The sequence below is a fragment of the Strongylocentrotus purpuratus genome, unplaced genomic scaffold (genome assembly GCF_000002235.5).
Source record: "Strongylocentrotus purpuratus isolate Spur 01 unplaced genomic scaffold, Spur_5.0 spur5_scaffold_9, whole genome shotgun sequence".
In the NCBI taxonomy this organism is placed as follows: Eukaryota; Metazoa; Echinodermata; class Echinoidea; order Camarodonta; family Strongylocentrotidae; genus Strongylocentrotus; species Strongylocentrotus purpuratus.
Window position 1 is genome coordinate 34,244,847 of NW_022145615.1, and position 60,948 is coordinate 34,305,794.

Consider the following 60,948-nt stretch of genomic DNA (forward strand, 5'->3'; position numbering starts at 1 on the left):
CGGACGGACGGACAACCCGAAAACATAATGCCTCCGGCTACTTCGTAACGGAGGCATAAAAAGTAAAGCAATTTTATTATCAAAGTAATCTTGCCATTTTAATGGGGCAGAATTGATGCTACTTATATTAAGATGAAGATAAGCTAGAAACAAAGTTAATAATTGACCATTCAGCCTTGGTCGGTCAGCGGACAGAACGGTTCATTCAGGTACTAGGGTGCATGCTGGCTATGCACGAATAATCAAACTTACTTACATGGAGAAACTACATGTGCATGTATACATGTAGGTTGGTAATCCTTGAGTCGTGCTATGCACCTGCCATTTTGACAGTTGTAGAACACAAAAATAATTTTATTCATAGCACAATATAAAGGAATTCTGACCTCTACATGTATGTATTTTCTATCTTGGGTCTTAATGTGTACAGTATGTCAACCAAGACAGAGGATGTACAGGGTGGCGCAAAAAAAGAAGAATGCAACAACTCAGATCTGTAATTTCAACAACATTATACCGGTAGACAAAATGTCTCCCCCCCCCCCTTTTTTTTATTGGGAAGGAAATTATTCTTTTCTTAGTAAGATGACACTAACTCACAAAGGACATAATATATTTTAATCAAGACATTTTGATTCTAGTGCTATTTCTGAGAGGCAAAGTCACTTTTAATATTTGCTACTTTTGCAAATGCAACCTTGCTAGATAAGGCGAGAAATTTTTGCCAAGTTTAAATGTTAACAAATTACTAAAAATGAAAAATCTTTATTTTTTTAAACTTTCATTTTATTTCTCATTCGGGCACGTTTTGACGCATGCTCAACTCACTTTATGCAGAATTTTGAATCAGCATTAAATATTTCAGATTTTCATTACGCTAACTTGTAATATAGACACTACTAAACTAGTTTGCAGGTAAAAACCCTTGTAGGTCGTTGTGCGTAACAGTGTCTGCATTGTCAGACTACACTAGGCTCTGTACTTGAGTCAATCCTGCCATGCAGATAGTGATAAATCTAGGCTCTGCTCAAGGCTTTCGGAATTGTGGTAAAGTGTCAAATGAGAGTCTGTGCTAGACTGAGCAGACTACTACTAGCCTAAAACTACCATAAAACCCACAATGACATCACCTCCACGTTTTGAACAAATATTCTGGTTATCCCAAACTTCAATAACGGCATGCAAGCATGTGGGGGCGGGGGTGGGGCAATGAGGAGTAGAGTACAATGTGAAGTCACATATTGTGTGGTACTGGCGAGACAGTGCACTGATTGACCGATTCCTAGGGGGGTGAATCACAAGATTATAATCAATGCACAAATACCTAAATTGCCCTGTGTTACTGATCAGCCATGCATACGTGTACAGTGATACGTGTATGCATGGAACATGTACTCGTATGAAGGTTACCTTGCCAATGCATACACATGCAATACTTTGGTCGAGCAGAGCAACCTATTGGAAAAGGGGCATTTACAATTGAATAAATGTTTGATATGAATAATGTACATGTACAGTCCTACTACTACTACTAGTACCATTTTTAGTTTGGTTCCATCTGTATTCTGTACCTTCATGGCTAAATGAAGAGTCATTTCATTGTAAAAACATGTGTAAACCTACACTAGATGCAATCCTAAATGGGCTTCCATTATTTGTGCCAGATTTAATAACTTTGATATACGGTAATACAACCTATATGTACATGTACATTTATATACACACAGTAAACCAATCTGCCCACATACTGCACTAGATAGTAGACAAGAAACGTCCTTTTCTCAAAGTCACTATGGCTCATGAATAGATAGCATGCTTGTGCACAGTACCGGTTTAGTTGCCTATAGTCAGCTGTCTATTACAATACAACCACAGGTCTTTTGTAATCACAATGTGTGTGTAGGCGTGATTGAGGGGGAGAGAGAATCCTGCTGCTCTGTACCTCATGAACTCTATATACCTAGCCAAATCTGAGTTCCATGTCAGAATGTTAGTCATAATCAAAATCATTAAAGGCTGCATTTTCAAGACATACAAATGAAAATAAGTTTGATATACCGGTACTTAAATATCTACATGTATGTGCCCGCATATGTAATGTACATATTTTAACTTTCATGTATAAAATTATAGAATCAAACACTGAAAAAAGTGAATGAGGAAAAAAATTATATATTCAGACCTCACCTCAGCAAGAACAAAAAAGACACAGAAAAGAAAACAAAAAGACACAAAAGGAACAAAAAAGAAACAGAAAAGACACAGCAAAGGAACAAAAAAGACACAGAAAAGGCAAAAGAGAGAGAGAAAGACAGAGAGTGAAAGAGAGAGAGAGAGAGAAAATTTGAAATATTTGCAGTAAAAAAAATGAGGAAGGAAATGGGTCAAATGATTTCCTAGCAATACTACAGCAGTCATGTGACTCGATCTTCAGGGTAGATTATCCGGTCTTGCGCACAGCACGTGGTTGATGTGATGTTACATATTCTACATCTATATGTATTCTAAGCTGATCCTCAAGTATGGGGGGAGTAAAATTCATTGGAATTTGTTTTTCTTATTGAATTTCTTTAGTACATGAATAAGTGGTGATATGGAGGCAACAGGCCTGCCTTGACAAACTACATGTAAATCCACTCGACTGTTTCCACTTTATTGGCATGTCCAATTAGGGGCCCTTTTTTTGGGGGGGGGGGGGGGAGTGGGAAGCAAAGCAGAGTGTGCATGAATTTTTGAATTTGTACATGTACATCACTCATTAGTCATGAAAACTTGCCCCCCCCCCCCCCCCCCTCCCATTGAAAATGTGGCATTTATGTTTTGTTTTCATAATGACAAGGTACTGCATGAAAATATCAAAAGTGCTATTAAAAAAAATCATAATTACAGTGGACTATCCTACTTTGTAACAAGTTTGGAGAAATATGTGCTTGTCTTTCTTTTTTTAATTGGAAAGTCCAAATTTGTGTGCAGATGCATTACCAACCTCATCTACAATGTCAGTGTATCTGATAACTGTATTGAGCTGAAACCCTGAAAGCCATACAAGAAGCAAAATCAGACAAAACATCAAATACAATATTTTAATGTTTATGTTGACAATTCCATTAATGGGCTATAGGCCTGACAAGGACTCGCCCAAATTCTAAATGGGGTCATGGAAGTTGTACACCATTGAAATGATGGAATGCTGTTGCAGTAGCATATGAGTGCAAGTCCACCTGGGACAATAGGGAGGGTGCACCAAATTTACTTGGAAAGTGAAACGCAAGTAAACAAGGGCGAGGCTAATGATTACAAATAAGGAGGGTGCAAGAGGTGTTTTTTCCCCTTGTCAAGCATGCAAAACTCCAGGAAGCTCTGCTTTTTTGTGATTGATTTTTTTGTAGTAACTCAATGGAATGGGGGGGGGGGGGGGGGGGTATGAGCCTCATCGCCACGCTACAGGCTCTTTGTATCAATTAAATCAATTAAGATATGAAGGCAAAGTCCCTCATAATGAACTTTGAAGTTATGATCTTTTTGGAGAAATGGTCGTAAGTCTTTTTTCTTAGCAGATGGAAATCTTCAATTGCATGTTATGTTGCACCGTTGGGTTCCTTGACATCCGTAACGCAACGCAGGCACCGTCGCAGCATACTTTTTGCTTATTATTTGTGCTGCATGTAGACTCAACCTTGCCATTTACTTTGTACACAATGAAACTCATCAATCAGCAGCTGATCAAGCTTGTACTGAAGGACTTCTAGACTAGAGCACATAATAATATGCACATACCAAGTACTACTAAGTACTACCATGACTACTACATGTAGTTTAATACAATTCATGTTACGTCTCTACAGACTCTAGCATAGAGTCTACAAAATAAATATCTGCATGCCCTCGTATAGAATTTACTGTAAAATGTAATGCACATACATGTATATAGTCTAGACCTATATCATTAGCAAAATAATCAAAGTAAAAAAAACATTTTGAGTCAAAATTGTAACAAGACCCATTCTAGTCTACTAACACTTTGAAAAAATTGTGACCCAACCACTGTTTAAATCGTTTACCTATGCATTTTTTTTCCAATGAATTTTGCATGCTTGACTATTTATAACCCTCGAAACTATTAAATCTGCGATCTGCAGGTAAATATCTGCTTGAGAGTCCTCAAACACGCTCTCTTCCACGTCAGTACGTGATCGATTATTTGCTGCTTGTGCATCGAGATTGTGGAATGGTCTTCCCCAAATCCTTCGCTCTTGTCACCAGTTATCCACTTTCAGAACTCGACTCAAGACATAGCCATAGGCTCTACCTATATTTCAGATTAGGATTGTCTTAAATTGAAGTGGTGTTTATTTTACCCGACTGCTAAGAAAGCATAAATGTTTGTTAGTAAGCAACCAGACGGCAGACGGCTTTACTAGGTCCTCTCTGAGGGACCTGTCACCTGGTAGTGAGGATTAATGCCTTACCAAAGGCAAAAGGCACTAGCGTATCAACTTGGTTTCGAACATGGGTCACCGGATTATGGGACCACTGCTCTACCATTACCAACTGAGCTATCGATCGCGCCTCCCTTAACTTAGACTACAACAAATACAATTAGAAAATCATGAACAGACATTTTTGGTAGTTTTTTCAGTCTCATCAACGCTTTTGATTAGGCAACTAAATATTGTTGTTTATAAATTCCTGGATTGGATTGGATAAGTTGAGCATTCGATTTGGTATTTCTATGACCACGATGACTCTTTGAGTCTTGAGTATGAGGATCCTAGTATTTAGTAATATATCCTGTGCCCTGGCGATGGCCTGGACTGAGCTGAGCACTGCTCATTCATTCGCGCATAGGTAGCCTACACGATTCGTTATTACCTGCAACGTAATATGTCCTCTTCACCCCAGTTTTGTCTTCAAGCATCGCCAAGACATCTGTGACAGCATTCTTCTCGTAAAGAGCCTTCTCGACCTTTTCTCTCCAGTTCTCCATCTTTTGCTTTGGTGATTCTGAAGACATAATTTAGTTAAACTGCGGGATAATTGTCAAGAAGTCTCGAGAATTCGTCTTACTCGCAGATGGGATAGGGCGGCAGAGATCGTTAGCGTTGAAGAGTCGAGTCGAGTGCGCAAAAAAGGACAATTACATACAAGCGAAAACACCGCTGGCGAAAAAGAGATCGAGATGGCGCAGTTCAAAATTTCCAATTCGATTCGTGTTCGTTCATGGTCAGCTGAGCTAGCGCAGTATGCACAAAGAAAAACGCAATAATAGAAAAACGCGCGCCAACGCCGTCTTTTGTCAGTAGCATAAAAGCAGAAGATGGGCGTGGCACCAAATTGGGATTGGAGAGGGGACTGGCGGTCAGTTTCAATAGCGTTAATTTAATTTCGATTGCAAATTATTTGTTGTGAATGTAAACCAATTAATTAGCATTAACCTTGCAACAACAGCAACAACAAAAATAATAAAAAAACAGCACAGAGCAAACAAGCTATATAAGGGTGATATATCGGCTTTTGCCGACAGTGCTGTAATAGAAAAAATAAAACCACTCCTTAAACAAAAATGGTACTTCCATAAATGAATAACATAGACTAATTTTATTTGTCTATCCTGGTATGCATAGGCGCCGGAAGTGGGGGGGGGGGGGCAGGGGGGGCAGTTGCCCCCCAGTCAAAAAAGTGGGGGGGCAAAACGCATTTTTGCCCCCAAAAAACGCCCCCCCCCCCTCCAAAAAAAAAAAAAAACAGTAAAGGAGTAAACATGGTTTGTATTTTTAATCCAAAAGAACGTAACAATAGTAAAAACCTGAATTAAATCACATATACAATTCCAATCAAAGAAAAAGGAAAGTTCACAGGAATTAAATTTCATAAACATTGCGCATGCCACCTATACGGTATTTTAAATGGAGGTCTCTATTATAGCGATACGCGCATATCGTGGACATATTGTGCGAGAATGGGAAAGCGTGTCCGTTTTTTTGTTATAGGGGTGAGAAGACATGAGCCCCTGAACGCTGGCGTACTGATAGGGGGGGGGGGGGTGGGTTATGTATTTCTTATTCGAAACAAGTGATTTACAAATGTTGATGTTGTGACATGATTTTCCGGCATTTTTTCTCCATTTTTTTTGTAAGTCATACCTTTTTATGCGTTTGTTGGAAAATAAGAAATTCCCACATTACAGTCAGGCGAAATACGCTTATTTAGAAGCCTTTATGTCATGGTCTGCAAAGTGGCTGGGCTCGAGCCCCCCCCCCCCCCACCCCTCCTTTTTTTTTAAAGTATGTTAAAGAGAAAAAGAAAGAAAGACGGAGAGAAAAATAAGTGACCTGCCAATGTCACAAATAAGGTATAAAAAATGCTCATCTGACCGTAATTAAATGCTTAAAACCCAGAGCTTACGGGGGCTCCACCCCCGGACCCCACCAAGGGACCTAAGGCGGGCCCCTGGATGCTCATTTGACCGTAATTAAATACCTATAACCCGCGAGCTTCCAGGGGCTCTGCCCCCTGGACCCCACCAAGGGCCCTAAGGCGGGCTCCTGGATGCTCATCTGACCGTAATTAAATACCTAAAACCCCTGAGCTTCCGGAAGCTCTGCCCCCTGGAACCCCACCAAGGGCCCTAAGGCGGGCCCCTGGATGCTCATCTGACCGTTATTAAGTACCTCAAACCCCTGAACTTCCGGGGCTTTGCCCCCTGGACCCCACCAAGGGCCCTAAGGCGGCCCCCTGGATGCTTATCTGACCTTAATTAAATACCTAAAACCCCTGAGCTTCCGGGGCTCTGCCCCCTGGACCTCACCAAGGGCCCTAAGGCGGGCCCCTGGATGCTCTTCTGACCGTTATTAAATACCTAAAACCCCTGAACTTCCGGGGGCTCTGCCCCTGGACCCCACCAAGGGCCCTAAGGCGGGCCCCTGGATGCTCATCTGACCGTAATTAAATACCTAAAACCCCTGAGCTTCCGGGCGCTCTGCCCCCTGGACCACACCAAGGGCCCTAAGACGGCCCTGGATGCTCATCTAACCGTAATTAAATACCTAAAACCCCTGAGCTTCCGGGGGCTCAGCCCCTTGACCCCCTGCCGAGGCTCATGCCCTGGACCCCACGCCAATTTACGCTCTACCTGATCGATAATACTCCACTTTGAAAAACGTTCCGCGGGACCTGCATATAACGTGTAAGACTGGTGGTGATGCAGATTTTTCGTCTGCCCCCCCCCCCTTCCGAATTTTTTTCTCATTACGTCACTGCCCCTGGAAAGTGAGCCCCCTGGAATGTTTGCCCCCCCAATCCCAAACTGCTTCCGGCGCGCCTGCTGGTATGTACCATAAAATACTAAGTTCTATGCTTCGAACTATAACCATGCATTGTAAATAAATTGCTTGAATGGAGTGTTTAAGATTTCATTGCATAGAATTCAATATTGGTTCAATGCAGGGGCGTACGCAGGATTTTTTCAAGGGGGGGGTTTTAAAATATTTTGCTCCCGAAAATTTGAAAATCGCGCCGGCCGAAAAGTCGCTCAGTGGGGGGGGGGGGGGGGGGGGGGGGGGAGGGTAAGCGGACACTTTTTTTTTTTTTTTTTTGGAGGCCCAAAAAAAATCGCAACGACTCAGCCGGCAGAAAAGTCGCTGGGGGGGGGGGGGGGGGGGGGGGGGGGGGGGGGGGGGGGGGGGGGGGGGGGGGGGGGGTAAGCGGACACTTTTTTTTTTTTTTTGGTCTCAAAATTTCAAAATTGGTCATTTTTTTTCGTATGGGGGGGGGTAAGGTCACCTTATTTAGGTTAGCCGTGGGTATAATTTTTTTTTTTTTTTTTTTTTTTTTTTTTTAATAAAAAAAAAAAAAAAAAAAAAAGCCAAAGGGGGGGGGGGGGGGGGGGGTTTTAGGTTTTTTAGGGGGGTTTACATACATTAAAATACCAAAGGGGGGGGGTTCGAACCCCAAAAACACCCCCCTGCGTACGCCCCTGGTTCAATGTATCACTAGCAATCATTGGCAGTATACCGTGAGCACTAATTATTACTCTTGCTTCATAGCCTTAGTTCATTTTTGTGTTATTGTCTAATATAGACCTATAGTTAGCGGTGTATCATTTGTTCTTCTTGATCGATTGATTGATTGATTGATTTTCATTCGACAAGCTTTTAACATACAACAATATACAATAATAACAAATCAAAATTAAGTCAGCTTGAACAGGATAACCCACGAAAGCTCAAGAGTCTATTTCCAGTGGGGTCTTCTACAGACATGCATGTACAAAATTAATAAGTTAAAATAGTAATATTTATAGACAGATAATTTGATGTCAGTGCACCTTTTGTCTAGATGATGGCACAAGTTCTGTTCTTGAGCAAGAATTTAGTGCCGTTGCTATTGTTGCTTTTTCCCATCTAATTCCAAACTTCACAATTAGCGTTTTGAACGGTTTCAAGTTTAAGTTCAGGTTAAAGTAACATTTATTTTCTTTCAATTTTATTTTTCTCCATCAACAAAATACTCATGTAAAAAATGTGTACATAGATAATGGAATAAATTAAAGCTCCTCAACCGGTGGACCGCGGCCCCGATGCTCTGCAAGGTGGGCCGCGCCTAAGATCAATTTTCCTTTTTTTAATGCAAACAAATAAACTGATTATTTTTATTTTACATGACACAGCTGGAATTCAGCTAAATACGGTAATGCGTTAACTTTTTATAAAGAACGTCCAACAAAAAACACGAAACAGTCTAAAATAAATAAATAAATAAATAAATATGAGGCTATGAATGCCACTTTGCATGTGAGCCTGTTCCCCGTCAGGCTTATTGTTTAATTTAAAGGTACAGTGTAATACAAAGTTTTGGGAAATTTTGAAAATTTGCTGGACAAAGATTCTTTACAATTTTGAAATATTTGGATGCGCCTGAACCTGTGGATGTATTATAAGCGGGGTAAGCGGACATTTTTTTTTGGTCTCGAAATTTGAAAATAGACACTTTTCTTCGGTGGGGGGGGGGGGGGGTAAGGTCACCTTTTTAGGTTAGCCGTGGGCATATATATATATATATATATATATTTTTTTTTTTTTTTTTTTTTTTTTTTTTAAATAATAAAAAACAAAAACAACAACAACAAAAAAAAAACCAAAAAGGGGGGGGGGGGGGGGGTTTTAGGTTTTTTTTTTGGGGGGGGGGGGGGTTTACACACATAAAAATTGCGTACGCCCCTGCCCACGCCTATCAGCAGGCTTATATAACCGCATGGTGAAGACCGTTAGAAATAGACTATTTGAGGATTTGAATGCAAATATTTTATTAATCTCGATCGCATTGCTCCCTTGAATTATGCTATTCATGATCTTGTAATCTTGCGCCCAATAGCATAGGCCTGTAGTTTATACATACTGGGTTCAAAATGTCTAATTATTATTGATTTTCTCCTCATTATGTTTCATCAGCTTTTTATTAAATATGCCCCCCCCCCCCCAATACACGGTTTATAATTGCACTGGTTCAACGTTTACAAGTAAACTCTATATGTTAATTTTTTATGAATGTTATATTGTCATGTATTCCTTGTATTTTTGTATATCACATAATTGTGTCGGCCTAAAGGGCGTGCTTGGAAAGCATTTTTTAAACTGAATGTACCTACCCTCTATTTTGAATAAAACTTGAATAAAGAAATAAATAAATATACTTTCGGTAGCCCTGCTAAATGGGCCTACATATTCTCCTGAGGTGTCGTTATCTTTGCATCCCGTTTGAAGAAGAGATAGACCGCATACCGTCAGTAATACCGTGAGATTAGGCCATTACATGTTTAGCGTCCCCGCCCGCCTCCTTTTTTTTGTTTTGAAATTAAAAATGAAAAAAATAAATAGATTTTTTTTTTTTTTTTTTTTAAACATGAAAAACACTGCTAAAATGCATTTATTTCTGATTTAATTTTATTTTTATTTTCGCAGGCCATCTGCCCGACTGCGTTATTTTTTTCTGCGGCACAGATTGGGGTTAGGTGCGTGTTGAGCCTATGGGAAAGTTTAGGTTTAGGGTTAGGGTTAGGGCTAAATCAAGACCTTTTTTTTTTTTAAAAGCCCCAATCTGTGCCGCAGAAAAAAATGACGCTGCCTGACTGTCAGGGAAATTGTACCGAGCGGCCATTTAAGCGACCAAAGTTGAAGGGAAAAAAAGGGCCTCCTCATTCCTATTTTGAAAAAAGTAGGACGCTAAACATTTTTTTTTTTATTTGGCCTTATAGGGGATTCAAAATTTATTCCAATTTATTCGAGCAACCATCACTGTACATTTCGGAATCGCGTGCCTGCTTGAATATGAAGTTTGTATCTTATGTAATTTTACCATAATGACTTTTCGTTTAAATGCTCGTTCACTCGCGAAATTTATACACAGAGTGGTTGATATGCGACCAAAGGCCTCGCCCCTCCCCCTCCCGATGACAACGTCCGTAATACGCTTATCATTGCAGTGCATGCTCTCTTGCAAATTGGGTAAAATGCACAAGGAATTGCTTGTTTGACGGGTTAAAAATGCCAAAAGCCTATACTGCGCGTTCGCTGTGCTCATTGTAGAGTTAATCATTAAGTTTGGACGCGGGGCGTACAATAATACCTTGTTATGTGTTTTCTATTTTCTTGTGACATGTTTTATTATCATTGTTTCCTTATTGTATTTTTATAAGGTGGGCCTAGAGCAGTGACCCCGCCCCCCACCCCCACTCAGTGTTAAGGGATAGAGCAACGTCGATCTGGCGCTGCTCAGTGGCTGCCGGGCTCACGATCAATTGGGCAAAAAGAATTTCCGTTTCGGTTTAATAAAATTTGGAGTGGACTATTAGGCTATTATTATATTATTATTATTATTTAGGGAACGCATATGCTCTCTCCTTTTGAAAACACTCCCTAAGTCCGGTGTGTAAAATCAATTTTGTGTATGTACGAGCCGGACTTTGGTGCGTGAAAAGTACCCCTTTACCGGACATTTTGGTAACACGTTACACGCGTGCGGTCATTCCGACCCCGGAGTGGGGGGGGGGGGGGGGGGGGGGGGCGGCGTTAGTGACATAAGCAATCTTAATTTAGAGCATTTATTTTTTAACAGATTTACAAAAAGGAAGAAGGCGTTAATCTGGAATTGCCATACTGAGCAAGTTCCTAGCATAATAATTCACCAGGATCCGTTGATGGCGTGCCATCCATACATACTATACCAGGCGTCATTCCAAAGCTTCAAATTGCGAAATGGATCATAATCGTTTATCGAATGCTTTTCTTCATACGGGTTTTTCATTAATTTTGCGTGACAAAATGTAGGAAGAAATGTTCTCTCCCCCCCCCCCCCCGGCCCCTCCCTCCCAATATTCAAAATATGCATAATGCATAAAACATTGTTTTATAGTGGTTAGTGGTGAAAATACATAATTTATACGGCTCGGTCCCTTTGCTTCTTGCCAAAGTTGTACAGTTACTAGACTGAATAAAAAAAATTCTAGGATATGTTCAGCTGAGACTCTGCTTGCTTCACCAAATCCGACAATTTTTTTTTTGAAAATCCTACAAGCGCGTGGATTTGTCTGTCTATAAATACAGTTACTTACCAAACCATGCTTAAATGGAACAGATATTATTTTCAAGGACAGTTCCATTACTTCATTAAAAAGCTGGATTTAATCAGATTTGTCTATTCAGCTGATAATGTTTAATCTGCCATTAGCAGTGGTAAAAGGGAGGAAAAAAAAGAACAATCATGAGATGACTTGTTCAAATAAAATGTCATCTCACCACATCTCACCACTGACCCTCATACTACTTTACTTAAGACCTCACGAATTGGCGTCATAATGAGCCTTCTGTTAAAACGTTTACTGGTACTCATGTGTTCATTAAAGATCAACCAGGCCATTTCGTATTATTTCCCCTTACAAATCCACGAATGTATCTTTATTTCACCACATTAATTAGTAACAACGGGGCGAACACACCAGAACAATTAAGAAGAAATTTACCTACCACTCTAAAACAGCGTGCAAGGTAAGTTAATTTAATTTTAATTTTTAAGTTAATTAAAGTTTTTTTTTTAAGTTAATTTTTTTTTTTAATGAGATACTTTCAGCGTGTGAGTATACACTTTCATTTTGAATGACATGATCGTGCTATAAAAAGCGGGTCCAGTATTACAACGTCAATCATTTTTTGGTTTGAGAGTTTGGTATGCTGGTATACTTTACCCGAAAGCTACGAAAACATGTGTTTATACAATACTTGTAAGTCAGCAACCTGAGGACCTACAGCTTAAAGTCCTATCCGAGGGACAGAGAGGATGAATGCCTGATAATCATACCCGAGACCTGCAATATAATCACTAAGCAATTATTTATGAAAGATCGCACGGGACGGAACAGTGTCATTCTTTTATAGATTAATTAATTAATTGACTGAACAAAACTCTCGATCTCGAAATCAAAACATATTCAAGTGCACGCCGATACTTACAAGCAGCATCTATTTAAGTGTAGTTTTTATTCGAAGTGTCGAGTGGAATGGAAGGGTCCGTTGCTACGATATCGACGGGTAACATGGCGGCAGGTGAGAATAATAGAAAAGAGTTGAATTCGGCGTCTGCTTGGGAGAGAGCCATCGGTCCTCTTGTAATCGCTATGAAAATATTCGGCGTCTATCATCAAAGAAAATGCTTTCGAGTTAGGGACAGTGCCGCAGATGAACCGCAAAGAAATCATGAAAACAGAAGATCATCATCACTGTTTCCAACCCTGTTTCATATCCTGGTCGTCTGTCTCGTTTGGTTCGACTTTTCCTGCAAGGTGGCCGCTTTCTGGATTGGCGAAGGTTTTAGTTATCTTCAAGCTTTAAACGTCATCTATGGCCTGCATACGACAATGGCAAGCACAATTATACTTTTCGCTTGTCACCAAAGGGATAAAATACCCATGCTCATCAACTTCTTTAACACAACTTGGAAGCAAAATGTCAAGGTTTTGGGTACTGTTAAAGAATCAAGGAACTCGCCATTGATAAAAACTCGAACGAAGGCCTATATTACTGTGACCATAATCTGCACATATATTTTAGGGGTTTCGGGACAAAATTTATACTTCACTTTTCGTGACCGACCCCCAATTTGCTCACCCTGGAAATCATCAGCGATGTGCGCTACGATGTCCGTCGTACGTGTATTCTCGTCTGCCTCTCGTGCATTCATCGCCGCTTTCGTGGCATACCTGAGCTTTCTCTTGGCAACTTTCCTTAGACAAGTGTCCAGAGACTTCATAGACCACACCCAAGAGTTTGGCGCAAACAGTGCGTACTTAAACGAAACACGGTTTCGCCTCTACAACGTGTTTCGACTCATCGAAATAGCAGACGACATTTTCTCACCGATAGTTGCAGTCGAATATACTTTTTCGATATCGAATTGCGTCCTACTCCTCTACCTTGGGATAGTGCCAAACCAAACAATATACTACTACTGTACTATATTCTTCTGGTTTTCCACTTATGCAGCCGGTATTATACTTATATCATACTTCACAGTTAGAGTAAACACAGAGGTAAGTACGATAATTTTATCATTCTATTCCTCTAAACTTCGTTGTTGATAACAAATCATTAAACTATTGTTTAATAACAGGTGAAAATTAGAATGCAAAACAATGCGTGTTTCAAGAAAGAGAACACCGGGTACTAAATCCTACAAAATCCTTGATGTTACCCTAGAGGAAACGAACCAGACCCTATACCTTGGCATCAATATCCAGACAGACCTACGCTGGAATAGCCAGACTCATTACGCAACCGGCAAAGCCTCAAGGGTCCTTAACTTCCATCACTGCTCATCTAATGTTAAAGAAAAGTTGTATCTTATACTCTTGTACGTCCACACCTTGACTACGCCACTGCAGCATGGGACCCTTATACAGCCAAAAACACCTATGCTGTCGAGAAAGGTCAACGTCAGGCTGCACGTTTTGTCACCAATTACGGATGGGACACCAGTGTTACCAAGCTACTCAACCAACTCAACTGGGGATCTCTTAAAGACAGAAGGGAAGCACACCGTCTTACCTGCCTCTTCAAAATGATCAAGGGACAACTCGACATCGACTACCAATCTCACACCAACCCTAAGCCAGGCAGACGTAGACGAGGACACTCCAACAATTTGAAATTCGCCACACCAACTCGGACGTCTATGCCAACTTATATTTCCCAAGGACTGTAAAGACATGGAACAACCTACAACAAGCAACCATCGACCAAACCTCCCCGATCTCATTTAAAAATGCAGTTACTAAAGAACTTTTTTTCCAAAATGTAATCGTCCACCCTCCACCACCTCCAGTCAAAACTCTTCTTCGGAGTATTGAGGAGAAAAAGAATCCAAGATCCAAGAGAAGGGAAAGGGTGAATTATCTAATAAACAATAGAAGCTTCAGACATTTTTATTCAAATCCAGTGTTATGGGATCAAGGGCTTGAAGGGACAAGTTTGCCTGGAGGGTGACGTCTTGAGCTTTAATATCTACTTTTCATGACTACATTACTTTTAAATGCGGAAAAAAGATACCTTGTGAAAGTGACAATTTAATTTCGTTATCAAAATAAGATTTTTTATATATTTTTTTAAACGACATTAATGCCCGAATATTACATGTCGGGTGCCCAAATAGTTGGAGGTAACTTCAAAGTTCTAGGAGGGGAGTACAGCCCCTCTCAAGCCTCCATCTCAAGGACAGTGCCATTACTTTTTCATTAAAAAGCTGCATTTAATCAGATTGTATATTCAGCTAATAATGTTTATACTGCCATTAGCAGTGGTAGATCCAGGGGCAGTGCGCGCATTCCCCCTCCCTCGGCCATGAAAAAAGAATGGAAAAAGGGGGGAAGGGAGGGGAAAAGGGAGGGGGAAAAGAAGTCTAGAAGAATCATTAGATGACTTGTTCAAATAAAAAGTCATCTCACCACTGACCATCATACTACTTTACGTAAGACCTCACGAATTGACGTCATCATAATTATCGATCAAGCCTTCTGTTAAAACGTTTACTGGTACTTTAAAAAAAACGTAATTATACACTGCATTAATAATCATGTGTTCATTAAAGATCAATCAGGCCATTCCGTATTATTTTCCCTTACAAATCAACAAATGAATGTATCTATACAGTGCGTCCCAGAAAAAACGAAACCGAGAAGTATCGATGTTCTATCATAACTTAATCACAACTATAATTAATGAATGATAAATATTTGGAAAGCTTAGAGTCTCCTCTTTCATGTGATGCTACTCAGATGATGCATATGCCACGCACGAGTGATTAAAATCAATTTGATGGAAGGAAACCAAAAAGACATTTGGCGGGCGGTATCTGAATTTCGTAGAAAAATTCCCATTTCTAGAAAGTTAAGTTTCTGCCCTTTCATATGACACCTCAATCAGGAAAAAAATGAGCTAGGAATGACAAAGTTCTGTTTGTTTAAAGTAATGCTTGCATTTCCATAATTTTATTAAACGAATTCGTTTTCACTGGCTGCCTGCCGTATCAATAAACGAAATTAACAAAAGACTTAACTCCGTTTCGTTGACATTCAGCCGTAGACGAGAGTCTTCATGCATGGCTAATTGTCAACGAAACGGAGTTAAGTCTTTTGTCAAATCTGCTTTTTGCTACGGCAGGCACCCAGTGAAAACGATTTCGTTTGTTAAAATTATGAAAATGTAAGGGCTACTTTAAACAAACAGAACTTTGTTATTCCTGGCTCATTTATCTTGATTGAGGTGTCATATGAAAGGGCAGAAAATGAACTTTCTAGAAATATGAATTTTTCTTTGAAATTCAGATACCGCCCGCCAAATTACTTTTTGGTTTCCTTCCTTCAAATTGCTTTTAATCACTCATGCGTGAAATATGCATCACGTGAGTAGCATCAACTGAAAGAGGAGACTCTCAGCTTTCCAAATATTCATTAATTATGGTTGTGATTAAGTTATGATAATAACATCGATACTTCTCGGTTTCGTTTTTTCTGGGACGCACTGTATTTCACCACATTAATTAGTAACAACGGGGCAAACACACCAGAACAATTAAGGGGAAATTTACCTAGCACTCTAAAACAGCGTGCGCAGGGATAAACAAGGATAAAAGCCTCTGTAAAGTTGTCTCTTTACCGTTAATGAGATACTTCCAGCGCTTGAATATTATACACTTTCATTTGAATGAAAATGATTGTGCTTTAAAGAGTGGGTCCAGTATTACAACGTCAATCATTTTTTAGTTTGAGAGTTTGATATGATGGTTTACTTTACCTGAAAGCTACGAGAACATATGTATATACAATAACTGTAAGTCAGCAACCTGAGGACCTACAGCTTAAAGTCATATCCGAGGGACAGAGAGGATGAATGCCTTATAAGCATACCCGAGACCTGCAATATATCACTAAGCAATTTATGAAAGATCGCACGGGACGAAACAGTGTCATTCTTTTAGATGCTAATTAATTGACTGAACAAAACTCTCGATCTCGAAATCAAAACATATTCAAGTGCACGCCGATACTTACAAGCAGCATCTATTCAAGTGTTGTTTTTATTCGAAGTGTCGAGTGGAATGGAAGGGTCCGTTGCTACGATATCGATGGGTAACATGGGAGCAGGTAAGAAGAATAGAAAAGAGTTGAATTCGGCGTCTGCTTGGGAGAGAGCCATCGGTCCTCTTGTAATTGCTATGAAAATATTCGGCGTCTATCATGACAGAAAATGTTTTCATGTTAGGGACAGTGCCGCAGATGAACCGCAAAGAAATCATGAAAACAGAAGATCATCATCGCTGCTGCCGACCCTGTTTCATATCCTGGTCGTCTGTCTCCTTTGGTTTGACTTTACCTGCAAGGTGGCCGCTTCCTGGATTGGCGAAGGTTTTAGTTATCTTCAAGTTTCAACCTTGGTCTATGGCCTGCATACGACAATGGCAAGCACAATTATACTTTTCGCTTGTTACCAAAGGAATAAAATACCCATGCTCATCAATGTCTTTAACAAAACTTGGGACAAAAATGTCAAGGTTTTGGGTACTGTTAAAAAATCAAGGAACTCGCCATTGATAAAAGCTCGAACGAAGGCCTATATTACTGTGACCATAATCTGCACATATATTTTAGGGGTTTCGGGACAAGAATTATACTTCATTTTTCGTGACCGACCCCCAAGTTGCTCACCCTGGAACTCATCAGCGATGTGCGCTATGATGTTCGTCGTGGGTGTATTCTCGTCTGCCTCTCGTGCATTCATCGCCGCTTTCGTGGCATACCTGAGCTTTCTCTTTGCAACTTTCCTTAGACAAGTGTCCAGAGACTTCATAGACCACACCCAAGAGTTTGGCGCAAACAGTGCGTGCTTAAACGAAACACGGTTTCGCCTCTACAACGTGTTTCGACTCATCGAAATAGCAGACGACATTTTCTCACCGATAGTTGCAGTCGAATATACTTTTTCGATATCGATTTGCGTCCTACTCCTCTACCTTGGGATAGTGCCAAACCAAACAATATACTACTACTGTACTATATTCTTCTGGTTTTCCACTTATGCAGCCGGTATTATACTTATATCATACTTCACAGTTTGAGTAAACACAGAGGTAAGTACAATAATTTTATCATTCTATTCCTCTAAACTCCGTTAATGATAACAAATTGTTTACATTATTGTTTAATAACAGGTGAAAATTAGAAGGAAAATGGTGAATTATCTAATAAACAATAGAAGCTTCAGACATTTTTATTAAAATCCAGTGTTATGGGATCAAGGGCTTGAAGAGACAAGTTTGCCTGGAGGGTGACGTCTCGAGCTTTAATATCTACTTTTCATGACTACATTACTTTTATGTGCGGAAATAAAGATACCTTGTGAAAGAGACAATTTAATTTCGTCATCAAGATTGAGATTTAACACGACATAAATGCCCGAATATGAGGTGTCGGATGCCCAAATAGTTGGTGGTAACTTCAAAGTTCTAGGAGGGGAGTACAGCCCCTCTCAGCCTCCATCTCAAGGACAGTGCCATTACTTCTTCATTAAAAAGCTGGATTTAATCAGATTTGTATATTCAGCTGATAATGTTTATACTGCCATCCAGTGGCGTAATGAGCAAAAACGTTTGGGGGGGGGGGGGGGGGGCTGACAAAAAAAATCCGCAGCAGCCCACTCTAACATGCAGGCCCCGCTAAACGTTTCTCAAAGTGGGATCTAGGGGCAAAGCCCCGGCGGGGGTCAAGGGGCGGAGCGTCGGAAGCTCAAGGGGTATGGGCATCAGCGGCGAATCCAGGAATTTCTTATCGGGGGGGGGGGGGGGTGCACAAAATGGCATGGCGTTAAATATATGTAAAACGATGAAGCGACAGAACGAGGCTTTAGCGGCAAGGGAGTGGAGCGACCAAGTCGGGGTGGGTCTGGTTCTGGCCCCCTCAAAGAGTAAGAAGCATTTGCAATTTTAGAACCATATTAGAACCATTTTCAGGCACTTCCTGGAGTAATATGACGTAAAATTGCTTTCTCCTACCGCTTCCAAGAGTAGGGATCTATTCCAATTTGAGAACCACATTTGGCGCATTAATGTCCACCGGCACTTCCTGGAAAAAAACAAGGCCTTCTGATTGGTTAGAAGTTAGAGAAAAATGATCTGCCACGTTTTGAGACGTTGTATATGCTTTGATGCCGCACAATGCACAAAGACGGTGGTCCGGTACTTCATCAGTAGTACTTGCAAACATTTTCTCGAGGTATAAACTGTGTCGTTATCAGGGGCGTCGCTAAATCATGGGGAGTGGGGAGGGTGTAGAGGCCACCGATTACCGACAAACCGTGCGCCTGTAATCCAGCTAACAGTGGAAGTTACAAACTGATTCAGCCGAGGACGCAGGTTCGAAACTGAGTAACGTCTTTCGGATGGTGACGTTAAAGGTCGGTCCCCAGACGTAAATAATCATATCTGATTGATACACGTCTGTAAAAATCCAATCACACACAGGATGCCGCCACATTCAAATTTGGCGCCGTTGCGTCTTTCGGATGGTGACGTTAAAGGTCGGTCCCAGACGTAAATAATCATATCTGATTGATACACGTCGGTAAAAACCCAATTACACACACGCACACACCAATTACCGAAAAATATATTAGTGCCAATGTCCAAATGTCTACAAATTTAACCCTATAAACCCGGGGCCAGGAATTAAGCTATTTTTCAGTTTCCCCCACCCGCGCGAAGCGCGGAAACTTTGACACTTCATTAAAATTATTATAGAAAGAAGACGATCCGTTGTCCCGTTCTCGACTCTTAATTCTTTTTTGGATCCAATTCCCTCCCCCCTCCCGCGCGAAGCACGGCAGTCTTGACGTTTCAATAAATCATTACTCTTAATCCTTGTCTGAATTCATTTTCGCCCACCCCGCGCAACTAGCGCGGAAGCTTTCGCGTTTCATTAAATTTAAAGAGAAAAAAGACGATTTGTTGTACCGTGTTCTTGTCTGAATTCAGTTCTCCCCCCCCCTCCCGCGCGAAAGCTTTGACACTTCATTAAATTATTAGAGAAAGCCGACGATTCATTGTACCGGTTCCGTCTCTTAATCCTGGTCTGAATTCATTTTCGCCCATCTCGCGCGAAGCCCGGAACCTTTTACGTTTCAATAAATTATTACTCTTAATCCTTGTCTGAATTCATTTTCGCCCATCGCGAAGCGCGAAAGCTTTCACGTTTCATTAAATTATTAGAGAAAGAAGACGATTCGTTGTATCGTGTACTTGTCTGAATTCAGTACCCCCTCCCTTCCCGCGCGAAGCCCGGAACCTTTTACGTTTCAATAAATTATTACTCTTAATCCTTGTCTGAATTCATTTTCGCCCATCGCGAAGCGCGGAAGCTTTGACACTTCATTAAATTATTAGAGAAAGAAGACGATTCGTTGTACCGGTTCCGTCTCTTAATCCTGGTCTGAATTCAATTTCGCCCATCTCGCGCGAAGCGGGGAACCTTTTACGTTTCAATAAATTATTACTCTTAATACTTGTCTGAATTCATTTTCGCCCATCCCGCGCAAAGCGTCGAAGCTTTCACGTTTCATTAAATTATTAGAGAAAGAAGACGATTCGTTGTATCGTGTTCTTGTCTGAATTCACTCCTCCCCCCCTTCCTGCGCGAAGCGCGGAAGCTTTGACACTTCATTAAATTATAAAGAAGGAAGACGATTCGTTGTACCGTTCTCTACTTTTGATCCTAGTCTGAATTCAGTTGCCCCCCCCCCGCCGAAGCGCGGAAGCTTTGCCGTTTCATTAAATTATTAGAAAAAGAAGACGATTCGTTGTACCGTTCACTACTCTTAATCTTGTCTGAATTCAATTTCCCCACTGGGCCCCTCAACGGTACATGTGCAGAATTACATGATGTAAGTATGGAACGCCCGGCAGTGCTTGTCACAGTTGCTTCTGTAAAGGAGTTTTTTTTTATTTTTTTACTAGTCTTACTGTTAGTGGCCACGGCCCCTTAGTGACTATAAAAAACATATGCTCTTCCTGGCCATTTGGGAATATGTCAGTTTGCAACAGAAATGGAGAAACGCGCATTTTTTTGAAAAGCATGTGATATCACGAACATTTATACATCATTTGTATATGGAATTTAAAAAAAATCATGGTTAAATTTTATTTGGGGGGGGCTGGCGCCCCCCCCCCCAAGCCCCCCCCACCAGTACGCCAGTGCTGCCATCAGTAGTGGCGGATCCAGGGGCAGTGCGCGCATTCCCCCTCCCTCGGCCATGAAAAAAGAATGAGATAAAGGAGAGGAGGGGAGTGGAAAAGGGAGGGAAAAAAAAGAAGAATCATGAGATGACTTGTTCAAATAAAAAGTCATCTCACCACATCTCACCACTGACCATCATATTACTTTATGTAAGACCTCACGCATTGACGTCATTAATAATTATCAAGCCTTCTGTTAAACGTTTACTGGTACTATAAACAAAACGTTATTATATACTGCATTAATAATCATGTGTTCATTAAATATCAACCAGGTCGTTCCGTATTATTTTCCCTTACAAATCCACGTAGGTATATTGTATATTATATAATAATTAGTAACAACGGGGGCAAACACACCACAGCAATTAAGGGGAAATTGACCTAGCACTCTAAACCAACACACGAAGATAAACAAGGATAACAGCCTCTGTAATGTTGTCTTTCTTCCGTTAATGAGATACTTTCAGCGCTTGAATATTATACACTTTCATTTGAATGAATTATTGTGCTATAAAGAGTGGGTCCAGTATCACAACGACAATCATTTTATGGTTTGAGAGTTTGGTATGATGATTTATTTTACCTGAAAGCTACGAAAACATGTATGTATACAATAATTGTAAGTCAGCAAACTGAGGAAAAAAAGCTTTAGGTCCTATCCGAGGAACATGGAGGATTAATGCCTAATACTCATACACGAGACCTGCAATATCACTAAGCCATTTATGAAAGATCGTACGCGACGGAGCAGTGTCATTCTCTTGGATGCTAGTTAATTGACTGAACAAAACTCTCGAAATCAAAACATATTCAAGTGTAGTTTTTATTCGAAGTGTCGAGTGGAATGGAAGGGTCCGTTGCTACGATATCGATGGGTAACATGGCGGCAGGTGAGAAGAATAGAAAAGATTTGAATTCGGCGTCTGCTTGGGAAAGAGCCATCGGTCCTCTTGTATTCGCTATGAAAATATTCGGCGTCTATCATGACAGAAAATGCTTTCCAGTTAAGGACAGTGCCGCAGGTGAACCGCAAATAAATCATGAAAACAGAAGATTATCATCACTGCTGCCGACCCTGTTTCATATCCTGGTCGTCTGTCTCCTTTGGTTTGACTTTACCTGCATGGTGGCCGCTTCCTGGATTGGCGAAGGTTTTAGTTATCTTCAAGTTTCAACCTTGGTCTATGGCTTGCATACGACAATGGCAAGCACAATTATACTTTTCGCTTGTTACCAAAGGAATAAAATACCCATGCTCATCAATGTCTTTAACAAAACTTGGGAGAAAAATGTCAAGGTTTTGGGGTCTGTTAAGGAATCAAGGAACTCGCCATTGATGAAAACTCGAACGAAGGCCTATATTACTGTGACCATAATCTGCACATATATTTTAGGGGTTTCGGGACAAGATTTATACTTCATTTTTCGTGACCGACCCCCAAGTTGCTCACCCTGGAACTCATCAGCGATATGCGCTATGATGTTCGTCGTGGGTGTATTCTCGTCTGCGTCTCGTGCATTCATCGCAACTTTCGTGGCATACCTGAGCTTTCTCTTGGCAACTTTTCTTAGACAAGCGTCCAGAGACTTCACAGACCACACCCAAGAGTTTGGTGCAAGCAGTGCGTACTTAAACGAAACACGGTTTTGCCTCTACAACGTGTTTCGACTCATCGAAATAGCAGACGACATTTTCTCACCGATAGTTGCAGTCGAATATACTTTTTCGATATCGAATTGCGTCCTACTCCTCTACCTTGGGATAGTGCCGAACCAACCAATATACTACTACTGTATTATATTCCTCTGGTTTTCAAATTATGCAGCCGGTATTTTACTTATATCATACTTCACAGTTAGAGTAAACACAGAGGTAAGTACAATAATTTTATCATTCTATTTCTCTATACTTCGTTGATGATAACAAAAAAATTTAGATATTGTTTAATAACAGGTGAAAATTTAGCCTTTAGCCAAGGCCTCATGTCTGATAGACGCCGAGCGACTAAAAATAGACTAATCGCAAAAAACCCGAGTGAACGTCAGAGCGAGTGGCTCAGCCAAGTGGCCTTTAGTAATCTGGTTTGGATTTCTTATGTTAAACCTTGTTTCCGACTGGAATTCTCTACCGAAATGGTAACGTCCAATCACCGAACGTATCATCGCGTGACGTCGGCATATATTGTCCATCACGTTCACATGCAGTAAACTCTACGTAGTACGAATACCTATAACGTTGTGTATTGTGTTTTTACAGACGTGTGTCAATCAGATATGAATATTAACGTCTGGGGACCGACCTTTAAACGCCACCATCCGAAAGACATGAAAGACGTGACTCGGTTTCGAACCTGCGTCCTCGGCTGAATCAGTTTTTAACTCCCACTTCCGCTGGATTACAGTCGCACGCCACAACGCCACAACGTTGAAAGAAACGAGTTGGACTGGTTCATTTTTATAATATACAGGGAAAATCCAATTATCTCACTTACAATTGTTAGCTCAAGTCATCAAATGCTTCCTACTTTATTGTAAGTTTGCATGTAAAATAGATTTGGATGTGATATTTTGTTTAAATCATTTATATGTTCATCTAATAAGCAAAACTAGTTAACGTCTTTTACCTTTTCTTATATGTTCTGATACTGAACGAATCACGAACGAAATCAACTGGGAGATGGCCATTCTGATTGGTCAATGAATCCAAAGTCATGAATAATTCATACAGAGCAGTAAAAGTCAGAATTCAAAAGGTCTCGCGGCTAAAGCCACTCGATCGCATGTTTACCCCGGGTCTCTAGACTCATCTCAGCCGCTGATTGGGGTGGAAAATAGCCAGAGTCAAGAAGCCTTGTCAAAAGGCTAGTGAAAATTAGAAGGAAAAATGGTGAATTATGTAATAAGCTTCAGACATTTTTATTAAAATACAGTGGTATGGGATCAAAGGCAGTAATTATTTGTTATACATTAATTATTTTTCCTTAGAATTGTGATAAGTTGCTAATTTTCAAACATAAATCGTCTCGTGTGGAATGGGCTTTGTGGAAACTGGACTTTAAAATTCTTAATGCATGAGCACGTGTCTGTAATTTCTTTCTTTCTTTCGAGAAATGTATTAACTGTATCCTCCTTTAAGTGGATAATGTAATGGAACTAAAAAGATCAACATGAACTATAGTGTTTTATTTGTCTTCATCTATCAACGTTAGATAATAAATGGCACGGTAACTAATTGAAAATAGCCTTATGTTTGGACTGCTAAGTGTCCATTATATTATACAAATAGATTCCACTTAAAGACATTACGATCATGTTTCATTAGTAATTTAACATGTAAAATTCATTCTTTTTTGATAGACGTCATATTAATCTGTTGAGACCCGGGTCCTCATTGTTATCCCATAATTTTAAAGATACATGTATGGTATCTTGTTCATCTTTTCAACTGCCTTCTTCCTCCCAACACTTATATTAGATGTGCATTCGGCATGTGAAAGGAACGATCCTGGGAAAGATTTTTGATTTTTAAGATAACTTTGTTACTCTTCGGAAAATACAATACCATCACTATTATATAGTTTTAAACGTTTTAATAAACTTTTGCAGCTCACGATTTTAGTGATTCGCAAAATCACAGACACTCCACAAAACTTAGATTATTCTGACTGAAGATGGAGGTGGTATCTTCTCCTCATGTCGAAATAGGTATGGGAGAGGAGAATCCAGCGAGGAAAGCTAGTACCATCACTGCTGAATTGCTGTGGTCCGCAGTGGCTAAACCTCTGACAATAACAATGACCATGTTTGGCTCTTATCATGAAACAGTTGAACCGGTTCAGAATATTCCTGCCAAGTTTTGGAGCAACTTGGCTAGATGCTATCATCTTCTGATCATGATCCTGTTGTGGGTTAACTTTATCCGCGTGGTTGTTGCCTTCTGGTTCGTTAACCCAGAGGCTCGCTTCGACATTGTTTCCCTTGCTATCTGGGCGCTTAGCGCCGCCGCGAACAACTCGATATTTTTCAAGATTTGTCGCAATCGTGAAATGATACCTGTTGTCGCTGTTTTATTAAAGTACTCATTTTTCCCAAAGCAACCACCCGATACCGAAGATAAACAAGACAGTAATCCTACATGGTTGAAGCATCGTTCTGTATCATACTTTGGAGCTATTGGTGGAGTATTTGGTATTGTTATGTTCCTGGTGACCACCTTACTCATAACATACCAATCCTCAGCCCTTTCTGACATATACTTTCGCCCTTGGTCTGCCAGCTCCCACGTCGCCGCTGGATTACTCTCAGTCACCCTTTTGTATGCAAGTGCATTGTCGGTCTTTCCCCATGGATTCTTTGGTTTTGTCTGCTACATCCTGACCGACCAGTTCGCACGATTGACTCGAGAATTCGTACAGACCTATGAAGATTCTTCAAGAGTGAAGAATGCCAATCTCCTGAATTCTTTCCGATGCCGTTTCAATGAACTATGTCGGTCGGTCGAGCTAGCCGATGAGATGCTTTCACCGTTTGTTGCTTTGACATACAGTATTAGTGTCATTAATACTATATTTTTGTTGTACCAATTTTGGCTTCATGATGAGCAGGACTTGTCCTATTACCTACCATTGGCTTGTTGGGTTACGGGATCTGTAGCACAAATATGTCTCTTGTCTCTCGTTGCTACCAGGCTTCACGACAAGGTAAATGTTAAGCTTTCTATTTTGCAGTACGTTACATTTCTTTATCACCTTGTATATTTATGACTACAAGAAATCTAAGGAGGCACGGCAAAGGAAAGGGAGTGGGGGTTAGGAGATGAACTGCACATTTCCTTGTATTGAAGATTCATGTTACTTTGTAAGGAAAAAAGAAACTACTCTCATGGGAATGTGCATGTTAAATTGCTTTCTTCTTGTTGTTGTTGTAACAATCAGCCAAGAACTGACTATAATCACCAGCGCCTTTCTGTTTAATATTAATTTCTTTCTTTCTCTACCTTTTTTCTCTCTTTTTAAAATATATAATGTGGATAACAGTATAAAACATTTGCGATCAGTTTCTAACCAGCGCCTCTCGACCCCCCCCCCGATCTATGCGTAAAAACCTTGATAATTTAGCGGCAGAATGTTCTATACTCAGGAATCATTTATGATACTTTTTAAATGAAAAATAAAGGTATTTGTCTAATGTAAGCAATTTATGGGTATTGAATAGCATTTTTAAAAAAATATAAACCCCAGAAATAATGTATTTAATTTAATCATTTAGGAATTATTGTACGCATAATTCATATTTCTAACGCATATTTTGAATGGTTACTTATTATCAATGTTCAATCATGCACTTTATGTCAATAGAATGTAAGAAAATGGATGCAAATTTGTAGGCATAGGCCTACTGGCTAATATACACATACAGAAATGAGAAGTACGGACTGCGTCAGGTTCATTTGAACAACATTTATTTTGTTCACACCATGTCCAGTGAAATAAACACTGAAGTAATGGGTATGTCCATCATCCGCAGCAATAATCGCCCTACACCTTCTTCGCATATTGTAGAGTAATGGTCGTTTGCGATCCTTATCCGTGTTGGCCCAAACCTGTCGTAAGATGCGCTGGAAATCGTCCAAGGTAGTTTTGGCATCTATTCTGGACTGTTCACTTGATGTCGTCCCAAAGATGATCCATGGGATTACAGTCAGGGGATCTGGCTGGCCACTCCATGCGCTCGACCCAGTAATCTTCCAAGTAGGCCTACTGGTTGGTGAGTTGGGCACGATGTGGTCTAGCAATACCGTCCATGAAGACGAAATCCTCGCCAATGGCAGCTGCGTATGGAATCACGTGGGCATCTCCGTGACATGTGATTATTTCGGAACGTGATTATTCTTTGAGTTACTACATTTCATCAAGTATCTCCCTATTTATACTGAAAATTGTCAAGGTACATAATCATAACGGTATTTTGGTGAGGGTATGGGATGAAAATGTGAATACCATTTAGGTCTGAATAGTGTTCACATGTACATTTCATGCAGTTGGCGCTCCAGGGAGGGGGGGGGCACAGTGCCCGCCCCACTTTTTCAACTACATCTAAATTGCCCATTTTTACATACGAAAAGTACCCCCTTTTACTTCAGATAAATTGTTATGACCGTGTTTCTTTCAAAATAGGTGCCCGTTCCACATTCTTAAAAATTTGCCTTATACTTAAAGGCGCGGATAGTTGAGTTCTGTTTTCAGACCGCAAATGCCTTCAAAGTGCATGGTTTTTGCTCTTATTCTTATATATGACATTTCTAGTGCCCTTTTAGAACCTAAAATTGTTATGAAGGTAATTTTAGACCCCAAAACGTGTGAAATTTAGCCAATACGATCATACCAATTCAGCTCCACTTTAAAAAAAATACGGTGACCGTAAATTAATTATTTAATTAAAAATAACAATACATGGGCCGGCTGGTTGTGCGTAATATAACCAACACAAAAGTACCAACAAAAATGCCAACATCGGCATTGCCTGAAATACGACGAAAATGTTTTCAACGGCTTTTTCAAATGTCATATGAAAGAGCAGAAAATGAACTTTCTAGAAATTTGAATTTTTCTTCGTAGTTCAAATACCGCCCGCCATATGACTTTTTGGTTTCCTTCCTTCAAATTGCTTTTAATCACCCATGCGTGAAATATGCATCATATGAGTTACATCCAATACAATGAAAGAGGAGGATCTAAGCTTTACAAAGATGTGTCATTTATTAATTATAATTGTGATTAAGTTATGATAAAACATCCATAATTCTTGGATTCGTTTTTTCTGGGTCGCACTGTATAATGAATGTGTCGTGAAATTCATTTGAAATCATATGCGATTGAAAATACAAATATTTAAAACTAATTCATTTATTTAATATTGAATGTGAAAGAAAAACCACGTAAGCCATTTGTAATGACAGAGTGCCATTTATTCGTGTCTTTTGTGAATTTTGCTGACAGTTTAGAATACTGACTGCGCAACTTGGAGTTCATGGAAAATATACCGATTCCTCCACGAAATACAAAACTAAGTATACAACCATAACAAAAAACACTTCTTTTAAATTTTACCATAAGCTTCGAAAAATTGCACAATCATGATAGACAAGTTATTATTGTTAGAGGATTACGTCCAAAAAATGACGGTTTAATTGTGACTCTTCTTTTGTAGCAGCCGTTGAGTGATCGTTCAATTAAGTTTCACTCAATACATGACAGGTTTACAGGCTCGGCTTTCATTGGCCATGGTCACTTGTTGACATTTAATAAAAAAATCTAAATGTCAATATGGATCGAGATAGCTAAATTAGCAAACCAATCGAGGCAGAGGCATCATCGAGGCGTTTGAAATAAGGGGAGGGGAGTCACACACAATTTGCTGATAAGTAAGCCGTGCAATTTCGGGCTTCATAATATCCAAAATGTCTTTTGAAAAATCCAAAATTTGAGGTTTTTTGGAGAGGGTGAATGATTTACCCCATGCCCTCCCTGGGGCGCCTCGCACTGAGTCGCATTCATTGAAGTCTTTTCCGGGTACACGGGAGAAAATTGTATTTCCACTCATATAGTATACGAAACATTTTTTAAAGAACTAAGATACGTGAGAAAACCTCTCTTGTCAGGAAAAGATGGAAGCAATGGGAACATCTACAGAACAGGGACATCACAATGTTCGTGAATCTAACCATAATCCTATCAATGATTCCGAAATGCTCTGGGATGAGGTGGCTCGGCCTCTTAAAATGGTGATGACCATCTTCGGCCTTTACCATGAGAAGGGAACAGGGAAGATCCATCCTGAATCCGCGATCAAGGACAAGATCTTCTTTATTATTCCGAGGATTTACCAGATTCTGGTCGTCTTGTTTCTCTGGTACAACTTTCTGCGCTCGGTCGCTTCATTTTGGCTGATAAAAACTCCGGACATGTACTACGACAACGTTTCCGTCTGCACTTGGGGGTTTCTCGTCGCTGCGAACAACACCATTTTCCTGAAAATATGCCACAAAAGGGACATTGTACGTCTCATTGCAAATCAGTCAAAACTGTGTTTCCTTCCTCTAGGAACATCCCAAAATGAGCGATTAAACACGAATCATGTCAAACCTTCTTGGATGAAATACCGTTCATTTGCATTAGCTGGATCTATTGTCGGACTGTGTGGACTATGCCTCAATTTAGCGGCAGTACTCTTCATGATATACGGTACCAATGAGTCGTCGGTGTCGTACAAGCTGTTCTGTTTACCATGGTATTCGGGTCCGGCGTGTGGCATTTCTTCAGTCTTTGCAGTGTACGGCTCAGCAGCATGGGCCTTTGCTATGGTGTTCATAGCTTTCACCTGCCACATCCTATCTGGCCAGCTCACGCAATTGACCGACGATTTCACGGAGACTTTTGGACGCGTACAACACTTTGAAGCAAACCTTCTGAACTCATATCGGCGAAAGTTCAGTCTTCTATGCCGATCTGTGGAACTGGCAGATGAAATGTTGTCGCCTCTCATTGCTGTAGCATACTGCACAAACACCCCTGTTATCATCTTCTTATTGTACCAGATCTGGGACAGGTTTTCGGAGGAAGGGTTATCCTATGTTTTGATTTATTCCTTCTGGGTGATGGGAAATGCCATAAACATCGGTGTCGTATCCTACTTCGCTGTTACTGTGCACGAAAAGGTAGGTTCGTAATCGGTACACATCTGCCCAATTTGACAGAAATTTCCTGAAGTGACAAAATACGTCACCTTTTCATTATCCCTCATTTTATATTAAATTCTGGAATCCTCCAATGCATGTATGTCAACCAATATTAACATGATTAATGTATGTTGTACATGGGTGTCGATCCCGGGGGGGGGGGGGGATGGGGGGGGGGGGGGATACATCCCCCCCCAATATTTCAGGTGGGGGGATGGCCTGTACAATCATCCCCCCAATAATTCACCATAAAAAAAAATGAAGAGAAAAATTAATGATGAGAGCCCGATAGGAGTAGTTAATGGTTATTACTCGCAAGATGACCATCAATATACACATTTTGCTTTCTCATTTTCATAATACATATGTAAATGAGACAACCGTATATGAGACAAGAATAAATTGGATTCTCGCTCATACGGCTTCATCGGGTATTGATGAATTTATTCAATTTATTCAATCAACAGCATCATAGAAATGCAGTGCGGTTTTGCATTTGGCGTTAAAAAGCAACGAGCTAATTGTTAAGCGGGAAGCGCAAAAGTGCAAAAAAGAAGTAGAGAGTGGGAGAGAGGCGCGTAGCCAGGGGGGGGGGGGCGGTTGGGGCGGTCGCCCCCCCCCCCAAAAAAAAAGAGAAAGAAGAAAGGAATACAACGAATCGTCTTCTTTCTCTAATAATTTAATGAAACATCAAAGCTTCCGCGCTTCGCGCGGAAGGGGGGGGGGGGGGGAAACTGAATTCAGACAAGGATTAAGAGTCGAGAATGGTACAACGAATCGTCTTCTTCCTTTAATAATTTAATGAAATGTCAAAAGAAACTGAATTTAGACAAGGATTAAGAATCGAGAACGGTACAACGAATCGTCTTCTTTCTCTGATAATTTAATGAAACATCAAAGCTTCCGCGCTTCGCGCAGGACGGGGGAAAACACCACCCTAGAGAGCGTGCTTCGCGCGCTCTGTAAGTGATTCGCAAGCTTCGCGTACTCACTACCGCCCCCTAAAAATAAAATCCTTGCTACGCGCAAGCACATGTGGGACCCACGAGGTCCTATATTCTCTGAAATGTTATCTTTGATGAGGGTTACTTGAAAAAGTTGAAAGGGAGGGGGTGCAACCTGCCACACGCTTCTACCGCTTGGTTGCTATGATCCATTGCCGAAAATATTTTGGCACCTATCATCCCCCCCAACCACGGATACAAATCGACACCGCTGATGTTGTAGGTTGCTATCTGTGTGTTTATATTATGGGAAGGGGTCGCACACGCGCACAAACACACACACAATCTAACACACACACGCACACCTACAACTTCACACCCACAACACCCACACTCGCAACTACGCCCATCCAAACGCAACTGGCAAGCACTGTAGAGAACTGTATTATCCAGCATCTATTCCTGCGACAAGGATATATTTCGTCAAATGATGATAGGGATAGGGTAGCTGTTACAATAGTCATGAGGTTAGGTTTGTGTTATGTATAGTTTTGGTTCCTTGGTTGAAATTACGAATTCGGTTAATACATGAAATTGACGCGGAGCAAGGGTCGCAGTGTCTTACAACCTATTGCCATGAGTGCATGGTGCAGCATTGGACAATAGCAGTTTCCTGTAGATCGTCAAGCCCAAACTGAAAGTGAAAAATGTAATCATTATTGACGGTAGTCATTTAATTTACACGAAATTGATATCATAAGTTATCACATTCGTATAGTAGACACGTTGATTCAGTTAAATTTACCGAAATAGTAAGACAATTGATTTACATCAGGGTTCCGTAAAAAGAAAAAGAAAGCAACCCCAGCATAAAACCAAATTAGCGCATTATTAAATCACATCAAATAAAATCAAATTAGTTTGATTGATTTTGATTTAAATCTACATCATGTCAATTTATTTATTAAGTATATATCCTTAAGGGTGGTTTCGGTTTATATATCGCCCTATTTCGTTTTACTGTATACACTAAGACTTAGCTTTGATTTATTTTGCATTTACGTTTTCTCACTCCTCCCCAACTGATTTCGATGCTGAATACGTCATCACGTTCATACAGTACTAACCATACCCTAGGCAGATAGACTGTCTCGCGTTCACATACATTTTAAACAGTAGAGGGCAAGGAGGGTTAGGGGTTGGTGCGTACAGAATTGATTTCATATTGCTTTCAATTTAACCGTTCACTTTCGAGCATTAGCAATGAGATGGGACTGCACGGATTTTATGGTAATCGTTCAATATTTAAACCTAATACCCTAATGGATTTGTATTGATATTGGCTGATAGAGGATAGATATACAGAGGATCCATTAACCATTTTCGTTCAATCTAGTCGCATCCACTGGACGTGTTTCCAATAAAGTGGTGTGTATAAGTAAGCCCGTATTTCACTTATTCAACCATTCTATCGCTATACGAAAGCAAGTCTTTTTCATATTTGCATCAAGGAAACCATCATCTCGCTTTAGGAAAGGAAGATGTTTTGTTGCAAGAACAAAGTACGAAAGGCAATGGAAGCGATGGATATATCTGGAGAACAAGCAAGCCAGAATCCTTGTGAAGCCAACGACATTCAAAGCGCCACTGCCCGATTTCTCTGGGACAAGGTGGCTCGTCCATTGAAGACACCAATGATTATCTTCGGCCTTTATCACGAGAAAGGGACAAAAAACGTTCATCCACGGTCTGAAGACAAGGACGACAGCTTAACATTCGCTGTTACGAGGATTTACCATGTTTTTGTCGTGGTATTTCTCTGGTTTAATTTCGCGCGCTTGTTGGTTTCCTTTTGGGTAATCGATACTCAAGATTTGATTTACAATAACATTTCCGTCTGCGTATGGGCGTTTCAAGTTGCTGCAAACAACTCGATTTTATTGAAAATTTGCTACAAAGGAGATGTATGTCAACTCATTTCGAACCAGACGAAGCTTTGTTTCTGTCCTTCACAATCGGGGGGTGATGATTCCAGCAAGAATCATGTGAAGCCATCTTGGATGAAATACCGATCATTTGCATTGGCTGGAACTGTTGTCGGACTGTGTGGAGTATGCCTCAACATAGCGGCAATGCTCTTTATAATCTACGGTTCCAATGAGTCGTCGGTGTCGTACAGGATGATATGTTTACCATGGTCATCGGATCTTGCGTGTGGCTTTTCTTCGGTCTTTGTTGTGTACAGCTCAGCAGCATGGATCTTAACCATCGTTTTCATAGCTTTCATCTGCAACATCCTGTCTGGTCAGCTTGCCCAGTTGACCTACGACTTTACAGAGACGTTTGGAGGTGTTACAAACTTTGAGGCAAAGCTTCTAGACACATTTCGGCGAAATTTCAATATTCTTCGCAGATCAGTAGAGCTTGCAGATGACATGTTGTCACCGCTCATCGCTTTCGCATATTGCACGCATATCCCTGGTATGATATTTCTTTTGTATCAGGTTGTATCAGGTGGAACTGGGATATCTTATACCTTAATTGCGTCTTTCTGGATTATGGGGTCCTCCGTGAACCTAGCTATCATATCCTACTTCGCTGTTACTGTGCACGAAAAGGTAGGCAAATAGATTAATGTTGTCTGTTCCGTATTGACTATTATTAACCGTAATTTATCAAAACAAAACGTTAGTGGGGGAATGTATATACTTGTTTCCGTTTTCAGGCAGTAATAATCATGATAATATGTTTGATTCGATGACTACATAATTTGCTCCACGTCTTCAGACTTGCCAACCAGTTCAGTGGGATACGCTTCCGATCCTCTTGAATCATTGCCAGGTTTTGGATAGTTCTCGTCAGATCCATGAGATTAAACTTTCGGTCTCATGAACTTTCGGAGGCGAGTGCTATCGGTCTCAGGTTTCTTTGTCAAAAGGTTTTTGTGATAAAACATTCGGTCTCGTGAACCTTCGGAGGCGTGTGCTATCGGTCTCAGGTTTCTTTGTCAAAAGGTTTTTGTGATAAAACATTCGGTCTCGTGAACCTTCAGGGGCGTGTGCTATCGGTCTCAGGTTTCTTTGTCAAAAGGTTTTTGTGATAAAACATTCGGTCTCGTGAACCTTCGGAGGCGTGTGCTATTGGTCTCAGGTTTCTTTGTCATGAGGTTTTTGTGATAAAACATTCGGTCTCGTGAACCTTCGGAGGCGTGTGCTATCGGTCTCAGGTTTCTTTGTCATAAGGTTTTCGTGATAAAACATTCGGTCTCGTGAACCTTCGGAGGCGTGTGCCATCGGTCTCAGGTTTCTTTGTCATAAGGTTTTTGTGATAAAACATTCGGTCTCGTGAACCTTCGGAGGCGTGTGCTATCGGTCTCAGGTTTCTTTGTCATAAGGTTTTCGTGATAAAGCATTCGGTCTCGTGAACCTTCGGAGGCGTGTGCTATCGGTCTCAGGTTTCTTTGTCATAAGGTTTTCGTGATAAAGCATTCGGTCTCGTGAACCTTCGGAGGCGTGTGCTATCGGTCTCAGGTTTCTTTGTCATAAGGTTTTCGTGATAAAGCATTCGGTCTCGTGAACCTTCGGAGGCGTGTGCTATCGGTCTCAGGTTTCTTTGTCATAAGGTTTTCGTGATAAAGCATTCGGTCTCGTGAACCTTCGGAAGCGTGTGCTATCGGTCTCAGGTTTCTTTGTCATAAGGTTCTCATGATAAAAACTTTGGTCTCGTTAACTGCGTGTTTTCTCTCTCGTGAATTTTCAACTATACATGTAGTTGTCACTGGGCTCTCGTGTTAGAACCATCTGTTCTCTTGACCAGGAAATGCTACCTGTAGCAATATCTCGGTACTTTATAGATTATTCCATTAATTTCTTTTTGTTTTAAATCTTTGTAAACCGTTAAAAGAAACTTTAATCTGGTACTATAAGGATAACGTTCCTCTTAATGATTGAAGCTCACATACATGTATAAGTAAAGCTCGATCTTTTGACGTCACCTATACAGTGCGTCCCAGAAAAACGAAACCGAGAATTATCGATGTTTTATCATAACTAAATCACAATTATAATTATAAATGACACATATTTGTCAAACTTAGATCCTCCTCTTTCATTCGATGCACCTCATATAATGCGTATGTCACGCATGAGTGATTAAAATCAATTTGGAGAAAGGGTACAACAAAAAATCATTTGGCGGACGGTATCTGAATTGCAAAGAGAAAATCACATTTCTAGAAAGTTCATTTTCTGCTCTTTCATATGACACCTCAATCAGGAAAAATGAGCTAGGAATAACAAAGTTCTGTTTGTTTAAAGTAATACTTGTATTTCCATAAATTGTTAAACGAATTCGTTTTCACTGGCTGCCTGCCGTAGCAACAAGCAGCATTGACAAAAGACTTAACTCCGTTTCGTTGACGATCAGCCATAGACGAAAGACTTCATGCTTCAACGAAATATCAATTTGTTGCTACGGCAGGCAGCCAGTGAAAACTACAGGCGTGTAAATAGCTACTGACTGCTGGGAATTATAGCAAAATATATTGACCAGGCATATCGCACAAAGTGGGACTTTTCCATGTTTAAAAGATCTTTGAAGGTCATTAGTTTGTACCTGTGCTTTCTACAAACTGGTCCATTATCTTAACATGTCAAACCAGCTATAGCAGAGCCATTTTCTGTTTGACGTACTGCCCAAAATGAAAATCCTTTTTTCTTCTTTTTCCATCCACTCCAAAATTAACTTGAATAAAATGATTCAATCAGCTGATACTGCATTTAAACCTCGGGAAAGTAGACTAAGCTTCATGCTTTCTTCTCGTTAAAATTGTTATATTTTGTATTCATAGTTTTTTATTAATTTCTTTCATAAAGAAAAACATAATTTATAACATTGCATACAAACTAACAAAATAGTTTTAACATAGGTCTTAATAAATTTGCAAATGAACTTTTACATTTACATACAAGGTTCCAACTAAAGTCAAAACCCTCTTTGCCATTTAATATTATTGTACTCCGAAATGACGTTATTGCTATTAAGCATCATCTCAGAGTCTGCTTTAACATGCATACATTTTTCTCCTCCGCACAACAAATCTCTTTGTTTTGCAAAACTCCTGTGTCAATCACAAAATCCATTGTTATAGACTGAACTAGTTTTGATGAGCGGGAATGTCAAATCCCTCTTTGCCATTTAATAATCGTACTCCGATTTGTCATTATTGTTGTCAAGCATTTTGTTTCTTCCCAGCCCCTCTATTTTGCGTGTCAAAAATACACCCTTTACTCGGGCGGTCGGGCTCCGCTCTGTTGCTCCTAAGCAATTATTGTAACTGTGACCAAGATGGGTCTTATTGTATTTTTATTTGTGTTATATTTTGAAGTTACCCGCACACTTGCACTTCGTACACACACAAACGCACACCAGCATCACACATGCAGTTGTTCATCCTCCAAATTTTCGGTACTTTACATAATACGTATCGTTAAATGAATTCGCACGCGCACACTCCCGATATTCTTGTCGACGATATAAACGAGAGCAAATACTCAGAAGCGGATCTAGAGGGGGGGTTGGGGGGGTTGCAACCCCCCCCCCCCAAAAAAAAAAAATAAAAAAAATCCGGGGACCATTTTTTTAAATCTTATCTTTTTTTAAAAACTTGTAATTTTATTTTATTCTATTTCTATGTATTTATTTCATTTATTATTATTATTATTATTATTATTATTATTATTATTATTATTATTATTATTGCTTTTTGGGGGGGGGGGGGGGGGGGTTGGGCGAACAAATGTCACAGAGTCCCTTGCCCCCCCCCCCCCCATCAGCTTTTTTGAGGACACGGGCCACCGCCGAAGTGACAAGCTAGGCCAGCGTTGCCGATTCTCATCCCCAAAATCCCCACATTAAAAAAAAAAAAAAAAAAAAAAAAAAAAAAAAAAAGAATAAAAAAAAAAGAAAGAAAAAAGAACGCACGCTGGAGAGAAACCCTTTCAAGTGCAAATATTGTGAGAAGATATTCAACTCATCTGGTAACTTAACCAAACACATGATAACTCTGGATATAACTGTGTATTTAACTGTTACTTGATTTAAAAAGACGTTATCATGCACTGCTTTTTATGGTCTCCATTGTGTTAATAGATGCCAGGAAAACATCACTTACGGGGTTCAAATAAACACCCCAAAAAATCGGCTCGCCGCTTCGCGGCTCGTGGACGATGCTCCGCATCGTCATTATTGGTCAACCCCCCCCCCCCTGAGCAAAAAGCTAGATCCGCCCCTGATACTACACACCCCAAGAATTCAAAAATTCATTTTCTTACAAACCAGACAATATTTCACTTTTACATATAAACTCCAGAAGTCTGAACACAAATTTCGAATACGTTGAAAACCTTTTACACTCTTTAAATAATTTTGCATTTTCCGTCATTGGAATAAGTGAGACATGGTTACATCAGAATTCTCCAGATATGTTCAATTTGCCTAATTATAAGTTGATTAGGGCGGACCGCAAAGGAAGAAGAGGTGGCGGTGTTGCGTTTTATATTACACAAAACATAAACTTCAAAATCCGTTCAGATATTAAACTAACACAAGCTGAATCTTTATTTATCGAAATTAATAACTCAAATGCCAAAAATGTCATCATAGGTTTGATTTATAGACCCCCTGATTCTAATTGTGATTTATTCTGTGACGAACTGGATTTTTATCTTCATAAAATAGGGGATGAAAATAAACACATTTTTATCCTTGGTGACTTTAATATCAACTTCTCACCCTCATCTGATAACAGTAACTCAACCAATTGTATGCAGTTGATGCATTCATACGGCTTTTTTTTCGATTATTAATAAACCCACCAGAATAAATCCACATTCATCAACTCAGATTGACAATATTTTTTCAAACGTACATAACAACAAAACCATCGGTGGAATATTGTGTTCTGAAGTGTCGGATCCCCTACCCATATTTTTAACTTGTGAATGCAAACTATCATTTGATGAGCTTATATATCGCAAAGAATCCAAACGTAATATAGAATTGCTGAAACAGGATTTATTTTTCGAGGGATGGGCTGAGGTATATAGTGTAAATGATGTCAATACTGCATATAAACATTTTAGTAACAAATTGCAATATTATTATGAAAAGAATATTCCTTTAGGCAAAATGAGTAATAAGCGAAATAAACCCAGGAATCCTTGGATAACTAAAGGTTTATTGAAATCAATACAAACACGCAATCGCCTCTACAAATTACATTTACACAATCCAACTGACACTAACTTAAACACATATAAAATTTATCGAAACAAATTAACAAAACTTATCCGTACATCCCGTAGATTGCATTTTTCTAATAAAATAAAAAAGGCCAGTTCAAACACAACTGCAACTTGGAAAATTATCAAAGAGGTAATGGGAAAAAAAACGAATCCCCCACCCACGGATAATATCACATTAAATGGCACTAAAATACATGATCCTAGTCTTCATGCAAATTCATTTAACTCATTTTTTACGAATATCGGCCCTGAACTCGCCAGCAAAATTAATAGAACTCACGCACACTTTAAAGACTATCTTTCCAATCAAAACCAAGAGTCCCTCTTTTTAAATCCGACAAATCCTAGCGAAATTATTAACATTACCCAATCTCTTAACAACTCAAAATCGCACGGTTTTGATAAAATAAGTATGTCTCTCCTAAAAGAAATAATGTATCCACTTGCAAAGCCTTTAACTCACATATTTAATCACTCGTTATCGCAAGGTGTTTTCCCTGATCTATTAAAACTAGCTAAAGTCAACCCCATTCTCAAAAAAGATGATCCTCACGAAATTAGTAACTATCGTCCAATTTCCCTACTCCCAAGTATATCTAAAGTCTTAGAAAAGATCGTTCATAATAGGCTACACAAATTTATCACTAAACACAAAATACTCAATTCAAATCAATATGGCTTCAGAAAAAATTACTCAACTGACTTAGCATTAATTCAAATTTATGACAAAATTACAAGTGCCATAGCTAACAAAGAGCATGTTATAGGTATATTCTGTGACTTGAGTAAAGCGTTGGTCACATCCCACCGTGCGTGTTTTTAGTCCGTACGGTTTTTGGGGAGGCCACGGCCGCCACGTTTTTCTGAAAACGTAGGGAGGGAGTGGCAAAGGCAGGGAGGGAGTACCGGCAACGCGCGTCACACGCACTGTGTAAGTACGTGGCCCGCACGCCACGCCTGGCCGTGAACGGTTGCGTGGATCGTACGTTGCGCACGTGATAAGTGCGTTGTACGTGCTTACAACGTGTTTACAACGTACGGTCTCCGTGCGGTTGCCACGTTATCGTACGGAGGCCGTACATACAAGTGCTGCTCACGTACGGTGTCCTTACTCACTCGCACGTTGTAAGTGCGTGCACGTGCGATGAACTCGTGTTTATATAGGACGACATTCCGATGTTCTCCATTAAGTCCCAGCTGTTGCTGCCTCAAGATGCCGCCCATTCCACTGAAGAGACTATCTACTGCATAAATCAGTGCGAACAACGTGCGTTGTAAGTGCTTACTCGGTACGGTCCACGTGAGTTCTGCGTGCTCATTGGATAGCTAAACTGTGGAAGTGGCGAGTAAGCACGGACCACGCACTTATCACGTGCGTCTTTAAAAGACGCACGGAGTCAGTGCGTTGTGCGCTCGTTGGCAGTACCGGGCACGCACGTCACACGCACTGGGGTGAATCGGTAGCCCGAACGCAGCCCGAACGCAGCGAAAGTTCCTCATGCACTAAAAGTGCTACGGTGTGTCTGCGTGCTCCCAAATCCGTACGGAGGCGGTACTCATCACGTACGGATACCCAAATTTTGCCCACGTTTTTGCACGTAGACAGCACGCACTTGCAAGTACGGCGGGATGTGACCACCGCATTATACATTTGATACGCTCAATCACGCTATTCTACTCTCCAAACTCAGTCATTACGGAATTCGGGGTCAGCCACTCTTATGGTTTAAAGATTATTTAACAAACAGAAGACAATATGTTACATTTAATAGTTATGATTCTGATCCTCTTTTAATTCAATGCGGTGTTCCTCAAGGCTCCATCTTAGGTCCACTGTTATTTCTTCTTTATGTAAATGATATTATCAATACATCCCCCCTTCTTTCTTTTATCTTATTTGCCGATGATACAAATATCTTTTATTCCCATAAAGACCTTAATTCGTTAAACAATACTTTGAATTATGAAATTAACAAAGTATCAGATTGGTTTAAATCCAATAAACTTTCACTTAATACAAAAAAGACTCATTTCATGTATTTTAAACATCATTCTCATACAGAAACACCTATATATATTAAAATCGATGGTATGCTACTAGAGAAGAAAACTAATTCCAAGTTTTTGGGTGTTCTTATAGATGAAACCTTGACTTGGAATGATCATTTACACCAAGTTACAATGTGCATTTCCAAAAGTATTGGAATAATCTCCAAGTTAAAGTTTCTTCTACCCCATGCAACCTTATTCCTACTATATAATTCGCTAGGTCTCCCGTATATAACATATTGTAATAGTGTATGGGCAAATTGTAGTTCGACAAAAATCAATTCTATTTTCAAACTGCAAAAGAAAGCCATACGTATTTGTACAGGTTCGCATTTCTTAGCTCACACTGATCCTTTATTCTATAAACTTAAAACACTAAAAAATTTCGATCTGAACACTACTCAAGTAGCAGTTATTATGTTTAAGTACATTAATAATCTGCTTCCACCATCCTTTGATAACATGTTTAGGTTTAATAATTCCGTTCATTCATACTCTACTCGCATATCTGGAAACTTCCATCTTACAAACCCCAAATTATCAATAACACACAAATCTGTTAGACATTCTGGCCCGGACATTTGGAATGATTTACCCGACAACATAAAGTCTTGTTCAACCATCTACTCCTTAAAAGCTACACTTAAACGACAAATAATACAATCATATGCTCCCCCTCTCTAAATTAGTATAACAAAACCGTGACTTATTTATTCTTTATCATGCAACTGCTCACTGCACCTGCACTTGCACCGCACCCTCTTGGTCACTCAGTTTTTCGAAGAGAGTTATGTCGCCAATTCTTTTTACGAGGCCGCCATCCATCTCCAGCCTAACCGCTCACGATGGTGGTCTCCTGCGTTCCAAATTACCTCTCTAATTTATTGAAAATATTTCATATTTCTTATGTTATTGTATGCTTCGTACATGTTTATCGAATGATATAATTGAACATGATTTTTCATTTAATTACTTTTGTAAACATTGTATTCATTGTATTTGTTATTGTTCGAAATTTTGTACTTTGACTTTGAATTTGTATATTTTTGAACGCAGAAATAAAATCAATCAAACAAACAATCAAACATTTACAGATGAAAAATATTCACATAAACAAAATTATATTTTCACCAAAAAAAAAAAAATCGCAAATAAAGTTTGTACTATTTTCTCGACCAGTTTGATAATAAATTTCAAATTATTTCTTTTCCACAATATTTTGTTTTCCTCTTAAATTTTGTTTAGAGACAATATATATATATATATATATATATATATATATTTGTTTAATTGTAGTAGTAGTAGTATTTATTTTCGTATAAAAAACATAGTAAAAATGCATAAAATACGATGGATAGCCCACATTCAGCTAACCCGACATGGGAAAGCTGGTCTTCCGTGGGGTCCGGAACAATTACATAAACAAAACAAAACATAAATACATTATATGAACAACAGTAAATACATTTGAAGAAAGAAAAAACAAAACAACAAGTAATCATAACAAAATAAGTAGGGGGACCATGTGCTACTGTAACAGTTCTGCAATCTTAGATTTGAATGTATTAACACTAGGGAACGATTTGATATGAGGAGGAAGTGTGTTGTAGGCCTTTGCGTTTCTATACTTGAATGATCTTTTGAGGTAATTTGTTCTCGGTTTGGGTAATTTTATTTGAGCTCCAATTCGGGAAGGGTAGGAATGGGTTCTCAACTCAAATTCATTTCTTAAATACTCGGGGGTTAGATTATTCATTATTTTATAGATAAGAACAAGGGAATGATGATTTCTTCTTTTGTCCAAGAGTTGCCAATTAAGAGCGTTATGCATTTCCAAAACAGAGACATGAGATTCAGGTTTTATTTTAAGTATAATCCGGCCTGCCCTATTTTGCAATTTTTGAAGGCGATCTGTATATTTCCTGAAAGCTGCACTGTAAATAACATCACCATAATCAAAATACGGAAGGATCAGTGAGCTATATATTAATTTCAGTACCGATTCACTTAGGAATCGCCTTAGTCTTCCTAGAAAGCCTACCATTTGACCAATTTTCTTCAACATATTGTCTATATGTAAATTCCAGTTTAACTTTTCATCAACTAAGACGCCAAGGTACTTGACATGATGAACTTGATCTATGGAGATGTCATTCAATGAAACTCGGAGGACATTCTTTTTAGATATCATGTGGTTGCTTCCAATGAGCATACAAACTGTTTTTTGACAGTTGACACTTAATTTGTTTTGGTACATCCAGTAATACATATTTTCTAGGTCTGAGTTCAAAGCTAATTCAATTCTATCTATAGAAGGATGTGAGAAGTATAAAACAGTATCATCAGCATACAACTGAACTTGACAGGTTTTTATACATTTTACTAAATCATTTATATATACGATGAAGAGCAGTGGCCAAAATGAAACTCCTCTTTCTTCTTTTTTCCATCCACTCCAAAATTAACTTGAATAAAAAATGATTCAATCAGCTGATACTGCATTTAAACCTCGGAAAGTAGACTAAGCTTCGTGCTTTCATCTAAATTAAATTTGTTATACCGTATCTAGATTTTCATCGAATAGACCGCTAATGTATATTTTGATTGAAGTCTGTCAAAGCGCGTTATTGTTACGCGTTCCTAGACAGTATGAATAAAACAAAGCCATACATTACGAATAATAGTAGGAAACCTTTGTTCATTTCACTTGGTTAGTGGCCTGATTTTTAGCTCTGGATATGGGCTCTTATTCTTTTATTAGGGTTTCTGAAAAACCTTTTTATCAGAGCCCTATATGCAATATTGAAATCTAATCAGGTTACGAACTTACCTATTTCAGTTTTTGTGAGTATCAATGGTTTGGTTGTCATGAAGGTTCGATATTATAACCTGGCTGACAGGCACTTACCTAAAGCTAACAAAAGGATATCAAATCCGTCATAAAATGATTCTTTGCAATTGATTGGTCCACTGCGCGTCATGTGATTAAATATATATTTCAGATGATCCTGATAGATAAGAGCAAATTGCCATCACGGCACGATCCATGTTCGGTAGTACTATATTAACTTGGATGCTACACACAGCGTGTGACATCACACATGTGAAATACATTGCGTAGGGTGGGGGGGGGGGGGGGTTGTGTGGGTTTTGTACTATTCTCTCGAGATTGCGGCGGAGGTGGATGCAGGATTTAAAACAGAGGGGCGTATTAAGACGGTGCCTCAAACATTACGATCGCCATTTAAAAAATACCAAAACCCAGTTAATTAGTGTGGTTTAGCGCTGGTCTAACTTACAATTTAATGTTGGGTAAGACTTAAACCTGGGTTTAGCTAACCTTGGCTTTATGATGAAACCAACTTCAGTTTAAAAAGTGCAGTAACAAAAGTCATGTTTTCAATCGAACTCGCATTACTTGATAGTTGTTGACGGGTTTATATGCAGGTAATGTCTAGCCGATGTCATTTGTATCACTCTGAAATTGTCGTTTATTATCATTATTATTATTATTATTTATTTGACCAATAAGAAAACATACAATGAGTATAACACATAGAAATTTCTTAATACATGCAAACAGCTTTAGGAAAGTGGAGAGGAGAGAGAGAGAAGGATACAATCTGCTGGTCAGGGGTGACAAAAGCAATTGAAATTGCTATTACTCGAAAGCACATCACTCCACAGTCTGCATACTGGAAAGTTAAGAGTAAAGAACAGAATAAGAATTCACAATATGAGATAATAAATATATATCACAATAAAAATAGTTGGAACAATTACCATTATATCCTTGATTACTTCAGTACATTATTTTGTCATGCGTTCATCACATAAAACTAAAAACTTTCAAATCAATAACATGGTGCTTACATTAGAAACATTTGATACGATTATTATTGGGAAGGAAAGTTACATAATATAAAATGCTTATGTTTGTTTGTTTGTTTGTTTTATATTCTACAGGCCCATTCTCTTCGCAGACATGTACACGACCTACAGACGGAGACATTCGATCCAGAAATAGCTCAGGTAACTTTTTTTGTTGCAACATTACTCCTTTTTCCTCTACGGACTTACTATGTAGCACTAATTGTATTATAATAAGAAAACAAAGAACCGTGTCATTAGTGTAAAAACAATTCTGGTAGCAAACTAAATTCAGATGAATCATACGTTTATTGAAAATAATAAACAGAATAGGGATCTAATATAGGCTATGTTACAAAGAGACTTTAATCAAAATCGAAGGCACAGTTGTAAAAAAATGGCATGAGAAAAAGGAAACGCTGTCCAGGAAAAAATCTAATACTTCTACTTAAACAAGCTAATATGGTTTCATTACAGTATAACTTTATTTTGATTATATAACTATGGATAGAATTGTGTATAACGCGATAGTGAACGTCCAATATAATAATCAATATAAGTGATTTGTGATTCTTGTAATATACTTATTTATCTTGAAATCTTCCATTAGATTCAGATGTTGTTTTTGGCTCGCCTGGATGGACCAGAAATCGGAATGACAGCTCTTGGTTGCTTTGTCATCACTAAGGAACGAGTTTTAGCGGTAGGTAATTCTCTACTAAAATCTTCAAAAACATTTATTATCTTAAAGGCAGGGTATTCTACTGAAACCACATCAGATTTACGTATACTGACATCTTCTGCTCACAGTGTCTAGACAGCCATGTCCCATAATTTATCACCACCTGCATGACGCGCGCATGATGTTGCTTGGATACAGGAAGTGGAAATCGCTCTATTTCAACCTTCACCAAAAGAGTTGAAGCGCAATTGAAAATACATGACAGCAGTGGTTGCGATGTCAGTAAAATTACCTTGCCTTTACATTCAGACCATAAAAGTGTGAGGTTGTGAGATCGTATCAAAGTGGATACAACATGGTGCTGCAACGTTGGTACGACATAATATGCTCCTCCAACGATTCCTCCGCGTTAATTTCATACACTAACCAAATTACGAACTCCATATCTGGGTCTATACCCTGACCCAAAACCTAACTTTTAACTTGAAACTTAAAATCCAATCACGATAATTACAACGAACACTAACCCTAACTCTATACTTTTGACAAAATGAACCCCGGAGTAACTATCGCCAGAGCATATATCGGATCACCGTTGTAGCAGGCACACCATCGACGGACACAGGTTTACGTCTAATGTTAGATACAGGAGTATTTCCAGGGTTAGATACAGGTTATGTCCAGGGTTAGATACAGAGTTGGACAAAGGGTTAGATACAGAGTTGGGCCAAGGGTTAGATACAGGGTTAGATACAGGGTTAGGTCCAGGGTTAGATACAGAGTTGGGCCAAGGGTTAGATACAGGGTTGTGTCCAGGGTTAGATACAGGGTTATGTCCCGGGCTAGATACAGGATTATGTCCAGGGTTACGGTTAAGTGTAGGCAACTGACGGGGAGCAATAATGCAGGAGGAAGTGTAACATCAACAAGTTTTTGTGAACGTTGTCTGACATCTACGACTCTGCGATCGCCACAACAGCATCCTTTGGCGAACGGGAAACTGGCAGATACCTTCAGTCTGCCAGTATACATCTGGGGAGTGTTTCACAAAGACTAAGATCGACTTTAAGTTGGACTTAAAGATAAAGACCAGTTATGGTCATGCGATTGCATTGTGAAAGAAACGTTGTGGAATCGATCAGAAAAGGTTGATCATCTAGCATATAAGTATTGGTGTGTACTGCAAGTTCCTGGAATCATCAAGATGATAAGAAATTTGGCCCAGTCTTCGTAAAGTTACAAGCACTGTACACAGAAAGATGTATATAGGACTACGCACACGTGCGCGACACGTGCGTTTATCTCTCACACACCAATAGATAAACTATACCAAATATATCAATTAGTAGACGGTTTCCGGCAAAAATTTTATCATCATGTATTAGTAAAAACATATTTTTCACCTGATTAGTAATAAGAGCTTCCATTTCATTTTTGGAAATTGGGGCGTTTCCAATACTGGTCTTTACCTTTAACTATGACAAGCCGTTAATGCAACTAGTTCCTCTAACCATTCCTTGCATTGGCTTCTCAAGGGACATATACAATCATGGTCAAAAATCTACAGAATTTACATTTTTTGATAGTTCATTATTGAAGGAAAAAATATTATCTAAAGATTATATTGAGAGACCAATGGTGAGTGCAACTAGTGGCATAAAAATTCTGCCATAGTTAAGTCAAACTTAAAGTCGATCTTAGTCTTTGTGAAACACTCTCCTGGACTTAGACATCGAAACTACCACACAGGTGAAAGAAAGAAATGGGGATGTGTCCTTGAAATGTTTTCTAATTCTCTGTATCAATTTTTTGATATTTGTTCTCTCATCTCCTCTCTTACAGGTAATCAGCACACTCATCACCTATTTCACAATCCTCCTACAGTTTAAGGGTCTATGCTCAGATGACGTCAATGCCATGGCAACGGCAAACGTTTCGACCACTACAGATATCTACACGACCTGAGTGAAGCTGAATGAATGATGGTTCGGTCTGTCAAAGTACGTATAGGCCTACACTGCACAGAGTAAACTATTTGGGGGCAAGTCCAAGTTCGAGTCTGTCTAGAATACACACACGTTAGACTAGATCGTCGTCCTTGGGTCCGTCATCGTCGTCTATCTGACTAACTCATCGTCTCTCTAAAAATTGTAGAATCGGCTACATACTATTTTAAAGACTGCTTCATCTGTTTACTAATTTAAGAAACGTCTGAAGTCCCATTTATTTTGTTAGGGGACATTGGATTGTATTGACTCACTTGATCTTTTTGAAAGGAAATGTTATTGTGTTAGTGGCCCAAACATATCATATGAAACAATGTGTGCAGCGCATATTAACTGCAAGGAACAGGCGCTATAATTGTCAAATACCTGTTCGATTGTATTGCATTACGGTACCGACCACCTCCGATTATTACGATGCCTGTATCGAGCTGCATAGCCCTACCGGAGCTTGAATCAGACAAAACATCAAATAAATCTACATTAATTGTAAAAATTTAAGTTCACGATTCCTCAATACTACTCAACAATACTTGGTATAATGGACCTGCCCTGTTATTATCAGTGGACCTTCGCATCTGGCAGAACAAGGCCGATTTTTTTTTGGGGTGTTTATTTGAACCCCGTAAGTGATGTTTTCCTGGCATCTATTAACACAATGGAGACCATAAAAAGCAGTGCATGAACACGTCCGTATTACACCCCCATGTATGGTAATTTACCCTGTATGCCAACTTTTTTGCATGATTCAAACATACCTTCCAGTAAAAAAAGATGCGAGACTGGATTGCCGCAACTTCTTTGCCCTGTTTGCTTCCATATTGCTTGTCACTACACTCAGACCAGACTGATAAAAAAGTGAGCAACTTGAACAAGTAATCCAGGAAATGAGCAGCCCAGCTCAGCGTGCGTTGCCAGGTTAAATCTTCACAAAATCCCCACCCAAACGACACTTAAAATATCCCCAAAGTTGCCAAATTTTGACAGAAAATCCCCAAATTCGTTTTTCATAAAACTCAATATTATTTTCATTCCCAAATATTTATTTTTCATCCCCAAAGACTTCAACAATCCCCCAATTTTTTTTTTTTTTTTTAATGTGGGGATTTTGGGGATGAGAATCGGCAACGCTGGCCTAGCTTGTCACTTCGGCGGTGGCCCGTGTCCTCAAAAAAGCTGATGGGGGGGGGGGCAAGGGACTCTGTGACATTTGTTCGCCCAACCCCCCCCCCCCCCTCCCCCCAAAAAGAAATAATAATAATAATAATAATAATAATAATAATAATAATAATAATAATAATAATAATAATAATAATAATAAATGAAATAAATACATAGAAATAGAATAAAATAAAATTACAAGTTTAAAAAAAAAGATAAGATTTTAAAAAATGGTCCCCGGATTTTTTTTATTTTTTTTTTTGGGGGGGGGGTTGCAACCCCCCCAACCCCCCCCCCCCCCCTCTAGATCCGCTTCTGTATACATGTTTGTGAAATATTTTGAAATAATTTATTGTTTGTGGATTTGCAGTTTTACACATTCACGATTTATTCAATTTTGTATAATGTTTAAGTTTTTATTATGTAATCATATTATGCTTGATATAGTTTATGTGCATTAATGTGCATTTTGGAAAGTTATATATTCAAAAGCAGTCTATACCTGTCTGCTTCGAATTTTCTTTAGATTTTCTACGGTTATTTGATGAAATTATTATGATCTACCTTCATTTCTAATAAATGTAAATATGTATACTGTATATGGATGAGTAATTATTTGAATTAGTTCATTGTTTGTGGATTTAAAAATTCACGACTAATTCAATCTTGTATAATATTTAAGTTGTTTTATTTTATAATCGTATTATGACTGATAAAATTTATTTGCATTTTATAAAGTCATATACTCAAAAGTAGTTTATACCCGTCCTTTTCAAAATTTCTTTTGATTTTTTCGGCAATTTGATGCAATTATTAATATCTGCCTTGCTTCTATTAATGTAACAAAAATCTATACATGCATGTAAAATATTTAAAAATGATTTATTGTTTGTGGATTCGCAAAATCATGATTAATTTAATTTCTTATAATATTTAAGTTGTTTTATTATGCAATCATATTATGCTTGATATAGTTGTAAAAGACATATATACAAAAGTACATGCATGCAAAATAGTTTATTGTTTGTGGATTTGCACATTCCCGATTGATTCAAACTCACTTTTCTTTTTAACAGTATCTCCATAAGAATCATATAATATATATATATATATATACGATATAATCAAAGCTTCTAGAATGATAATTTTGATGATTGAGCAGTGCAGGCTCGTTGTTCCATTAGATAAGTACACAAATTATTAATGGTTGGATGTAGATTGCAATCTCTGTCAATAATTGAAATGAAGTACATACGAAAAATGCCTCTCGGTGAGTCATTATTGGAGTGAACCCAGAGTCGCTACTTTGCCGCTATTTATCATCAAAGTTTTGCAAAATATAGTCTAATCATATCATTTAATGTATCATTGATGCGTAGAAATGCGTATGCGTCAGTCACGTCGTGTTATTGTTATTATTAGTATTATTGAAATTGCGTATTTATTCAAACGTGCACATTAATGTACACTGTTGGTCATAATGGTGGAATAATTATTTTTACCCCAGTTTAGGGAAGGATTTTAAAAAATTATTTATTTCTAATAGATCTAGATAATGGCAAACATTCTCAGATTTTATTGAATATTGATTTGCGAGTGTTTGTTTTGCGTGACTGCTAAATCATATGTGTGCTACTATGCTAATCAGCTAGGGAACCTACGTCCTTAAATCATAATTGACAGTAATGAGGATTAATGCCTCACAAAGGGCACTTATATAGCTGATCGACACGATTTTTATCCTGGGGCCTCACAATAACGAGGCCATTGCTTAGCCCCTGAATCATGACTGTACGCAGTGTTTGCTAGGGTACGCGGCCGCCCCCACAAATCCCCCAAAACGAAGAAAATGCAATAAATTGTCAAAAATTCATTGCAATTTTCCCCCGCCCCCAACAGGAAAAATTTCTCTGTGTGGCCATGCCTTGAACCATAATGCATGGCCCTACAGAGTAATTTTTCCTGTAGGGGGCCTGGGGAAAAAGCAATGAATTTTTGACAATTTATTGCATTTTCTTCGTTTTGGGGGATTTGTGGAAGGGGCCGCGTACCCCAGCAAACACTGCGTACAGTCATGATTCAGGGGCTAAGCAATGGCCTCGTTACTGTGAGGCCCCAGGATAAAAATCGTGTCGATCAGCTATATATCAGTGCCCTTTTGTGAGGCATTAATCTTCATTACTGTCAATCATGACTTAAGGACGTAGGTCCCTTAGCTGATTAGCATAGTAACACACATATGATGAAGTAGTCACACAAAACAAATACTCGCAAATTAGTATTCAATAAAATCTGAGAATGTATGCCATTATCTAGATCTATTAGAAATAAATAATTTTTAAAAATCCTTCCCTAAACTGGGGTAAAAATAAATATTCCACCTTTATGACCAACAGTGTATATTCTAAAGTAAAGTCTCATCCGTGAAATGATGTATTAATAATATACGATATATACAAGGGACTTGGTAACATTGTTCAGATGAGAGATAGTGGTGCCCTGGCCCCCCCACTCAGTGTTATTTAGGGTACGCATATGCTCGTTCCCTCTTTTTGAAAGTACCCCCTATCTGAGGACAGCCAACATTTCCGAACCCCCCTTTCGCGGGCTTTTTGCGGGCTTTTCCTGCCTTGGAGACCCCCCTAAATCAGGAAAAATGCTCAATGTACCCCCCTAAATTCGGAATAATTTCTCAGGAGTCCGAAGAGATTAGAGAAAAAAAAAGAAAAAACACCCCCTTTTTAAAGAAATATCCGGGTGAAAAGTCAAATACACCCCTTTTTTTTACAATTCTCGGGCCGGACTTTGTCGCACGAAAAGTACCCCTTTACCGGACATTTTGGCAACACGCATGCGGTCATTCCGAAACCTGAGTGGGGGGGGGGGGGGCGGGAGTGGTGCTAAGGTAGTGACTTCAATTCTAGATGTACAATCTGGAAATTTGAGTGAAAACGGACCATTATTCATGGTACAAATTGAGAAAAACTGATCTGATCGATTCCTTAATTCTCCCAACTATACCATCACAATTTAATTACATTTTAGGTGAATGGAAATCGTCACAAAGCAATAAAATGGCTCTACATTCCATTCCAGACATTTAAGTGTTGACAGATTTTTTATAGCCTGTTTTTATGTCTTTTTTCCTGGAAAAACGGTTGGGAAAATTCAAAAATGGTTGCGAGAATTTTACGGGTAATCACTGTTAGAGGTTGTCATACATCGACTCCTTTAAAGAAAACCATAGATATCTTCGTGGTTTGAAATTTTTTTCATGATTTGTTGCGTGTCAGAGGGTAAGTACAGTAGCATTTTATACAAAAATTAAGCAATTTTTTCATCCACCTTCAACAATGTTACCAAGTCACTTTTAAATGTAATTGTACCTACATCAGTTGTATTAATGACATCTTTAAAGATTTAAATTTTGAAAAAGCACTGGAGATCCACCTACACAACACTGTTTCCAGAGGCAGCTAGTGGCCTCCACATCAGCAACATCTGCCTCACTATTCCTGACAAAGACACTGCTGCCCCCACGCGGGCATTTCTGACCAATTTGACCAGCAGCCAATCTTGACCAATCAGGATCCATCCGTAATTGGCTAACCAAAAAGAGCCAAGAGGGGTACTTTTCACGCACCAAAGTCCGGCTCGTATAGTACACAAAAATCCGGCCCGTATTGACTTTACACACCGGACTTTTCAACAGGAGGCAACATGCATATGCGTACCCTAAATAACACTGAGTGATTGGGCCGGGGGGGGGGGGGGGGCTAACTAACCCTGTCGAAAGAATACTGACGCGTGGTAACCGCTAAAATAAACTTTTACAGACAACCATCAACAAATAACTACCCATGCAATTACATATCTTAAACATATACGGTTTTAAAGGATAACAGGGGTAATTACCATGTATAAAGCTTAGGATTCGGTTACAAAGAGACGAGTTTTAAGATGGATTTGAAAGATTCTAGAGATGTGGCATGACGGATATCTAAGGAAAGGTTGTTCCTTATTGTCGATCGTATCGAATATGGATGCGAGGCGCAGGGAACAGAAATAGATGTGAAGAATAAGAAGAAGAAGAAGAGAAGCTGGAACCCAATATCAATATCTAATATTATCGTCCGCTCTAAAAACTGCTAGGAATACTAGCATCCTGCTAGAAAGTCCAATCATAATTAGTTCTAAATTTGAAATAGAAAATACAATACACATGTATGATGTATTATTGATGTTTGTTATGTGCAAGTACAAGCCATATTGTCCCTTACGTTATCCATCACATCAAACATATCAGTATGTATAATGACCGAATCAAGCTGATAGCCCTACTAGAGCTGGAAACAGACAAATATAATATTTTATATCAATTTATCTTGATAATCCCATTATACAAGAAGTTTTGGATAAAAATGAAAATTATAAATGCCTTAACATAAACTTCATGCTATATAATAGTTCATAAAATTTACCTCACTAATAATTTGCAGGAGCACGGCGTAATATTGTTTTTCCATCCTATAGTCAATGTAAGCCATACACGTAATATTAAATCAAATATCATTTGGGATTATACCAGAAAAGATCTGGCATTTTTTGCCTACCGAAAGGGAATACAAACAAAAGATTAGGGTAATACACCACGATTGCTTGTTCCCGGGTTTACACATATATGCTTAATAAATTTCCTTCAAATTATACATAATTACGTGTATAGTCGGAAAGGCGGAAGTGAAAAAGAAATGAAGAGAGAGAGAGAGAGAGAAACAGAAAGAGAGAGAGAGAGAGAGAGAGAGAGAGAGAGGGTGGGTGGAGGGGCTGGGACTGACTGAGAATCATGTGTATGCTTGTAGGTAAGCAACCAGTTATCCGATGGCTTCAAGTCCTGTCCGATGGGCTTGGGACCTCCCTGTTACGAAACCACTGCGCTCCCACTAAGCCATCGCGCCTCCTCTGCGAATGGAAGAATTCACTTATGAAGATGTCCCCGTCTTAGTTATAGTTATGGTCTTCACCCAGGGGCGTAAATCCCGGGGGGGGGGATGGGGGGGGGGGGCTGCATCCCCCCTGTCCTGAAGTAGGGGGGATGGCCTGTACAATCATCCCCCCTGATATTACAAAAAAAGAGAGAAAAAAAAGGAAGAAGAAGAAGAAGAAGAAGAAGAAGAAGAAGAAGAAAAAAAAAATGTGATTGTTTCAATTTTAGTATAATACATGAGAAATGAGTTATTTTTTTAATGTAAGTATAACTGTATAGCCTACACGGATATAGTATGTCACGATCATTAAGAGTAGTTGCGCGATGTGCGCGAACAAGCACTTCATAAACTTTAGAATAATTTTTCGTTATTTTGCAAGGTATTATTATAGCCCTGACTTAAAGTGCGCCAGCGCGCGAGCGCTTAAAAAGTGCAATCATGTACAGTAGATGCCCGGCTCCCCCCACTTAGTATTATTTAGGGTACGCGTACGCTCGTTCCCGCCCTTTGAAAGCACCCCCCCCCCACCCTATCTCAGGACTGCCAACATTTCTGAATCCCCCTTTCGCCGGCTTTTCGCTGGCTTTTCCTACCTTGGAGACCCCCCCCCCCCAATCCGGAACACTGCTAAATGTACAACCCCCCCCCCCCCCAATTTCAGGTGAGCTCTATTCGATCGAGGGGGACTGGGGGCCAATGCTTTTACTTTTCAAAATGAAATAATCCTGAATGAGCTTTCAAAGCAAGCAGGAATTTCAGGAATTTGATCCCGGGATTTGATCAATTTTTCTATGATATTCAAGATATTTCATAACCTCATTTTTACATTTCTCAGGAGTCCGAAGAGAGAGAGAAAAAAACCTACCCCCTTTTTAAAGAAATTAAGAGTCGAGAATGGTACAACGAATCGTCTTCTTTCTCTAATGATTTAATGAAACGTAAAAGCTTCCGCGCTTCGCGCGGGAGGGGGGGGGGGGGGGGGGAGGGGGGAGGGGGGAGGGGGGGGGGAGGGGGAGGGAAAAAAACTGAATTCAGATGAGGATTAAAAGTCAAGAACGGTACAACGAATCGTCTTCTTTCTCTAACGATTTAATGAAACGTAATAGCTTCCGCGCGAGGGAGGGGGGGGGGGAAGCAAAAAACTAAATCCAGATGAGGATTAAAAGTCGAGAACGGTACAACGAATCGTTTTCTTTCTCTAATGATTTTATGAAACGTAAAAGCTTCCGCGCTTCGCGCAGGAGGGGGGAAGGGAAAAACTGAATTCAGATGAGGATTAAAAGTCGAGAACGGTACAACGAATCGTCTTCTTTCCTTGATGATTTAATGAAACGTAAAAGCTTCCGCGCTTTGCGCAGGAGGGAAGGGGGGAACTGAATTCAGACGAGGATTAAGAGTCGAGAACGGTACAACGAATCGTCTTCTTTCTCTAATGATTTAATGAAACGTAAAAGCTTCCGCGCTTCGCGCGAGAGGGGGGGGGGGGGGGGGGGGACTGAATTCAGACGAGGATTAAAAGTCGAGAACAGTACAACGAATCGTCTTCTTTCTCCAATGATTTTATGAAACGTAAAAGCTTCCGCGCTTCGCGCAGGAGGGGGGAAGGGAAAAACTGAATTCAGATGAGGATTAAAAGTCGAGAACGGTACAACGAATCGTCTTCTTTCCTTGATGATTTAATGAAACGTAAAAGCTTCCGCGCTTTGCGCAGGAGGGAAGGGGGGAACTGAATTCAGACGAGGATTAAGAGTCGAGAACGGTACAACGAATCGTCTTCTTTCTCTAATGATTTAATGAAACGTAAAAGCTTCCGCGCTTCGCGCGAGAGGGGGGAGGGGGGGGGGGACTGAATTCAGACGAGGATTAAAAGTCGAGAACAGTACAACGAATCGTCTTCTTTCTCCAATGATTTTATGAAACGTAAAAGCTTCCGCGCTTCGCGCAGGGGGGGGGGAAACTGAATTCAGATGAGGATTAAAAGTCGAGAACGGTACAACGAATCGTCTTCTTTCCCTAATGATTTAATGAAACGTAAAAGCTTCCGCGCTTTGCGCGGGAGGGAAGGGGGGAACTGAATTCAGACGAGGATTAAGAGTCGAGAACGGTACAACGAATCGTCTTCTTTCTCTAATGATTTCATGAAATGAAAAAGCTCCCGCGCTTCGCGCGGGATTGGGGGTAACTGAATTCAGACGAGGATTATTTTCGAGAACGGTACAACGAATCGTCTTCTTTCTCTGATATTGTTTGTTTGTTTGTTCGTTTGTGTGTGTGTGTGTGTGCGTTTGCGTGTGTGTGTGTGTGTGTGTGTTGTGTGTTTGTGCGTGCGCGATCGCGTGTGCTCGTGCTAGTATGTGATGGCTTTCGCCGATCATCCCCCCACTCCTCGGTACGGATTTACGCCCCTGTCTTCACCAAATTATTAATATTATGAAATGTTGCCGGTATTTTCGGTATTTAAAAAGCAAGATATTTATGGCTGACGAACAAAATGACGGGAGGGTGTCCATCACTAGTTCTCTGCATGGTAATGCAGAAATGATCTTGTAACCACGAGAGTGGAGATCAAAACCAAACCATTAAAAACCACTTTACCCTGCTCGAAGTTTGAACACATACAATAAATGTAATGACAAGATAATTAAGGTCATAAAGATTGTCTCCCAAATTGTTATGCACCTAAATTAGAGAAGAAAAACAAAGCTTTAAAAACTTACGTAACAAAATCACTTCCATTCTCTTTTGTCATTACAAATTTTCAGAGCGATTCAAGAGAAATGTGTCTCGTACGTCATAGATCTATTGTCTTCTCAAATACCCTGCAATGAAAGCTCCTTTCACTTCATAATGACCATGCAAATAATTATTATCATCAATTTGTTGTAACCCAGGAAATGTCTTCTAATATCCGCGGTCAAACGTTCATTGAATCGCTTTTCACGTTTTTGAAAGTGGGAACATAACCAGGGGCGGCGAGACCGAAATACATGGGGCAAAGTATACCTTGTCTCCACTGTCCACTTCGTCATGCGGGAGCCCCCTCTCTTTACATATCATTCTGAAATGTCCTAATTGTGATGCCACGAGAAACTGATTAAGGAATCATTATCTTTATCGATTCAGTTTGAAGAAAAAGAAATAAAAATGTTGTCTTTCTTCCACTAGATTATGTTTTTGCTCGAAAGGCCCCTTTTCACAATCAATGCCAGACTCTGGGTTAGATTTTGTGACCAATGAGACGTTATTGCTCCAGGAGGGAGACATACCCCCCCCCCCGTTATGCTCCCAACTAACATCGAAAGAGAAATTGAAAGAGAGAAATGGGAAGAGAGAGAGAGAGAAGAGAGAGAGAGAACAAAAAGGGAGATGAGTAGTCCTAGTAAGTTAGGGAGAGAGGGGAGGGGGGGTGTGTGTTTGTGTGTGTGAGCGACAGAGAGAGAGAGAGAGAGAGAGAGAGAGAGAGGGGGGAGGGGAAAGGAGAGGCACGGTAAAGAATAACCTGTGAAGACAATTATCACTCTAGTAACTGTTAATCGCAATTGTCTAAAATGCAATTTATTCTGGTAGGACCACCCTCTCAGGCGCGGATCAACGGGGGGGGGGGGGGACCCGACGGGCCTAGCCCCCCAAAATAAATAGTGCTCTTACCCCCATCCCCCCCCCGCTTATTCACCGGCTGGCTGATTCGCAATTAAATATTTTTTCACGGATTGCCCCCCCCCCCCTCTTGCCGCCGGCTGGAACCGCCACTGCACCCCCTCCTCCATGTTTCAACTAACGCCCCATATTTGAATGTTAAAGTAGGCCTATCAGCAAAAACTGCATGATCCGCAATATATTACAACCGTTTTCTTATTATACCACAAGGTGTTTAAACAAATACAATTAGCCGTTTCGTAAGTCAAATCTGTTTGCCCATTTGTACGTGGCCAAAGTAAATAACTGTGATAATTAAAATAACGGTTATGTAATGCTAATTACTTCCGATTCACTTTTCATCATTGCCGAGATTCTCTTCGTCTTTTGAAAGCGTTGATAACCGAGGGTTGTAAATCAGTTGAGTTTTATGTTTCGTTTGTGTTGAGACGAAAACATTGGAATAAAATTGAGAACTACCCAGTTGTACCCAGATACTTTTTGGAGAAAAATTAAACAGCTGGACCTTCAGCCATCTGCCAGTTTATGGAGTGGGGTCAGTTTGGTGAGATACTGTAATCAATAATATTGTGCTCATAGTTAAAAAGCGGTTTCTGAAATGAATCGTATTGCAGTCGTTGACAAGATGGAATCTGCGATCAAAGAAGAACAACTTCCTAGAGCTAATGGAACGGTGAATCCTCTTTGGAATATGATATCGGATCCACTCATCTTTACAATGAAGATAACAGGAGTATACCACGAAACATCTTCCGAAAGCGCCACCAAAGTTCAGCCCGAAGGTTCAGGGTGGTTTCCTGATCATAAACCGTCTAGGTCTAGGAGTTGGCTGAATCGCCTTTCTCAGTTCTACCACGCGCTCGTATGCATCTATCTGTGGCTGAATGCAATCCGGATGACCTACGCTATCATCTTGAATGCCATGTCTGGAAGATTCAGACAGGATCATATTACATTGGTTGTCTGGTATTACAACACTGCCGCCAATAATAGCATCATGTTCGCGATGTGCTACAGGGAAAACGGCATGGCCCTTTTCAGGCGTCACTGGAACTCGTCCGCCACATCCCTCCACGCAAGAAGTACATGTTCCTTGCTCCAAGCAACTCACAACCTTAAGATGGATGTGGATCCGAAGGTTCCGAAAAGGCACAACAAATTTGCTGTCGATGCAGCAATAATATGTTCTTGTTTCTCTCTCTTGAACACTGCTTCCTTTGGATACCTTGCGTTTGGCTTCGGAATAAGCCCGGCGAGCTCGTTCGGTCTTTGTGGCCCGTGGTATTCAGAACTCTTTTGCGGCATCAACATGATTTCCCCATTTTTCGGATCGGTTGCATGCGTCCTTCCAGTCGCTCTGTACTCGCTCATATGTCGTAGTATTTCGGCACAATTCACTAATTTGTCTGAAGAATTTGACCAGGTTGTCAACTCTCCTCGCCCGATGGACAAAACAATACTGAACTGTTTTCGGCGAAGACATGCTATTGTATGCCACACTGTCGAAGTTGCTGATGACGTCTTTTCTCTTTTCGCAGCTGTGATGTACTTGGCAAACGTTCCCTGTGGTATTTTTCTGCTGTATCAGCTCTTTTACCTGGGTAGCGAATGGTTTTACGTTGGATTGACACTTTTCTGGCTCTTCTGCTATTTCGGCAATGTATCAGTGCTGTCTTATTTTGCAGTGCAGGTTCATGAGAAGGTACGACTTCAGTCGGATAAAGCGAACAAGTCCCCAAAGTTATTACGATGATGTATTATTTACCTCATTAGAATAATTCATAATATCGTTATATGTTATGCAAACTAATGATAATTTGTTATACTATATTAGTGTAATCCGTTTTATTATCCATGTCCGGAAAGGAAGTTGAAACAAGGAATATTTACTTACCGACGAAACGTCATTCTATCTATTAAAGCAAATTTCACAGTATAATGTTTCTCCGAGAAAGCCCCTCCACCACCGGCAAACAGTTGTATTTGGGTCAACTTTATGTCGAGATAATTCATATGAGCTCTATTTAAGAACTAAGAACATTATTAGTATTACCAACTTATATTAAGAGGTGGTTATATATAAGTATATGGGGTTCTCTTAAGCAAGTACATGTAGTTTCAGAAATTTTTATTAAATATCTATGTTAACTCTGATTTATAAACCACTACTTCATTCTTTGTTGATCTTTGCCCTTTATATTTTTAAAATGTGCTTTTTAAATGCCATTTATATCTTGTATACGTCATTGTAATTTTCTGGTTTCTTTTATATGAACATATTTCGTATATTTTAGATGTATCGTTAAATGGAGAATAAAAAAATAAACTAAATTATTATTTACCCCATCGCAGGCTCATTCACTTCGCAGACGTGTGCACGAACTACAGATGGACACATTTGACTCGGACTTATCACAGGTAATTACATTGAAGATTACTATCAGTTTGGTTGATTTTGAATATAATTAAATATAGGTTTCTCCGCTGAAAATAAATGCATGAATCTTGAAAACATGCCTGACGTGCAAAATGAATTCACAAACCTGAATTTTGTCGCCCGATTGTTGATTTTTTTATGCCCTGATTCTTAATTTGTTATCACCGGAATCCGTCCTTAGGGGACGACATAAATATGTGTGTGCTTATTCGAACGCACACAGCGTGAATTTGAGTGACAAAATGATGGGATTGGCAGGGAAAACCATAATTTATTCGGAAGCAGATGTTCCTTGAAAAAAGAATCATTATAAAGGTATTTCCAAAAATTAATTGACAAAAGTAAAAAGAGAATATATTCTCAGATTATTTTAATGATCTCTCTTTCTAATAACTATAAGTCATGAATATGCAAATAAGATTGTAATTCGTACATCAATTTTGAAAAATTATATTATTTTTCCTTGCTGGATATGCATATAGGTTTATGATTCTGCTTATGTTGGGTATATAGGACCAAAAACTCAGATTGTCGAAACCCCTACTTTTTCTTTTTTTTACAATGAAGGAATGTGATTGAATATTTGTCTTTAAAAGGCGATAGAAATTTTATCTGCTCGAAACGTCAGTTGCACTTTTTAAGTAGCAGAAAAACTTTCAAATAAGATTGTTTTTATACATTTTTGACTTTCAAGCCAAGAAAATAGTGAAAATGTTTTGAAAACCTTACTCACAATACAAATGTTCATTGTTTAACCCTCTTTTCTCTTTGATTAGGTCCAGATCTTGTTTTTGGCTCGACTGAATGGTCCAGAAATCGGAATGACAGCTCTTGGTTGCTTCGTCATCACAAAGGAACGAGTTTTAGCGGTACGTACTTCATCACTAGTAAATACAGTAATAATAATCGTATAACTTTCATTTATAACATGGATAGCCCTATAAAAAAATAGCTCACTCATGGGGGGGGGGGAGGGAGCAAGTCTGTGATTTTATTAGAATAAAACTACCTTTGCTGACAATTTATTTTTCATAAATAATTCTTTTTTCATTTTTTTTTCAAGGACATCATGACAATCAGTTTTGTCTGTATCTTGGGAGGTGTTTCAGGAGAAAAAAAAAATGTATTACTGATAAGGACTATCTCTAAACAAGAAATTTCATCACGTTTCATAACAATTTTGAATATTCCAGTATTACCTTACCGTATTAAAACAAGCACACTATGAAGAGAAACACTTTAACATTCGCCTATAAAGTCGACACAAATAGTAACCTTATAATTATAGTTCACGGAACAATCGAAGAAAAATATAATCGAACACACACACACACACAAACCAATACATTTCTGGTTTTATATTTGAAGAATAGTTTAAAAAATAGTATTGTTGTGTTTATTTTGTTGTGTTCCTTTCTTTCATGTATGATATCAGAATGCCAATCCTAATTTTATTAGGTTTTAAATAATATTGACGGTTGTCTATAGATCAGATTCATTACATTAATTACTACTTTCATTTGGTTTTCCACTCTTTTGTCTCCTGTCCTACAGGTGATGAGCACATTAATCACCTTTTTCACCATCCTCCTCCAGTTTCAAGGTTTAAGTCCTTCTGATGATGTCACCATGGCAACGACAAACATTTCGATGACGACTGGTGTATATACCACCTGACCAGACTAGGACAATATTATCATCCCCTAAACTCACAAGAAGACTGGTGTATATACCACCTGACCAGACTAGGCAGTGGCGGATCCAGGGGGGGGGGGGGGCCGCCCCCCCCTGGGAAAAAAAACACGTGATTTTCAGCTTTTTAGGGGGCAAAAAAAAAAATGTGCTCACTACCCCCCCCCCCCCCCCCCCCCCCCCCCCCCCCCCCCCCCCCCCCCCCCCCCCCCCCCCCCACAGAGCGACTTTTCGGCCAGCGCGATTTTCAAATTTTCGGGAGCAAAAAAAAATTTAAAAAAATTGGGCCCCCTCCCCTGAGAAATCGTGGATCCGCGCCTGAGACTAGGATTATTGTCCCCCAAACCCACAAGAAGTATTAGTTACTCAGGCAACTAGACCCACGGACAGTTGCCCTTTAATTATTTATCCTGCTATAGTAAACTGTTGTCCGAGAGGAGTATGAAGTAACATTTTAGAGAGTGGGCTTGTCCGAATTGTCATATGGACACGTATATGATGGAATTATATAGTTGTGTTGTAAATATGGTGATTATTGTGACATCTTAATTGGTTTATTGTGATCATGCGTCTAAGGATATACATGTGTGGTGCA

The 60,948-nt window shown here is 39.5% G+C and overlaps 3 protein-coding genes across 4 annotated transcripts in view; 2 read left to right on the forward strand and 1 right to left on the reverse strand.

The window, feature by feature from the left end:
* Window positions 1-5,167, reverse strand: part of LOC581148 (receptor expression-enhancing protein 5) — a 24,930-nt gene extending 19,763 nt beyond the window's left edge. Inside the window, exon 1 of the mRNA XM_775029.5 lies at window positions 4,873-5,167. Coding sequence (XP_780122.2) covers window positions 4,873-5,014 — 142 coding nt within the window. The 5' untranslated portion in view covers window positions 5,015-5,167. The remainder of the gene's footprint in view (window positions 1-4,872) is intronic.
* A 17,480-nt stretch (window positions 5,168-22,647) lies between these two features.
* LOC105442954 lies at window positions 22,648-47,004 on the forward strand. 2 transcript variants are annotated; one of them, XR_004062458.1, is made up of 4 exons: window positions 22,648-22,702; window positions 43,830-43,895; window positions 44,344-44,436; window positions 46,258-47,004. XR_004062458.1 is itself a non-coding variant. In XM_030976981.1 (4 exons), exons 1-4 carry the CDS (start codon window positions 32,571-32,573, stop codon window positions 46,378-46,380), a joined length of 840 nt encoding a protein of 279 aa, XP_030832841.1. In that variant the 5' UTR covers window positions 32,361-32,570; the 3' UTR covers window positions 46,381-47,004. The 2 variants fall into 2 exon arrangements, 1 of the variants encoding a protein (XP_030832841.1); XM_030976981.1 differs by lacking the exon at window positions 22,648-22,702 and adding an exon at window positions 32,361-33,128.
* Window positions 47,005-56,989: 9,985 nt separating this feature from the next.
* On the forward strand, window positions 56,990-60,405 carry LOC115920745. Its single transcript, XM_030977309.1, has 4 exons — window positions 56,990-57,926; window positions 58,577-58,642; window positions 59,438-59,530; window positions 60,216-60,405. Exons 1-4 carry the CDS (start codon window positions 57,120-57,122, stop codon window positions 60,336-60,338), a joined length of 1,089 nt encoding a protein of 362 aa, XP_030833169.1. The 5' UTR covers window positions 56,990-57,119; the 3' UTR covers window positions 60,339-60,405.
* The last annotated feature ends 543 nt before the right edge of the window (window positions 60,406-60,948 follow it).

What these genes read in the sequence shown, in the direction of transcription:
- LOC115920745 (XM_030977309.1), top strand. Translation starts at nt 57,120, where the DNA reads ATGACCTACGCTATCATCTTGAATGCCATGTCTGGAAGATTCAGACAG. An exon ending in CAGTGCAGGTTCATGAGAAG is followed by an intron (nt 57,927 to 58,576) that starts GTACGACTTCAG and finishes ACCCCATCGCAG; the next exon opens with GCTCATTCACTTCGCAGACG. An exon ending in TTGACTCGGACTTATCACAG is followed by an intron (nt 58,643 to 59,437) that starts GTAATTACATTG and finishes CTCTTTGATTAG; the next exon opens with GTCCAGATCTTGTTTTTGGC.
- LOC105442954 (XM_030976981.1), top strand. Translation starts at nt 32,571, where the DNA reads ATGAAATACCGATCATTTGCATTGGCTGGAACTGTTGTCGGACTGTGT. An exon ending in CTGTTACTGTGCACGAAAAG is followed by an intron (nt 33,129 to 43,829) that starts GTAGGCAAATAG and finishes TATATTCTACAG; the next exon opens with GCCCATTCTCTTCGCAGACA. An exon ending in TCGATCCAGAAATAGCTCAG is followed by an intron (nt 43,896 to 44,343) that starts GTAACTTTTTTT and finishes ATCTTCCATTAG; the next exon opens with ATTCAGATGTTGTTTTTGGC.